Raw genomic sequence first — 72,089 nt, forward strand, 5'->3', positions numbered from 1 at the left:
ATGCTTTACAGTGATTAAAAACAATTCCACATTTCCACATTTCCTTCCACCCCCCCACCCCCACCTCCCCCATACGCACACAAAGCTAAACGAAACAGTTGGGTCTTGAGATTACTATCTGTGACATAATTATATTTCTTCTACTACTTCTACTAACTATCTGGAATCTGACATAGTTCTCTTCTTTACAACTAACTATCTGAAATCTGGAAATTTATACTAACTGTCGGGAATCTGGGACACTAACTATCCGGAACCAATACATAAAGATGACAGATTGTAACTCATGTGGTCGGTTAAAATAGTATTAGCATAACATCATAGTTCATGTGAAGTGATACCATAAGATAAGGCGTTTTGATCCTCCTGAGTTTGGTGAGGACCGCAGTGACCTGTCCCACCGGAGAAGACACCTGTTCAACCCTCTTAGCTGACCTGGCCTTAGTCTGATCCTCTCCTTGACCTAAAGTATCTATACCTCCATTATTCCAGTAGGCGATTCAGCTCTTTCTGTTTCATTGTCTCATTCTTGGTCTGAGAATATTCTTTTTTTTTTTAGCCTGACCACTGGATTGCACAGGCTCTCTGATCTCCTTGACCGGCAGGACAAATATGGGTTGGCGTATGCTGCTGAAAGCTCCATCCCTTCCACTCATAGTGTACCAGTTTATTTTCTATCTATATTCAGTCAAAGTGTATTTTTACTTCTAATACTTTATTTTGTGCATACCTTCTATCTGAAATAAAGACTGACTCTTATGACCAATGCTGATACAGAATGTTTAGAATCCAGAGCAACTGTAAGGAGAAGCACTAACACGGCCATTGTTGTGATTCATAATTAATATTTTTAACAAAAACATTCAAGTCCAACATTTAAAGACATCCTGTTGTAAAGCACATATTCATAATTGTTCTCCTATAGATTAACCTATGGGGCTGTGGTGGCAGATGGTACTTGACATTTACTGCTCCTTTGCCATATCATTATAGCAGGAAGATGAGCCCAACACCTGCTTTCAGAAGAGCTTTAATTAGAAAAGATAATTAAGACCGGTTTATATGAAAATGGGAAGGTCGAGTGTGTCAGTCTGTCCAAGGACCTGTCATTTAGTTTGACTGACACAGCTAATACCTATGCTCCTGGAAAAGGCATGTCTTTCATTGATTAGTATTACCTTTTCTTCAGTATTTTTCTCACAGGGCTTGACAAATCATATGGATACCTGCCCCAGAACATCTCTTATTCTTAGAGCCCTCTTTCTCAACAAAAAAAGAGAAAAAACTTGACAAGAACCACAGTGAAGGAGAGATACACTACCATGAACCGACAGGCTGAAGATGTGTCGCTTTGCAGATAAGACAGGGCCAGAGGGTGAGGGTCGATGGGGTCATCCAGCCAGGTAAGCGGCCATTTACTTCCACCTTTACCACAGAATCCAGTATCATATATCTGTTGTCATCTATCCTTGTACATGATCTGATGTGACTGGTTTGCTATTTTTACATTTAAAAGTCCCTTATTACGTGAAATTGGCTCTTGTGAGTTTTTAGCCACGTGAGAATTTTGTTACCTCATCAAAAACATACCCGGTGTTGCGTTTCGTTTCATTCACAATTACACTTCATTATTCGGGTGTGTACATTTCCAAAGCTCAAATGCTGTGTTGTACCTTGTGATGTCATGAAGCGGGAGTTTTATCAGCTACCTTTTATTTTATATTCAGCAATTCCAGGGGTGAAAGTATCCAAATTATTTTAGTGAAGCTGTAAGGAGTTTAAAAATACAGTGGAGCACTTCCTTTATTACCATATGACATTATAAGGTGGAACAGAGTGTTGCTGCTATTTCAGGTAAGAAATCGGCCTAAATATGCAGGGTTTGTGTGTTAAACATGTGTGAATGAAACAAAACACAACTCCAGGTATGTTTTTGATGAGGAAACATTATAACATAGATCAGAAAGCAGTGTAATATATCCTTTAATGCATAAAGAGTTGGACAAATTTGAATACAGCTTTTATCATAGTCCTCCATTTTCAAATCACTGAATAATGTTCTGCTCTAAACAGGTTTTGAAAATACCAAATTAGTCATGGGCATGGGATGTTTACATTTCTGTGTAGAATATGCATTACTTTCTTGCTAAATCCAGGTGCTTTTCCTCCAGGTGATCCAGCTTCTCCCAAATGTGCACAGTGCGTTAATCCTCCAGCTCCGTTCTCCAGGCAGTCAGCTTCCATCCTTATCCAAGCAAAACCCACATTAAAATGGTACAAACTAGTACAAATGCAGAGAACAAACTTTATTATCTTGCTCTGCTATAGCTACTACTGCTACTACAGTTACAATGTCTTAGTTGGATTTTTTTTTTTAATTTCAGCCTTCACTCAGCCCAAACTTTTCAAGAAATAATATGTTTGCACAGTTCATGCTTTATTTTAACAACTGTTCTTGCTTGTCTCAGGCCCCAGGGTTTTAGGGAATGGGATCCTCTTCCTTGTTATTTATAATCCAAATTTCTGTCGATGAGCCTAAAACTGAGTAGCATGTTGTTTCTAACTATATTCCTCATATTCTGTCATGTCATGTCTCCAATAGTTTTTCAGGCATCGATCCAAAACCTGGATGTGATGTTTGATCCTCATCTGACTTATGTAACTCCAAAACGCCTGTGCATAATAATCCTCTTACTAACCTCCACCGGAGTCACACAGGAAGCAAAACTGTGAGCCATTTTAATAATCAGAGTGCAGTTTGAGCAGAGGTTTGCCACAGAATCGTAATCCACGCACACAGCAGCAAAAATGAACTGATGACATGGTGTTTGGTTGTTAAAATAAAATAGAAAAGACCAAAGGTAGCTGAAAAAATATATTAACATTTATTACATCTGTTCTGGGGGGCTGAAACACTTTGGCCTTGAGTGGGTAGTCTGTGAAAAGTGGCCAGCAGGACTCACACAAAATATTTAGTCAGAAAAATATCACCTGAACAATTTCCAAAAGGTCACCATTTTGTAGTTGGACTTGGGTGAAATTTATGCTTTCAGTTATATGTGTTTCTAAAGTAATACTGACTTTTCACTTTTTAGTCAGTTCATTGATACTTAAAGGGCTCATATTACACTATAGTTTTGTTTTGTTTCATTCGCACATGTTTAACACACTAATGTGATTAATCATGTGGTAATACAGGAAGTGCTCCACTGTGTTTTTAAAGTTTATACACCTTCAATCTCTACTAAACCAAAGGTAAAAGGTAACAGTTAACTGGAAAACTATAGCTTCATGACATCACAAGGTGGAACAGATTTTGAGCTTTGGAGACGTAAACTAATAATAAAGAGTTACTCAAAGATGTGTGAACGAAACAAAGCACAACTCAAATTATGATTTTTGATCAAGGAACGACTTTCTAACTTGGTTTAAAGCTCACAAGAGGCAATTTCACATAATACAGGCCCTTTAAATATATACATTTTGTCTGTTGACTCTACATTTTGTTTTTGTTTTAGTTGTGAAACATAACATAATCAAATGGATTTGTTCTACATTGTTGAGAAAGTAGTTGAAGTAGAGGATGAAAGTAGAATGTAGAAATTTGGCTATAAGAAGCACTCAGTCGCCCTCTGCTGGTGAATAATAGACAACAATAAGGACAATGTAATGCTCACTATACAGCTTTGTTCGTGTGGACTCATGATTGCTTCTGTTTATCCCACGAAATATTGCAAAATGGCTGAAATAACTGTACTAACTAGAATTGCATTGTCCAAGAAATCAATAATCAATTCCATTTTAAATAATAAATCATGTTTATTCATTCATGTAACAATCTAAAGTCCTTTTAAGCAAACTGTATTCTACATACTTATTCTGCTACTCTACATAATATTATTGTACATTCTTTTAAATTATCGATTTATTGTTACAGTAAAGCAATGAGTCGGCCCCTGAAAAAGGAGAATTGTAAACAGTGTCATTCAGTTAGCTCTTTTAAGTATTTGTAAATTTACATTCAGTACCTGATAACTTACACTGTTCAGTCAACTCTGTAAAAAACACATACAGCAGCCAAAAACAGACTGCACAAGTTCTTAAGCCCCGTGTGCACTGCTCCAACTGTTCACTGGGAGGCGCTGCTCTCTACAGTTGAACAGAGGACGATGTGGCGATCCTAATCTCTTCTCTCTGCTGTGCTTTCAATAAACACGCACCTGGGAATACAAAAGAGAGACAATTTGATGATTTCAGGACAGTGTTATGTTTATATAATTTAAGGGTGAAGTTTTCAATATGAATCATTTGGAGCACTATAAAGTATTGTTATAGAAGTAAACTATTTTACTGTTAATACAGCAGGATAGAACAGTATATATGTATATTTTTCCATGTTTTTTCTGGTTTCACTTTCACAAACAAAGCTTGGAAATGTGTGTATTACCATCTGCTGGCAATAGTGGATTCACAATTGGAGCAATACGGCCCAGAAGACTACTCTAAACAAATACATGCACCAAAACAGGGAACACAAAACAGATGAAATCCCTATTCTTGACAAGGCAGGTTCAGAACTTCATAATTAACAATAAAGTAAACATTCAACCTTTTATTTTCATAATTAAGCTCAATAAGAGGAAAGTTGAAATGACAATATGGGATACAACAAAAACTGCATTAGTGTTTTGAAGATCTGTTTTGGACTGGCTACTTTAAATGTGACCTTTTACACAATGTTCAGTGTGCAGCAGTACCTGGTGGTATGTTCACGGTCCAGTGGTGCGTTCAGGGCCACTCCTTGTGCTGCCCCTTGCCCCTCCTCTTGTTTTTCTCCTTCTGCAGACGCTCCAGCTCGGCCTCGTACATCATCTCCTGGATCAGGTACTTCTCTCTCCTCATGCGGTCACGCAGGTCTTTGGGCAGGTCTGGGATCAGGTATGCGATCAGGGTCTTTATGGCAAACACCATGTGCTGCAGACAAAATACAAAAACTTTTTAAGCTCAAATGGGATACAGGTTAAAATGTGCTTTTATTGTCCCCATAGGAATATTTGTTGTCTGTTGCTTTCAGATTTAAGGATAGATCTAGGGATTTGGTCAGGAATACCTAGCTGGAGGATTAGTCTGTAAGAATCAAATGTGCATGAAGGACAAATAATAATAATAAATAACAATAATACATTGGTTTTATATTGTACTTTTCATGGTAACTCAAAGACGCTTACACATATGCCCACACACTCACTTGTGCCAAAGCAGTTATTTAGAATAACTATCCAAACATATTTTTCCCTGTATAGAAAAACAATTTACTTACAATTTAGTGCTTGATATAAATGCAAGATAGACACATTTAATGCTATACTGTGCAATATTCTAGGCAAAGGAATAACATCTTCCAGAGGCAAGCGGATGACAGAGCCCCCGCCAGAAAAACTACATTACGTACCCTTAATTACTACATTTTATACTAGGACAATTCACTTGGAAAAAAAAGATAATAAATAAATCCAGCTGACCTATAGGGCACGTTACCCTTCATTTTCACTGATGGACAATGGTTGACATACACTACAGACTCGCAGTATAATAGCATTTGGTGATAAATTGTACTCTACAGATCAAACAAAAATAAACTTTACTGAAAAATAATAGTATGCAGTGTTCCTTCAAGCATCTTTCAAAATAAGAGCAGTGTCTGTCAGTATCCCTGTTGTAATGACCACCCAGAGACAAACAAGTGAACAAGATGTAGCGGAGCTGTCAGGTTTAGAGACAGGAAAAGAAAACACACTGACAGCTCCCTCTAAAGGTTTTAAATTATGGAGTATCCCAGTGTCTAATGTAGTTTGTCTTTGTCTGCGTTAAGTCACTGACCTCAAAAACAATGATGAATGCAAGTCGCGCAGCCAGAACATGCCAAAACTGCAGAGTGTATGAATACGGGTCAGCGGAGTCTGGGGCTTCTCTGTAGTCCCTGTACCTGCACAGAGAAAAGAGTTTAAAGGGCCCATTTTACAGTTTTCTGATCTCTGATATGTTGTTGTTTCCTCATCAGAAACATACTTGAAGTTGTGTTTTGTTTTATTTACACATGTTTAACTCACAAATCCTGCATATTATTTTAGTTCTTCTCTCTGAAACTGAAAACACCCTGTGATGTATGGTATGGTATGCTGTTTATGTGTACAGGGACAGTGCACAGCAATACACTAACCAAAACAAAAGTCATAGGAGAGATGCTGGTGCAAGGTTATAGCATGAATGTTAATTTACACCTGTAGTCCCTGTGCAGGTTGGTGGAAATACTGAAAGTACAGATTCAGTGTATATAGATAAACTGACCAAAACTAAATTAAAACAGATATTACTTGGGGTTACAGTGTTGAAATACTAAAAACAACATACAGTACACCAGACACACAAACACATGCACTCTTAGTATGAGTAATACAGGAAGTGCTCCACTGTGTTTTCACTTCACAAGTTGAAACAGAGCCTTTTGACCTTTGGAGCTGTAGCTGGATTAATAATAAATGTTTACTCAGACATGGAAAAACAATTCCCAACTCCAGGTTAAGTTTTTGATGAGGTAACAACATTATAATTTAGGACTATGACTTATGACTTAAAGCGCACAAGAACACATTTTGCACAATATAGGACCTTTAAAGTGCATGTAATAATAAAACAACAATAATAATAATAATATGACAGATTTTCATGTTTTTCTAATTGTTACTTGGTTTGGTGGGACAGTAAATGTGGTAAATATTTATCATAGATTTACATCAGGTAAATGTCAGTTTGAGGAAAATACAGGAGGTAGTGATGAGCTCTAAAATGGAAAACCTCTAAGCATGGAAACAATGCAAATTCGGACCAAAATTCAGAATCTATTTATATACAAGGAACACATTTTTCTGGCAGTTTTCTGTCATTTAACAAAGTAAATGTGTCTTCATTTATATCTATTAACCTAATCATAACTATAACCTATATACCTCCATATATGCCATATCTGCTAAATAATACAGATTTCTTTGTAGTTTAACCTGTCATATGCACTTTCAGTAGTATTGATGTCCATGTACTTAAATGTGTCAGCTAAAATAAACACTATTTGTAATGTATAATGTATGGTGGAATTGAGATGGATGACTTGCAAATTTAAAAGGATAAAATGTGCTGATTATGTGAGAAAGGGAGGCCAAATACAGCCAATTTATCAAGAGATGTATCCAGATGTCTGCACTGATAGGATACAGACCACATATCCTGGGACATTTCAATTTTGTTCTTTATTCCATCCATCCATTTTCGTCCGCTTATCCGGGGCCGGGTCGCGGGGGGAGCAGCCTAAGCAGGGACTCCCAGACTTCCTTCACCCCAGACACGTCCTCCAGCTCCTCCGGGGGGACCCCGAGGCGTTCCCAGGCCAGCCGAGAGACATAGTCCCTCCAGCGTGTCCTGGGTCTTCCCCGGGGCCTCCTCCCGGCGGGACATGCCCGGAACACCTCCCGAGGGAGGCGCCCAGGAGGCATCCGGAACAGATGCCCGAGCCACCTCAACTGGCTCCTCTCGACGTGGAGGAGCAGCGGCTCTACTCCGAGCTCCTCCCGTGTGACTGAGCTCCTCACCCTATCTCTAAGGGAGCGCCCAGCCACCCTGCGGAGGAAACTCATTTCGAGCGCTTGTATCCGCGATCTCGTCCTTTCGGTCACTACCCAGAGCTCATGACCATAGGTGAGAGTAGGAACGAAGACTGACCGGTAAATCGAGAGCTTCGCCTTTCGACTCAGCTCCCTCTTCACCACAACGGTCCGATACAGCGACCGCATCACTGCCGAAGCTGCACCGATCCGCCTGTCAATCTCACGTTCCGTCCTTCCCTCACTCGTGAACAAGACCCCGAGATACTTGAACTCCTCCACTTGAGGCAAAGACTCCCCACCCACCCGGAGAGGGCAAGCCACCTTTTTCCGGTCGAGAACCATGGCCTCGGACTTGGAAGAGCTGATCTTCATCCCAGCCGCTTCACACTCGGCTGCAAACCGCCCCAGTGCACATTGCAGGTCCTGGTTCGATGAAGCCAACAGGACAACATCGTCCGCAAACAGCAGAGATGAAATCCTGTGGTCCCCAAACCGGACCCCCTCCGGCCCCTGACTGCGCCTAGAAATTCTGTCCATAAATACAATGAACAGAACCGGTGACAAAGGGCAGCCCTGGCGGAGTCCAACATGCACCGGGAACAGGTCTGACTTACTGCCGGCAATGCGAACACAGCTCCTGCTCCGGTCATACAGGGACCGGACAGCCCTTAGCAAAGGGCCCCGGACCCCATACTCCCAGAGCACCCCCCACAGGACGCCACGAGGGACACGGTCGAATGCCTTCTCCAGATCCACAAAACACATGTGGACTGGTTGGGCAAACTCCCATGAACCCTCGAGCACCCTATGGAGAGTGTAGAGCTGGTCCAGTGTTCCACGGCCAGGACGAAAACCACACTGCTCCTCCTGAATCCGAGGTTCGACTATCGGCCGGATTCTCCTCTCCAGTACCCTGGCATAGACCTTACCGGGAAGGCTGAGAAGTGTGATCCCCCTATAGTTGGAACACACCCTCCGGTCCCCCTTCTTATACAGAGGGACCACCACCCCGGTTTGCCAGTCCAGAGGTACTGTCCCCGACCGCCACGCGATGTTGAAGAGGCGTGTCAGCCAAGACAGCCCCACAACATCAGCAGCAGCCCTCCCCCTGCACTGTAAACAGTGTTGGTGAAGAACTGCTTTCCCCTCCTGAGGCGCCGGACGGTTTGCCAGAATCTCTTTGAGGCCGTCCGATAGTCCTTCTCCATGGCCTCCCCGAACTCCTCCCAGCTCCGAGTTTTTGCCTCCGCGACCACACGGGCTGCAGCACGCTTGGCCCGCCGGTACCTGTCAGCTGCCTCAGGAGTCCCCCGAGCCAGCAAGGCCCGATAGGACTCCTTCTTCAGCTTGACAGCATCCCTTACTTCCGGTGTCCACCACCGGGTTCTGGGGTTGCCTCCGCGACAGGCACCACAGACCTTACGCCCACAGCTCCGAGCAGCTGCATTGACAATAGAGGCCGAGAATGAAGCCCACTCGGACTCCATATCTCCAGCCTCCCCCGGAATCCGGGAGAAGTCCTCCCGGAGGTGCGAGTTGAAGGTCCCTCTGACAGAGGGCTCCGCCAGACGTTCCCAACAGACCCTCACTACACGCTTGGGTCTGCCAGGTCTTTCCGGCTTCCTCCTCCGCCAGCGAACCCAACTCACGACCAGGTGGTGATCAGTTGACAGCTCAGCCCCTCTCTTCACCCGAGTGTCCAAGACACGCGGCCGGAGATCAGATGACACGACGACAAAGTCGATCATCGACCTCCGGCCTAGGGTGTCCTGGTGCCACGTGCACTTATGGACACCCTTGTGCTCGAACATGGTGTTTGTTATGGACAAACTGTGACTAGCACAGAAGTCCAATAACAAAACACCACTCGGGTTCAGATCGGGGAGGCCGTTCCTCCCAATCACCCCTCTCCAAGTGTCACTGTCGTTGCCCACGTGGGCGTTGAAGTCCCCCAGGAGAACAACGGAGTCCCCGGTCGGTGCACTGTCTAGTACCCCTCCCAAGGACTCCAAGAAGGCCGGGTACTCAGCACTGCTGTTCGGCCCGTAGGCCGACACCACAGTGAGAGACCTGTCCCCGACCCGAAGGCGCAGGGACGCGACCCTCTCGTTCACCGGGGTGAACTCCAACACACAGCGGCTGAGCTGTGGGGCAATGAGCAGGCCCACACCAGCCCGCCGCCGCTCCCCGCGGCCAACGCCAGAGAAATGGAGAGTCCAGCCCCTCTCAAGGAGTTGGGTTCCAGAGCCCAAACTGTGCGTGGAGGTGAGGCCGACTATATCTAGTCGGTAACGCTCAACCTCCCGCACAAGCTCAGGCTCCTTCCCCCCCAGCGAGGTGACATTCCATGTCCCCAGAGCTAGTCTCCATGTCCGGAGATCCGGTCGCCGAGGCCCCCGCCGTCGACTGCTGCCCAGATCTCTCTGCACCGGCCCCATATGGATCCTCCTGCGGGTGGTGGGCCCACGTGAGGACGGCCCCACGTCGCTCCTTCGGGCTGAGCCCGGCCGAGCCCCGTGGGGGGAGGCTCGGCCACCAGGCGCTCGCTGGCGAGCACCCACCCCAGGCCTGGCTCCAGGGTGAGGCCCCCGGTGACGCCAATCCGGGCGACGTAACTGGCCTTGCTCGTACACTCATCATAGGGGCTTCTGAACCGTTCTTCGTCTGACCCGTCCCCCGGACCTGTTTGCCTTGGGTGACCCTACCAGGGGCATGAAGCCCCCGACAACATAGCTCCCGGGATCATTCGGGCACTCAAACCCCTCCACCACGATAAGGTGACGGTTCAAGGAGGGGTTCTTTATTATAAAACAAAAAACTGGACAATTCAAATGTTTAAAGCTTGTAAAAGTTTAAAAAGTATTTCTTCACATTCACATGTTTTAGGGTCATTGCTGTCAACAGTTATACAGTATACATTAGAGCAGGGGTGGGCAAACTTTCTGGCTCGCGGGCCAAATAGGGTCGTAAAGTTTGACTGAAGGGCCGGACAGAAGACAGGACATAACGTGTTAAGAGCTCAGATTCATTACGTTCTTATTCATATTTACCTAGGACTTCAGACGCAGGCTACACGTCTCATCACTGCTGTGAAAGATTCAGAACACATAAAACTGTTGAGACCTGTTTCACTGCACACCACGAGAGAATGTTTATCGTGAGTTCACCGTTTCCAAATATGACTGGTAACAGCTCAAAAACAATGCTCACACCATATGACCACAGATATATACCTGTGAGTGAGGTTTAACCTGATTCCAAAATATTGTACACATTAACATTTTCAACTCAGAGACCACAGCTTTCTTTGATTGATTTTTACCAACTCAAAATGGAAGCAGTGCAGTCTTATATCTTAAGCACCAACTACTTCACTCATGGTCCGAATAACTTCTGTAAGAACACTTTCCCATAAAGCATTGTGGCCAACATAATACGCCGCAACTCAATGTATATATAGTGCGTCGTCTACTGGGAAATGCTGGAAATGCATGATAAATAAAACATCAGCAAGGTTTATTATTGTAATTTATTCCAGTTCGGCGGGCCGGATTAAAAGGTTTAAAGGGCCGCATACGGCCCCTGGGCCGTAGTTTGCCCACCCCTGCATTAGAGTAATAAGCATGTAGTATTAGTTAAAGCTAATATAAGACTGTCACCACAACAAATGTTGAAGTTTGATAAATTGCTCAAGTATAGATGATAAATATAATATTGTATAATATATATTGAAATCAAACCATAAAGCAGAATTATCCCCCCAATTTGTTTATCATTTTGGTTCATCATTCAAACTTCTAGAGCTCAAATCTCATCATACTCCAGAAAAAATAACTACAAATTTCCCACCAGTACAATGACAAGTCACCCATATAATGACCCCTAAAAATTATTGTTCCATCTATCATATACTGAACACTAATATACATTTGAAATTGATGTTGTAATGAAAGTAGTAGCAGAAGTAAAAATGTGTTATCTGATTATGTAGGCAACCTGAAAAGCACAAATGCTTTTAAAAACATGAAATTAACCTTGATTAAACTTAAATGACTGCATACTGATGACCCCTACCCTATTCTGCATGAACCCCATTCTGTCTTGAGTCTTGAGTGGGGTCTGGTTCTTACAGATTTGACCTTTATCTGCAAATGTGCTGGACAAATCTGTAGCCTGCCCATCCTGGTTTAGTCCTGGTATAGTCCTTTTTCAGTCCTGGTTCAGTCCTGGTTTAGTCATGGTTTAGACAAAGAGAGTGAATCTCTCCTTCACTTAAATCAGTGATTTTGTTAAGACCCAAGAGATGATTGTGATTTTATGCTTTTCAAAAATAGGCAGATTTTAATGGATTAACCTGCAATACTCCACAGCTTCTCCAAACAGCTCTGACCCATTCGTTTTGGGATGGGATCTCCTCTCAAAGTCGGACACTCGGAAAACGGACAGACTGGCGTTCACGTATCCCATCATGCAGCTGCAGGCACAGAGGCAGGATTGTAACAAAGTATAAATAAATAATAATAATAATATAATATACTAATAATATAAAAACTACATCAAAGAGAAAAAAGCAAGTGAACAAGTTGAACTGACCCCTCTCCGGCCCGGCCCTGCCCTGCACATGGTCCGTACTTGTAGGCGTAAACCAGGCGAGGGATGAAGTCTGAGGTGACAGCAATCACAAAGGCGTTGGTGATCACCGCTAGTATCCCAATGCCCTCCAGGATGCCATACCAGATCCCTGAAACCAGCGATTAAAACAGTCATTTATTAAATATATTGGAGCATACCTCTATGACGAACAGGATGTCGACCATATTGGATCAAAAATTCACTACTTTTTTGACTGCGTGTTTGCAAAAAGATTCAAGACCCTGGTGTTTGGTCCAAGTGAGCTCAGATTTGACATGTCACATCTACAAACAGATAAGTTCACAAAAATGATCAGATGTTTTTGGGATACTCTTTACAGTTTGCCTGTAGCACACCAGCGAAAAACATGTTAATTTCCAGTTTCTTTGATGAGCTCTCACGGCCACAGGCATTGGCCAAGAGAGCTCAAATTCAAATCACAATAGCGTGATCCGGACCTGAATGTAATGAAATATGAAATCTAATAAAAGTGACACTATAGCGCCCCCTACCATAGACATGACATGTCAACATTATCGAATGCACAAATCTTATTATGGGCAGAAATAAAATTATTTTCACGTTCATTCATGAAACTTTGCACAACATTCACTCACATGCTCCTGATCATACAAAAATCAATGAGACCTATGCCCTAGTTTTTATAATTTTGCCTCTAGAATCATTCGCTTTTTCGAAATTTAAAGGCACACTATGTAATTTTTGTAATGGAGGGTGTGTTTTTATACACGTCTTAGTCTGACAGTGCTCTTGACCATAAAAGTCATGTGACCTATTGCCAAATTTCTATAGTCTGTCTCTAGAATAATTCACATTATCCAAATTAAATCCAATTTTTTTCTGGTGGATGAGTTGTCAACCTGGGCATGTTGGGAAGAGAGGATGGCATGCCGGGGCGGTCGCGAGTCCTCGGAGACCGCATGGGGGTGGTGTGTGCGCTGGGACGAGGGCCATCATTAAAATTGACTAAAAAATAAAATAAAAACTCTTTCAAATGCAACAATTAGCCAAACAATGTGCGTATATGTGCTGTATTCCTGGAAATTGGAACCTTATGCAGTTTTTTTTTTTTTTTCCTTTGAAAATACAAGTTTGGAGCTGGAATTATTCTGGCAATACTGAAAATCTCCACATGTGTCATTTATTATTTGTAATTTCTCTTTTATCTCACTCAAAACAAACACTTGACTGGTTTATATAATTGTTAGTAGCTGGGACTTGCCTATGTCTTTGGCCTGTGAGGGCAGAGGTCGTCTCCACTGTGTCACAAACTTGTATGCGTCCAAGCGGATCTCGATAATGTTGTTCAGCAAAGCCAAAAGAGGAGCCAGGGGAAACGCTGCCACGAAGATGGTGGTGAAGCCAAACTGTAGAACTGAAACAGGACCATGTCACTATATTAACTTCTTGGGTTCTTTTTAAAGACAATGTAATACAATACAGTAATCTTCAAAAAGAACCTAATAAGTTAATGTAAAAATTAAGACAAACCTTTTTGGCTTATGTGACAATGTTAATTATTATAAGAAGATATCAAATATTCATGGCATGAAACTTCTTCAGATTGAATGGGCAAATACAAAATACTTTTTTCATTGTGTACACTCATTATCATATCACAAAGTTCAAGTCCTAGCTAAAACAGTTCTTTATCTGTGCACATATGACAACTAAAAGTGTTTTATCTGCATTCTTATTTGTATGTTATTGTTTTAAAGGTGCACTGTGTAACTTTTCTGGAGACAAACTGTTTGTCCCCATGGGAATGTTAATGTTTGGTTTAAACTGTTCACAGTATGGTATTAAACTAATCTCTCTTGCATTTATTCATTTTCACATGTTTATTTTTTCATTTATTGCTCAAAAATATCCTAAAACATTCATTCTTACTATGACTTACTCTCCACAAATCTAACCTTAAATTTGTCTTGCAAGCCTCCATGAAGTTTCATATGTTTATGGCCATACTGTGGAACATTCTAGGGACATATCCATGGAGACAAGCAAGTGATAGACACCCCACCGGACAAATTACACAATGCACCTTTAACCCCTGAACGCCGACTGTCACAAATATGCAATAAGCCATTTGGATCAAGATATAAGCCGAGATAGCAGCTGCATTCCCCCAGTGCCAGTTAGTGCATATGCAGGACCTTCCTAGGAACCTTTGGTAAGCACTTGTTTCTGCTTGTCACAAATTTGCAACATACTCAAATTTCTTTTTTTTTTTTTCAAATCAATTTTTTGGTCAAATTAATAATGTCAACTTAATTAACTAACTACGTAAAGGCAACAACACACAAAAAACATGTTCCTTACACATCTATATAAAGTCAGGAACTAAGGGGTTAATGTATTATTTCCTTTTCAAAAAAGTGTTTCAAAATAATCTTTTCTAGGCGAAAATGTGAAATGATAAGAGATTGGTAACAGACACATAACTCAAGATGATAAAACTGAAAATACAGTGGCCACAAAGGATCACACGTCTTGTTATCTGCACCAAATGCGTAACGTGCATGTAAATCCTCCAGGCTCAGCTCAAGCTTAATCACTCTTACATAACACTGACTCCAAACCTCCCCAAATGAAAAATGTTTTGACCAGATTAGAGCTGATCTCATCTATCAAATCTCACTTTAAATCACGAACATGGAGGGCCATCAAAAAAGACCTGACTGAGAATACTGAAATACTAGACTGGACATACTCATCTCCAAGTATTCGTCAAACAGTCCGTATTCATTCATAGGTTGCAGGTTGAAATCCCGCTCCCACTGAGGAAAAGCAGACTTTGCACTGGGACCATGGTCTTTCCTGAGTCTGCGGCGAGTCCACCAGTTCTGCAGAATTCTACAAAAATACCACAGAATTAAATAGCAATATAACAATAGAATAAATAAACAATAGCAGATATTTTGGCAATATATCTGAATGTATTAACTATATTATATTTTGAAGAAACAACCCAGAAACATATGAAAAGATTAAACAGGTGGCATTTGTTGTGGCTTGCTTTAAGATTGTGTTTTCTATTTGTGTATTTATTTTACTCTTTAAACCTTGAGGATAGATAGAATTTGCTATGTTACTTTGCTTATTGCTTCAGTACTATAAGTTTAAATACAGGTTGTATCCAAGCAGTTAACAGGTGCTTCAGTAGTATTTTAGCTAAACTATTTTACTCCGACATGAGAAATCTTACTATTAAAGGGCCTATGTGACATTATTTTCTCATCTATGCTATAATATATAGATTATGGGCTCTTAAGTTCTTCTCTCACACAGAAAACAGACCACCTTGTGATGTAATGTAGTAATACAGGAAGTGCTTCATTGTGTTTTTAAACTCCATACACCTTTACTAGAATCATTTGGAGAATTTAAGCTCTGGAATTGCCAATCTCTACTGATTTAAAGGTAAAAGGTCACTGTTAACTTGAAAACTACCACTACATGACATCACAAGGTGGAACAGAGCATTTTGAGCTTTGGAGATGTAGACAGACTAATAATACAGGATTATTCACTCATAAATGAAACAAAACACAAATCCAGAAATGTTTTTGAGGAGGTAACAACATTCTAGTATAGTTTAAAGTTCACAAGAATCAATTTAGTGCAATATAGGACCTTTAATAATTTGAAGAAACTGTAATTTTCTTGTCCAAACTCCCCATCTCTGTTAGTTTAACAAAAGTAATAAAATGCAAAGGACGTACGGAGAGCCCAGTTCAATGACATTGTTCCAGGTTTGTTTGAGGACCATGATGATGCCCATCTGCAGACACAGGTCAATGAGGCAGCCGCTGGGATGGCACTGTAGGAAACAAAGAAGTATGACATTTTTGTTACTTACTTTGAATATATTATTGCCCTTAATATTTTGTGAGTTACTGTGTCCAAATCATTTCCCTTGTGGATCAATAAAGTTTGTATAAGTTAAAGTCTATTAATGTGTTCCTCTGAGATTTACGTGAGAAATTACGCATAAAAAGCATATCTTGTGTTTCCACCAAGTTAAAGGTGCACTGTGTAACTTTTCTGGTGGAGGGCCGTTACCTCTCCATCGAGATATTACTGTTTAACCTCGATCATTCCACAGTATGGAAATAATTTTGGAAATCACAATGCAGACAGGTTAATGGTCAGATCTATGGAGAAGCAATCCTGCACATACTACAAATTCATGTTTTTAAGGTATTTTTAAGCTGTAAAAACACCTGTAATTGAACAAGTGCAAAGGTGATATGTTTAATGCCCAATCTTGGAACATTTCAGTTACATAGTTACATAGTGCACCTTTAAGGCTTTGGGCATATTTGGTCTTGTCATTTGACCCATTCTTTCCTGCAGCTAGAGCAATCCATCAGGAGGTTTGGGCTGCCTTTGCTGGAGTTTGGTTACCTTACAGCTTCCCTAAACCAGAAATATAAAATGGTAGAAAGCCCCTACAGACAGGAATAATATAAACTCTTATGTCTGCCCACACAGTTTTTGTACTTGTATTGTTTAACTCGACTTAACACTTTCCTGATTGCTCCTACAGGGAGAACTGCAAAGTAAAAATCAGTGAAACATGAAAACCACAGTGAAGTTTGACGTCTGACTGCTCATACATTACTGCAGAGGTAGATGCTTGCATTTCAAATTTGCCAATTTCAGTCTTCAAAAATTATAAATATTACAATATAAAATGCACAGGTGTATTTGTGAAAGTAACTGCTGCAAGACTTTTTTGATGTCGTAACTTGCATACCTTTATAAGGGCAGCAAAAAACAATATTTACAAAACTTGAAGCTTTAAATTAAATCATATGAAGTAGTTACTTAAAAGGTGCACTATGTAACTTTGTTTGTGGGTCCGTCACCTGCTTGTTTGTACGGCTAGAAAAGCATCTGACAGATCCTCCACCAGAAAAGTTACACAATGTAACTTATAACCAAGTTATAAAAGAACAGATTTTACAATTTTAGATTTTTTTAATCAGAGTATTGTGTTTTTGCTACTCACTCCGCATCAATCCCATACAAAAGCATTATCTCAGCTCTCAGTGAAAGGCCAGCTCAGGTCTTTAGCCTTTAGCTCAGTGGAGTGTGTAACGGCTCCATAAGCAGCTGACACACACAGTATTGCAGAGAAGGGGCATAAGGGCACTCTGCAGCAGCACTATGAGGTTCCATTTTAAAACACTGGAGTACATAATGCCGTTGGTATTCTCTAATAGGGCAGGGGGATTACCTCCTCCAATTTCCAGCGGTTGATAAGGCGGAGATAGGCACCGGGTCTCCCTGTGAACCTGTACATGGCAAAGAAAATACATACATAAAAAGTGATATATAACATAATAATTGTGTCTGAAATTAAGAATAAATAAATAATACATAAGATTTTAGATTGTGAAAGCTACTTGGCCAAACATGGCCACAGTTACACTCAGTTACAAGTAAAAACATGTTTAAAAAATGAAAAGAATAATTACTCTAAAAATCTTCTCAGTTCTAGCAACATATTGTTCATGTGTTAATTTCCATCCCTGTATAGAATATTTACATATCTTGATTTTTCAAGAAAAAGAAAACAAAACAAGTAATTTATTAAATATATTCAAAAATTTCAAATCTATGACAATATATCACACTTTTTATTAAGAGAATCTGAATCTGGTTTGATTTGACTTAGACCATGCTCTCATTTGACACATTTTTGGCCTCAGATTTTTAGTTAAAGTCAAATGCATAACAAAATTCCCTTATGACTGACCGTCCTAGGAAGAAAGCGATGTAGAAAGTGGAGGAGTTGAGGTTGACAAACTGAAAGAGGAACATCTTTAGAGTGAAGCTGTTCTCCCACTCAGACTCTGTCCGGGGCTGCTCTGTGGACACATGCACAAGGTACAAAATGAGAATACAGACACCTGCTGATGGGAATGAATGATACAGCTGATTTTCCTGGAGCTAGATCATAATCTCACTTTTATCATGTTATGAGGTAGAGGGACTGCTCCACTGTGTTTTAAACAACATACACCTTCACTAGAATCATTTGGATGATTTCAGCTCTAGAATTGCCAATCTCTGCTAAACTAAAGGTAAAAGGTAATTGTCAACTTCAAAACTACCATTACGTGACATCACCAGGTGTAATAGAGCATTTTGAGCTTTGGAGATGTAGACAGACTAATAATTAAGGTTTACTCAAACATGTGTGAAAGAAAGAAACACAACTCCATATTTTTTGATGAGGTAACAACATTATAACATGGTTAAAAGCTCACAATAGACAATTTTGTGTAATATAGGACCTTTAAGAGGTATATAAAGTACTCAGCTTCTGAAAATTCACACCTCATAGTGATTGGTTGAATAAAGCTGTCACTCACAAAGAACTTTTTAACTTATTTAGAATCTAAAAATAGGTGCGGTGGATTGGGAAAATGTGTCTCTGTTTGAGCAGCTGCCTTAAATAGAGAAACAGCAAAGTAGATCAACATGGGGATGAGATCACAATAGGATGTTTACCACCATATTGCTCAGTACTGCGTTCTAATGTATCTAGATATTTAGTTACCAATGTATTGCAAATTACTGTATTTGGACTTAAAGCAATAAAAAACGTACCAAGGTTTGTGAGAAGGAGTGCCACTTTTTCATAGAGCTGTAAACAACATGAAAAACTGTTATATTTATTGATACAGAATGGCAGAGATGTTGGAGCAGTACTGAGTTAGACGTACCACATTGAGGAGCATGATGACACAGAAGTTGATGCAGACTGCAGTTCCAGTTGTGGCCACCTGAGAGTTGTTCCTAATGAGAGCCCAGCCAAACGCCGCAAACGTGCTAACGGTGATCACACGGTAAATCACTATACCGAATACAGCAGCTATCACCACCAGAATCTGTAACACAGTAGGTTAGTAGCACAGTGTTAGACCACCAGCCTTTTCTAAACCTCATACAAAAGGTAAAGGTACATTATGTCACTTTTCTGGTGAAGGGCCCATCAAATGCTTGTCTTCATGGATTTGTTATTGTTTGTTTGGAATGTTGCACAGTATGGCATTAAACCTTTCTATCTTCATGGAGACCAAACCAGACCAAGTTACAGGTCAGATCTGTCTAGTGGCAACCCTGCTCACAGTCAGAATACCTTTTTAGGTATTTTTGAGCCATAAAACTGCCCACAGATGAATAAATGTAAGGTAGAGCGGTTTAATGTCATACTGTGGAACATTCCAGGCAGAGCAATGACATCTCCATAAAAACAAGCAGTAACCAAAAAGTTACAGAGTGCACCTTTAAGTGAGCATTTTCAATATTTCATAAAGGTTCACGCTAACATGAATGGACTGTCAAATTAAACACAAATGTGTTACTTGAAATGTTACACTGCAAGTTAATTTGATCTTTAATTATTATTTTTTTAAATCAGTTATTTTTGTAACCTTTTTTGATTTTTAATATAGACTATATCTCCCACCTCTACCATGAAAGGCATGTTATACTTGCAGGTGCAGTGTTGTGTTTTTGTTTCACTCAATTATTTGACTAATTCTGCATTATTAGTTTGTCTACATCCAAAACTCAAAATGCTCTGATCCACCTTGTGATGTCATGAAGCTGTAGTTTTCAAGTTGGCAGCTAAATTTTACCTTTTGTTCAGTAGAGATTGACAATTCCAGGGCTGAAATCATTCACATGATTCTAGTGAAGGTGTATGGAGAAAAACACAATGATGCACTTCCTTTATTACCACATGACATCACAAGGTGGAACAAAGTGTTTTCAATTTGAGAACTATGCCTAAATGTGCAAGGATTGTGTGTTAAACACAGTATGTGTGAATGAAACAAAAAAGAATTCCAGGCATGTTTGTATAACATAGGTTAGAAAATAGTGTAATATTGGCCCTTTTAAGTTTTATGTTTGAAAAAGTCTCACCATGAAGAAGATGCCAGAGGCGGACACCACGAGGCGGCTGTATTTGTCAGTGAAGGCTTGGTACGGCTCTGGTTTGCCTGAAATGGGGTTCATCCGCTCCTTCTTCGAGTACTTGGCCTCAAACTGGGGACGGATTTCCTCCTAAAAATATAATTTGGTTATAATATTACGATTAACAATATATATATATTATTTACTCAGGTCCAGATTAGTTTAGTTTACATTAAAAAGCTTTTAAGATGAATCATTTGACAAATAAGTACAAACATGTCAAAGGATGTGTGACACATAATCCTACTGTTTACCTGCGGCATCACTTTGATGCTGTGTTTTTTGTTGTTGTGCAATAATTGTGTGGACTATAGAAAAACTACTGTTTATAATAAGTACTGTACACAGCAGAGGATACGGGGCTAATGAGCCACACCCCTAACCAAAACCCTGACTTTTTCGATTGGGCGCTACCGCTAAACCCTAAAATATAAATGTGCAATGATGCAGCTCTCATGAGGAAAGGGAAGCAGGAAGTAAACAGTGAGAAATTGGCACTAGAGAAGCAGAAGACGAGGAGGAAATACAGGCCACGGGAACAGGAGGTGCTGACAGATGAGTAAAGGAACATGAGGACTGCTACACTCCTACAGGGTTGTTTCATACCAGAGCCTGGACGTGTGTTAGGCCAGAGGTGACTCCCCTGCTACCCTAGCCATCTGGAGAGTAGCATAAGGCCCACCAGAGATAAGTAGAAAGGGATGTCCACAATCAGCTAAAGCCTACTATTGGGGATAGTTTGTTTTGCAGTGTTGTCTCTGTGTGATTTTCCCCCCACTGATGTTGCAAAGGCTGGAGCAGACGTAACCTACTGCCCAGTCGCTGGTGCGCGGCAGGAGCAGAGCGGGCTGAGAAGCACGCCCGCCGGATTGATCAGATTGGACATGCCACGCACACCAGTGCAGATAAAGGGATGTGGACTCTCTACTTCTAATTCATACTTGATGAATTAAACACTGCTTGACATTGAGTGCATTCGCCCCACCCACAGAGTCGCTGCAGAGGTGAGGACCGGCGCCCATATCGGCCGCCACAAGGAGTCATCCGGCGTTCTGGACACCGATCTGCTGAACACCGAACAAATGCCCCCAGCCAATGGGAAAGGGACCTAGCTCGGATGCCCTTTTGAACAGTTTTTTTTTTTTTAGACTAGTTACTAGCACCTTACTGGACCCACTCATGATCAACTGGGCTTGTTTAATAGACGTTTAATTCATTTACTGGCTTGTTTTATTAGAAAATTTTTAATATCCAAAATCATAGTTGGGCTATTTATAGTTATTATTATTATTAGTGCTGTCATGCGATTAAAAAAATTGAGAGATTAATTAATTATGATCTGTAATTAATTAATCTAATTAATCTCTTTTTAATCTCACCTAAAAATTGCTAAGAAAAGCCTTCAATTTGAGGTATTTTCATTTAAATTCTTTATTACATTATTGTGGCAGATCAAAAGACTGATATAGAACAAAAAAAAGTGACTTTATAAAGTCATTTATTGTTTAACAAACTTTAACAGATGCAGTCACTTACATTCCACAGTATCGTCTGCAGCGTTGGGAAGTTTACTTTTAAAATGTATTCCCCTACAGATTACAGATTACATATCCCAAAATGTAGTTTGTAACTTAATCCATTTAATTACTTAAAGTGAGTAACGTAATTTGAATACTTTGGATTACTTGATATTGTCATGCTTTTTAAAATTACATGAATGTAGCAACCACATCCTGCAAATGTTGTTCTTGTTTGTTCTCTTCAAATTGACTGTTGAGCCCAAGTCTCCATGAATAACAAACTGTTTGCGGTAAAGCAGCAAAGACGAGGAAATCTGAACATAATAACTTTTGTCTACTTAAAGACAATAAAAAGTCCAGTCTTTCCTTAACCATATTAAAAATATTATTGATAGAGAAATGCTTTATATATGAGATCACTGGTTTTAGTCCGGGTTTAGTCCTGGAATGGGTTAGTCCTGGTTTTAGTCCTGGTGTTAGTTCTGGTTTAGTCCTGGTTTAGTCCTGGTTTAGACCTGGTTTAGACCTGGTTTAGACCTGGCTTTAGTTCTGGTTTAGTCCTGGTTTAGACCTGGTTTAGACCTGGTTTAGACCTGGTTTAGACCTGGCTTTAGTTCTGGTTTAGTCCTGGTTTAGACCTGGTTTTAGTTCTGGTTTTAGTTCTGGTTTAGTCCTGGTTTAGTCCTGGTTTAGACCTGGTTTAGACCTGGTTTTAGTTCTGGTTTTAGTTCTGGTTTAGTCCTGGTTTAGACCTGGTTTAGACCTGGTTTTAGTTCTGGTTTAGTCCTGGTTTAGTCCTGGTTTAGACCTGGTTTTAGTTCTGGTTTTAGTTCTGGTTTTAGTTCTGGTTTAGTCCTGGTTTAGACCTGGTTTATTCCTGGTTTAGTCCTGGACTGGGTTAGTCCCGGTTTTAGTCTTGGTGTTAGTTCTGGTTTAGAGGCGCACAGGAGGAAGCGCGGTTTACGCAGCGTACGCGAGAAAACGTACGCGGCGCACGGGAGCACGTCGGTGTCCGCGCAGTAACTACGGAAGGAAACGTGGTCCGCGCGTTCTCAGGTTAATGACGATGATGAAGGTGTGTGTTTGTGTTTGTGTGTGTGTTTGTGTGCGTGTCCCCTCATGTGGCAGGTCACTATAGGACAGTAGTGCAGACATCATGAGTCTATGCAAGTTGTTTTCACCAGTGACATTTAAGTTGTAGGCGATTTTATATTTGTTATTTTCTTTTATATTTCACGTTGGGAGAATAATTTCCAAGACACGAATGTGTTTTTACCTGTGCACTGCTGCTCTGTTCTACTGGCTCTTCGACCTCGTCCATTGTGCCTGACGCCGCCAACGTTAACAAGACGTTTACATCGCTCTTACTGCGCGCGTTTTGTGTGGGTTTCCGGCAATGAGTGGAATTACCAAAATAAAAAAATTTATAAATGTTGTTTTTTGTGTGTGTGTTGTTGTCCCAACAACACATAAAAACAGGTTTTATAATAAAGCAACTCGCATACAGAAACAGTAAAGTTAGAGATTAAAAATGAGATTAACGCGATTAAAAAACATAACGTGCTAAATATGACTGTAATTAATTAATCGCAATTAACGCGATAATTTGACACCCCTAATTATTATATCAAAAATCATTGTAATAAAAACCTTAAAAGTGACTGCTGTTTCCATTCTTAAAAGTGGAAAAATACTGTACATTACATACATTGCACTGTATATACATTATTGCATTATCATCTCTTAACAGTACACTGTGCAACTTTTCTGGTGGCAGGTCTGCCATCTGCTGATCTCCATGGTGGAGACATGCAGATGGCATTGCTTTGCCTAGGATGTTCCACTGTATGGCAATAAACAAATATATCTTGTATTTATTCATGTACAAGTGTTTTTATTTCTCAAAACTACAGCTAAGACATGCATTCTTACTGTGAGCCGGCCCACTTCTCCACAGAGATCTGACCTGTAACTTGGCCTGGTGGTGTGACCTGACTGTCTCCATGGAGATTGTTAAAATAAATGCCATACTGTAGAACATTCCAGGAAAAAACAATAACATCTACATCGAGTCAACCAGAAAAGTAACATAGTGCACTCTTAATTGCTGAATAAATAATTTAATAAAACATATCACTGATAAAATGAATAGAGCTCGAATTTACAGACATTTTGAAGCATTCATTTCTGCAGTGCGACGAAGTGTGAAAGTTTGATTCCCTCTTGTCACAGTCTCAGTCAGAGCCTCACAGAGCCACAGTGTGACTGACACTTGGAGAATGAGATTTGACACATAAAAACATTGTACACAGCACGATGCCTGGACGCCACTGCAGTGCACTGGAGCTTGGTCTATAGACTCGACTCAATAGGGTCCACTGTCAAACAGGGCCATTTATCTAACTGGTTTTGCATGTTTTTACTTTAATTTACTACTTGTTCAGTGGATTATGATGATGAAGATGATGATGATGATGATGATTATTATTATTATTATAGTTATTCATTAAAGTGTGCATTGTTGTGTACCTCCTCTTCCTCCCAGTCCACCAGGTCCCAGTCATAGGCCAGCACTGCTCTGCGTCTTTTCCAGAACTCCAGAAACACAGTTGCTGTGAAAAAAATAAATAAAAAAATTAAACTGTAGGAGACTATAAATATAGTGCTGTGGTATTTAGTTAACTTAGAAAACTTTTTTTTTAAATTAAGAACATCAGTTTGACAATATATATAGACAAATACTTGTTTTTTGAAAGCCATCCGTCTAGCTATAAAAGGAAGGCTTTTGATTCTTCTCCATTGATATTCTGTTGATATAATAAAGTTCACGCCCTCATCCCAACCTCTTACACTGTAACAGCAGGAACCCTTTTAATGAGGACATTTGAATGGATTCTCTGCAACAAGTCAGCCTGATAATGTACACTTTTTTTGGCCAAAACAGTTGACACAAACAGTGCAGAGCTTATACACACACACACACACACACACATATATCTTATATATTTATTTATATTCTTGTTTATAGTCAGGCACTTTTTGCAGTATAAGGCTCACTCATGATTAACTCAAGCATATTCTATTCTTTTCTGTTGAAAAGAGTGTTCAACACAACCAATTAAATATTTGTTGTTTACCTCTATGGTGTGGTTTCATGACATGTCACATTTTTTAACATATTAATACAAACCTTAATAAGTAATTTGTAAATGTTTAGTAGAGCATAAACAAGCTTCACTTTAGAAGAGCTCCCACAAAATACTTAATTAAGCAGTTATAACTGATTAATTAATCATGAGTAAGGCTTAACAAATCATTTGTAAATGTTTAGTAGAGCACAGACAAGTCTCCCTTTAGAAGAACATATTGCGTCCATGAAGGGTGGTCGTCATGTGGTGAGCATAAACACCCCCTGCTTAACTTATTCTAACTACCATGTACAAGTGCTTAGTAACTGATCAATACTGGGGAATAACCCCATTAAGAAATGACAAATCATTAGTTGAGTATGTGGGTTCAGAATTTGATAAATTTGGGTGTAACAATGCTTTTACATATTAAAAGTTGATGAGTAGTAATGAATTAGTAATGATTTACTAATGATGACTAAAGACATTAAATAATGTATTTACAAATGATTAAATCACATGAAAAAATTAAGAGGTAAGTGTAAACAAATGATTAACCAATGTGTTAAATAATGCTTAACAAATGGCTGTAAGATGACTTCTTCACCATGGACAAAGCATTAACATATACATCTATAAATGATTAACTGATGAGAAATAATTAAGAGTTAACAGTTTACTAATGATTAACAAATGTATTAAATAATGCTTAATAAATGCTTAATAAGGAGGAGTTATAAAGTGCTACCAAAACAGCTTCAGCTGACCGGTGAAGTGCTTCAGCTAAAAGTCAACAATAACAGAAAAAAATAGATATAACAAACATGAGTTTTTCCCCTTTCAGTCCAAGAGTTAAATAATCTATTCCAAAAGTGAGTATCTGCAGCAGTGACAGTCCCTCTCAGGACAGGAGGGGCTCTTGGAGACCAAAGTCCCAGAGGCTCTCACCTATAAACTACATCTGCATTCCTGTTCACAGCATGACAGAGTGAGAGAGGCAGAGATAGATGTAAAAAAAAAAGAGACAGAGAGACAAAAGAGAGAAACAAAGGGAGAGAGGGAGAGAGAGCTAGTAGGGAGAACTCAACTTGCACTAATGAACCATTCAGAGTGGATATTCTACACAAGTTGACTAGTTCTTTTCTTTTGGAAAACAACTTCTGAGGATTTTGTAAAAGGTACTGTCAAGTCAAGCTCAGTATGTTTATATATCTTGTGATTATTTGAAGTACATATGAAGTTGTGCTTTCAGTATTATTAATGGTTTACTATGTCAGATTAGTTGGACTTTGGATGCTAACACGGTGTTCTTGGACGTTGTGTTAACTTTTATTGCAGAAGTACGGAAATATATGACTAAACTGGTGTATTATTCTGAGTGAGTTTAACCTTAAGTTAAGAAAGGACTTCGCTGTTTAACGTTTTGCACTAAACCCTCCGGTTAGAGGTCAAACGTCCAAATTGAGCAACTCCCTGACTCTCTGTGTTTAAATGTTAGGGTTTTTTTGTTGTTGTTTTGGTTTGGTTTTTTGTATAATTACATTTGCTATTACTTAAAGTTGTACAACGTAACTTTTTTGGTTTAGGATGCACCACCTGTTTGTCTCCATGAGGATGTTATTGCTTTGCCTGGAATGTGCCACAGTCAGACCCCTCACCAGAAAGCTGCATAGTGCAACAGTACATAAATGTATTGTTGATTACTAAATACCCGTTTCATTTTTGTTATGTACAGACAGTGACATTATATTCTGATGAACTTTGACCTACAATAATTAACTTAATGCTGAGTTATCTCTTCCAGGATTGAGGAACAATGGGATTATTATTGAACCACACAGAAACTCTGGACCCATCTGAACCCAGCACCCACTGGGAGTCCACCTCACAGCTGTCTGCAGCCGGTCTGTTCAAATATCTGTTTTATATTTGGAAATAGAGCCAATTCTGATTTATTTACATTCAGTTTTATACACTTTTACTTGAGTATAGCGAATCATGATTATTTGGCTCATATTTTAAACCACAATTTTATTTCAAATAATTATTGTATACTCTCAAAAATATCCTTAAATATAGTGGTTTGGTTCAGGGTGTCAGAACAAGTGCACATTCTGAACAGAAGGTGATGAATTGTATTTTTGATCACAACTGTTCTGTAACTGGATACCATAATAACTGAAATCATAATTTTTAATTGGATTCATTGTACAGTCCTGCTTTAATATTGTAGCAATTTCATAGTTTATCCCAATAAATAGACCTCCAATTGTTTGACTACCATTGGTATGTGTGAAAAGCATGGCACCACTGATTTGTGTTATCAAAAGAACAAAGACAAAGAAAAATCAGAACAGCATATCCTTCCAAAACACTGATATACAATATCTAGAGCTTATCTCCTCTTAAAATGCCACTATGTAACAATCATAAGAACTGTTTGAGTAACAGTGAAGACAGTTATCCTCCCTTTAAAGTGTCCACAGGTTAGATTACTCATTAAAATAGCATCACACTAGGGAATCAGATAACTGTTACCTAGCAAAACTCCTCTCAAGTACACAGAAATGATTATCTGACAAATACAAATATAAGAAAAGACCTTCATTTATTTTTAATCATGTTTAACGTATCAGAAAAAATGTGTTTCTTGCATGTTAACTGCACTGAACTTTAGGATAGAATTCTGCATGGTGTGATGTCCTCAATATGTTTTAGAACTTCAACTTTTCTTCGCAAATTGACTTTTGAGTTGTGTAAAACAAAAATGTATATTTAGTTATAATCCCACCAAATTAAGACAATATTAGACAATGATAACCCTAATCCTAATGTCACTAAAGTTTAACCTTTATGATTCATACTCAGGAATTCAGGAAAGAAAAGAACAAAAAGCAGCAGAGGTCATTTCAGGTCTGTCAGGTCAAGTTAAGGTTTCAGGATTGCTGCATGCACTAAAAAAATGTTGCCTGCAAAAATATGTGAGATGGTGTTTGGAGTCCATAGCAACATATTAGCAGCCATTTTTGCCTCTGGGCAACTTTCCCAAAAGACGTGCCTAGCTCACCAACAGATGTAAAATAAAATAACATATTTTGAGAAAGAAAATGTATGGACATGAAAAGTTGAATTATGAAAACATGCACAGTGCTCATACTTCGTCACCTGCTGTTTCTACGGATATGTCATTGCGCTGTCTGGAATGTTCCACAGTGTGATATTCAATTACAGGTGGTTTTATTGCTCAAAAATATGTAGAAAATAAGCATTCTGACTGTGAGCAGGGTCGCCTCTCTACAGATTTGACCTGTCTGGTTTGGTCTCCATGAAGATAAAAAGGTTTAATACCATACTGTTAAACATTCCAGACAAAGCAATAATATTTATAATAATAGAAGAGCATATGACAGGCCCTCTATTGGAAAAGGTTCACAATGTACCTTTAATTTTACTTTTTTTTTTTTTTTTTTGCATTATTGAAATTGGCATTGGCAAAACTGTTATTATTTAGTTCCAAGTACAGTCCCTTCTCAATAAAACAGCCCACAGTATTCCTTTATATTGCACACTAATACTACAAAACCCATGTTGAGTCACTGAGCTAAACCCTGTTGTTTGCACATGATCTGACTTTGTTCTCAGCGGTGGATGCCATAGTGGTGCTGGGAGTGCTGACCTTTGCCCTCCAGCTGTGTTTGGTACTGTACTTCCTGTTCAGATTTTGGAGACTGGATTACAAAGTAGAAGAGGCTCTCAAACAGCCCCAGTACAAGCCACAGAACAATGGTGAATATGTATGAATTTAGGTGTGTTATCAAGTGAAACTCAGAAGTGGGATAAATGGGTTCAACTGTCACCTAGTTGGAGTAATTGTCCCTCAATTAACCTATAAATTCCTCAACTAATTCCTCAACTAACCTATAAAATGGAAAGTATATTGTGTATAAATGTAAAAATGTGTAATGAGAACACAATTTTAGGTCAAGGTAGTTTCCAATTAAATTTGATTTATTGCCAAAAAAGGGAAGGGATTAATAAAATTGTTGAATTAACCAACAATGAAACAGTCTATCTGGTCATTGGTCAGTAACAGGGAGGCAGACCAACCAACCAATCAATCAATCAATCAATATTTCTGACCAATTTCTAGTACATATATGTGAACTAACAACACTAACTACAGCTTGGACTCACCCTTTCATTCATTGTTTTGTTTCTTTTTTATTACTACTTCTACATTTTAGATACATACAAAAACACCAAATATATGAAGCAGACATATGGAATTATTTAGTAAAAAAAGAAGTTTACAAGTTTAAATAACTAACAAAAGGTGGGTCATTTTAGGATTTGTTTATAAAAACTTTGCTACATAATACCATGCATGTTACTTCATATACTTGATGTATTCTGGAAGCATATCAAATGTAGAAAGTAGTAAACAAGTAGACAACAAAAACCATTGAATGAGAGGGTGTGTCCAAATCTTTGATAGCGTATTCTGAACGCAACTTTCTACACGTAAATGCATTGTATCTCAATTTTAAATATACTCTGCGTAACATTTCTTTCTGGGGTCTACCACAGGCTGGTCTCTATGGAGATGTTATTGCATACTATTACATTCCCTTTGGTTGCCCTCTAGGCCTTTCCTGCTTCGTTATATTGAGTATACCTCTTCTGTACAAATCTAAATCTATCAATCTAAATTACAACATCTGTTGTGTGTCTTCACATCCAGTATTCTAACTTGTGAGTAATTATATGTTTTGTTTTCTTTTACATGTTTTCTCTATAGACACACTGCTGCACCTGCAGCTTTGCAGAACAATCGATCAGCCTCAGTGTGAATCTACCACATATGTATCTACGAAGTCTTCAGAGTCACATGACCTCTACGAACCAGTGGATGCAAAGCATCATTACTTTGGCATTTCTATTCCATGGGACCTTGTACAAAGATGAAGTTATTATGTATGCATTTCTTAGTAAATTCTACTGCTATAATGGAGTCAACTAAACAAAATCAGCAAGGCGTCATTACCAAATGCACTGTTTTACTGGCAATGTTCAAACAACTGTATATTTGATGACAAAAGTCTACAGTGTATCGGCAACTAACCCAAGGATTGGCTCCAGTTCACCCACATTGCCTAATCCTGTTAAGTAATGTGACAAAGGGAACCACTGACTATGGGGACTTATTTTACAGATCTTCATCAAAAACACTGCTAGATTAGCTCGATGTGATTTATCACGCTGCCATCCGCTTTGTCACACGTGCACCATTTACCACCCATCACTGCACACTTTACTCCTTGGTGAAGTGGCCCTTTCTCCACATTTAAAAATGTTTAATCAGTAAAACTTCATCCTACCTCAGCTCACTACTGCACATCTATAGCTCCAACCACACACTCTGGTCCAACAAAAACATGACATCACTGCAGATGATTTCAACACTTTTATATCTTTAATCTGCAAATGTTTCACTGTCTCACTGTCTCATTTCATTGTTTCATGTTATGATTGATGTGTGAGTGTACTCTGTTTGTGCTTCTGTTTTATACTGCCTCTTGGCCAGGTCATCACTGCAAATGAGAAGGTGTTCTCTATTGACTTACCTTTATTTATTGAATAAATAAATAAAAAACGGGAATGACATCCAGTTTAGAAATCTGCCAAGTCATATAGGAAAAAATTTCTATTGAGAGCAACATGGTGGCAGAGTGGATGGATTTTTTTTCAGCAGCTGCTATTACAATTGAGACAAAAGGCCCGAGCACTAATGACAACTGGGCCAACAGAAAGTGGATGACTAAATACAGGACCATCATTGCAATTCGTATTTTAAAAGACAAATTTGTGAAATAAACTTACCCCAAACTGCCATGAATACAGCAAAGAAAACCGTGGCTCCATTGTCAAACAGATGGGTCACCTGGAGCACACAAGTTTAATGTCATTTAAGTGTCATATCCATGTATTCTATGGACATTATCATGAAAAAGAGGGACAGTACCTTAGCGTAGATACAGCTGTCGGAAAGTCTTAGATACGGACAGTACTGGTCACAGATGGGACACATGACGATGTCTGTGGCCTCGCAGATTTCTTTACTGAAGAACAAACCCAGATTAAGGTAATTTTGTGCAATTTATAAGAACTATATGAATTTTACAATGAGTAAAAATGGAACAAATAAAATGTTACAACATTTTTTTTTGTTCCATTTGTTTTCAATGATTGTGTACAGAAGACGGCTAAAAATAGCAAAATAGTAATACTAAGATCAGAGATAGTTAGCTGCATATGGGCTAAAATGGCCTAAAATTAAGTATGTGAGCTCTCGAAGGTTGGCAGACACACTAGATTTAATGGACTTCATAGGAATTAGTACAATACAAAAAAGAAACCATGAAATATATTGCAGGGTGTTTGACATTTGACATTCCAAGTAATTCTAACTTAAAGGTACATTGTGTAACTTTTTTGAAGGAGGGCCCATCAAATTATTTTCTTCATGGAGATGCTATCGCTTTGTCTGGAATGTTTCACAGTATAGCATTAAACCTTTCTATCTTCATGGAGTCCAAACCAGACCAAGTTACAGGTCAGATTTGTGAAGAGGAACTTCGCTCACAGTAATGCCTGTTTTTCTATGTATTTTTGAGCTATAAAACCACCTGTAATTGAATAAATGTAAGGTAGAGCTGTTAAAAGTCATATTGTGGAATATTCCAGACAGAGGAATGAAAAATCCATAGAAACAAGCAGGTGATGGACCTCCAACCAAAAAGTTACGAAGTTAACCTTTAATATGTGATAATAGGAACATTACTGTTGTATGTTTACCTGACCTGGCAGTGCTCCAGTGTAAAGAGTCCATAGAGAAAAACCAATAAACCAACAAGCGCAGCTGGGAACAGCATCCCAGTGTACCAGCCCAGCCAGGCAAAGTACAAGCCGATCTTCTCCCCAAAATACCTCCTAAAAACAAAATACCATCATACAAACATACTACAAGTACTTAATATTAGGCATGGGGTGATACTGAAATTTGGTTTCACAATTAAATAATTGTGATTAACGGCAGCATCAGGATACTTATTAAAGCTGCTGACAGTGTAAAGATGTTATGGATATGACTCATTATAATTGTAATATTATGAATAGGTGACATATTTAAACACTGTTATAGTGAAAACAAAAATGATCTAGAAGAAAACATCATGGATAACAATTTTGGATTTTGATGCACATTCTGGTCTTTGCATCACAATCAACATTATTATTGTTTATTGTCACATTGTTACTTGATGTAGCTTAATAGTTGAGTCAAAATATTATACTGTAAAATATCAAAGTACAAAACTCATATGGTCAAATGCAGTAAGTAGTTATGTACCGTATAAGGTCGAGAGGCTGGTATTTGTACCACACGCCCCACCAGGCCCAGCACTCGTGTAGCAGGTGTCTGTGATTCTCTGCTCCGTGAGTTCGCACCGGGTTTTTACTGTGGTAACTCCCCTGAAGATATATGTATACATTTTAGTCAGAATAACTGCAGTATGTATGGTGATCTGTCTGTTTTCTTTAAAAGTACAGTATGTAACATTTCCAGTGAAGGGTCCGCCTATCTATCTACCTATCTATCACAAGGGAGACAAGCAGGTTATAGCTAGAGGTGTAACGATATCTAAGTCTCATGATACGATATCGGCACGGTATGAACCTCACGGTACGATATTTATTGTGATATCGTGGGAAAGCTCACGATATAGTGGGGCGGCTCATGATTAGGGATGTAACAATATCCAAATCTCTCAGTACATTATTTTCATGATACACATCTCAAGGTACAATATTTATTGCAATATTTTGTGGTGGCTAAACAGCTAAAACTGTTAATATGCTACTTTTTCCTCTTAAAATGCCTTGACAAGACTTAATCCAAAGAACTAAGACTTAAAAGTGCACATTGAAATGGAGCAAAGGATCATGGTCTATGTAGTTCCTTCTGCCTTTTTTTACCTATTGCTGCACCATAACTCTTAATTTAAGCAAAGAGAATTCGATATATTGTAATTCGATATATATTCTGATGGTCCATGATATTAATGTGAAAACTTTGACGATACGATATCATAATGTTTCGGTTATTGTTACATCCCTAGTTATAGCACTACGGTACATTACAATTTAGATCTGTGGAAAGTCGCCGCTATTCACAGAAGGAATGATTGGACTTTTGAGCAACACCCATACTGAATAAATGCTAGATGGATATATTTAATGTTATAAAATGGAACATTCCAGGCAAAGCAATAATATTTCTATGGAGACATGTAAGTAGTGGACCCTCCACTAGAAAAGTTGTGCAGTGCAACTTTAAAATAATAAAATACAATATAATTGATACTGTATGAAAAAACTATAATACAATGTAATTATACGGTATTATTCATACCTCATGGAGAGGAAATGCTGCCTCATAGGAGTTATTATTCAAAAGACGATTTAGCCCTGCACAGAAAAGAATAAACATGTAGAATGTACAGTATTAGTCAGTCGCTTGTGTAAGACTTTGAGTACTGATTTGGTGTTCAGTGTAAATACAGCTTAGGTACCCATTTTGTTCTTGCCCTCCTCGTACTTGACCCTCTGCAGGATGTGGTGCACGATGCGACTGCGCGTGGCGTTGTTGAAGAAGGTGTCTTTGTTGTGGATGATGAAACTGTGGTGAAATAAATGAAAGAGGTTACACATTTGTGAGCCCCAGCCTGACTTCTGAATGGCCCAGGTCATGAGATACGTCAGCAACTTTCAGGAACAGAGCGTACATCCACTTTGCTTCATAATACAGTCTGGGCTAGGTGAAGCCATTAGGAAAGTTATTCTTCACATTCAACCCCTCATCCACCATAATCATCCTCTCAAAATGAATGGTTGCCCTAGCATAACAGATCTGAGTCAGATCCTGTGTCAGTGGTACCAAGATGAAGGATTATCTTAAAATACTGTACGTGTTTTTAGATCCTTATTGCTCCAAAATGAGTATGTTTGTGAAGGTGAGAGACAACCTACCTGTAAAGTGATAGTGGCTTAGGTGGTAGAATGATAGACAGCTCCAAGCATAGGCTAGTGCATATTGTTGTGTCTCTGAGCTAGACACATAGTATGTATAAAAGTGGTATAAGTGATTGGTGGTCAGAAAGATTGACAGCCCCAGAACAGTTGTGAGCTTAGAATAATGCAATGTAAGCTGTATTGGAGAATAAAAAAAAAAAAAGTGCTCACTGGTGAATCCTTGATCGACTGAACGGTGCAGTGAAGCTCTCTCCCTCCTCCAAATCAGGCAGAGAAGCAGTGAACTTCATGGGTTTACGAGGAAGAAAGCCCCGGAACTTATTAATGCGCTTTTCCATTCTAGAGCACAGAGGACAATGTTATTTAATAGATATGCAGTGTGGTGAGATCTACTGCAGTGGGTCTGTGTTCTCTCACCTGCTCATAAACTTGTGGCGTCTGTGCTTGTAAAAAATTTTCCTCCTGGAGATATATATATATATATATATATATATATATATATATATATATATATATATATATATATATATATATATATATATATATATATATATACACACACACACACACACATATATATATACATACAGATATATACATATTTGAGATTTGTAAGTTAAGAGATTTTGGGTTATGCTTCGCACCTAAAAGGCATCCGGATGTTCATGAGCTCTGCATAGCGGCAGAGGACGTCCCAGGGCGCATGCACCTTCAGGAAGATGAGGTCACTGTTTGTTAAGGAGGCCTGAAGAAAGAAAGGATTCATCCAAAAAGTTATGATGGCAAATAGGGCTGGGCGATATGGATCAAAAAATATATCTCGATATATTTTGCTATATCTCGATATATGTTCAAGAAAAAATAACCCCCTAAAACTGAAAACTGCAAAAACAAATCTGCCTATTCCACAAGGTCTTTTTTTTTTTTTATTGAAGTGTAAGAGGTCGGCAGTTCATATAGGAACATTTAAAGATTACAAAAAATTATAATTTAACTGTAAAATAAAAGAAATAATACATATTTCCTTCTTTTCATTCATAAATAAAACAACTCAACACAAGCTCATCTTTGCATTAACTCTGTTATCCAGACCATAATCATAACCATGAGCTCATTTAGCAGAAGAAGCTCAGGATGTTCCTTATTTCAATAGATCCATGTTATTATCCAGCAGTAAGGAGCTCTGAGGTTTAATCCCACAATCCACTGCAGATCAAACTGATCGTTTCCAAACACTATTGTACAAGTGACACTGCAGCAGATTATTAATTAAAATATTCTGCATAAATAAACTTTACATTGCTAAACTTTACAATATATAAAACATAACGACTCTAGAGCCACATCAGCCCGTTTGCGATAATAATGTGTTTAATGCAGTTTTGCGCACGTGTGATTACATTTTACAGAAACAAAACTTAAGCGCATGGCTCATTTGCATAAACAGCGCACTTCTCACGCAGCTCAGCTCGTTTAGCTTCTTTCGGGCTAAAGGACGCGACTCGGTGGAATATGAGGATGTGCTGCTGGTGGTCTTGTCTGTAAATGATGGAAAAGGTTCGTGGTGCTTGAAGCTTTTCACTGGCACCAACTTTCGGCGTTCAGGGCAGTAGTGAGGAGTGAAGGAAACACGAGCGAACAAACTCAGGGAGGCGGAGGCGACGAGAGAGAAGATAAACAAGTGAAGCGGCAAAATCAAATTTGAATATAAGCATTATATCGATATATACGATATGTCAGAATTCATATCGAGTTTAAAAACTATCTCGATATATTTAAAATATCGATATATCGCCCACCCCTAATGGCAAATAGAGCTAGCGTAAATTCAGCCTGGAAGAATTAACTACATTCCCATTTACCTCACCACTTCTCCAGAGTTCACCTGCTTCTCAGCCTTCATCACATCACTCCAAATACTCCTCCCCGCTGCTCACCGCACGTCCTCGTGTCCAATCAGCCCCCAGTCTGCCCAATTTAAACCCCCATTGCAGGTGCATGGCCACTTTGGTTTGTGCCACACCCCCCTACCTCCTCAGCACCACCTCGGCTTCATCTCATCTTTCCCTTCATGGCTTCACCTGATCTTTCCCTTCATTCTCCTCATCCTCTTTTCATCCCCTTCACCCTCCTCATCCCCTCATCGTCCCCTTCTCTCTCGTCATCCTCTCATATTTCTTCACTCTCCTCATTTTCACCTCTACCACCTCCAGTGTTTGGTCCCCAAGGGGAAGACCTCTCCTAACATTATCCAATTGGCCATGCCCTTCATCGTAGTTCTCTTCTAAGCACCAAAGCTAATTCATTGAATAAAACTACTAATACTTTCTCTTTATGTGTGTCTGAGTCTCTCCAGGTTGAAATGCATTTCTAAGCCTTTTTCCTGAACTTTGCGTATGACAAAACTGATGGAGTGTGCAAAATTTACCAAATGGGTGTACTTTAGCAGCTCATATGTGTAGCAGAAGAGTCCTTGAGTTAAGTGTGGAGATAATGGCAGCAGTAATGCATGTAGAGACAATTGAAATCTTCAAATACACTTCTTAAAGTGCTGAAAGTGCCACTCCAACAGCTGCAGATGGAGATGGGGACTTAACATAGAATCAAAGCAAAAGATGAAATTACACATCTTTTTAGTGCATTGATAGCACCCATAATGTATTCCCGATGAGAGGAGCAGTCTGTCACAGTAAATCAGGTGCACCAAGCATAAAGAAATCGTGTTTAGGATTTAGATGTGGAAAGATTCACCATGCAAAGTCCTAGCTCATACTTTTAGGTGTATTTTTGTCTACAGCTTTGATTTGTGTGGTCAGATGCACCAAAACAGCAAACATTTATAATAATTATATAGAAACAAAAGCTTTTGGGATTAGCATCTTTCGGGTTTACCAATGATATATGGTGATGTTTTGTCCTTGGGCAATAAACAACACATATTTAGTTAATTCCAGTCATATTAGTAGATAATAGAGCATTTGGTATGGGCATTTTGGTTGCCTAGCAAATCCAGGGTGATATTGCTCTGTATTTTTTAAATAGATGGATAATCTAGTCCCCACGCCTTCTGAACATGATCATCTATCCCGGACACCTATCATTTACAAACAAAATTACATTTCTCTCACCTCAGATTAACAGAGTTTAGTGCTCCGCTCATTGATTCTGCAGAAATGTGATGTGTTTTTCAATCCCTTGTGATATTTTTTTCCTCGTAGACAGCCATATTTGTTTTGATACGAACAAACCATGCGTGTCCCTGATTGCTTATTCCATCTGTCAATCATGCCCATCTGAAAACAGAGAAATGCACCACTGACCGCATCTTCAGTATTGAAGAAGTGTGTCTTGTGGATCCCAGCAAATATTTTAGTTGGCAGTGACACAAAATAAAAATGTATTCCTAGCTACTATTTTTTTTACTACACTTCACTTCAAGGCTCAAGGCATAGTTGTACTTTGCCCAAGAACTCATCAAACACTATGAACTCGATAAGTAAAACCTGAACCAAGATCATCAAACAATTGAAATGTTTCATGAAACAGTTGAATTCTTTGATGACTGAAACTATTGAATTGTTTGATGATCTTCTCTGGCATCTCTCTATAGGCCTCTGCAACAAATCAAAATTTTAATCACGACTGAGATTAAGTAATTTATATCTCTATTCTTATTCTATCTCTTTTTTAAGGGGGGTCTAAAGCATGTGGTTATAAGCAGAGATCATACTTTGGAGCAAGAAGTGTGAGTTTTAATGTTCAGGAAATGGCTATGGGTGGGCATTATAGATTTCAAAGCGAGAAACAAAATAGAATTGAACATTTTGATTGATCAATATGAGAAAATAATTGCCCAGCCCAAATGGAAACTTCAGAAGCTCACCTCCTTCTCCATGTGCAGCCCCTCTGCGCGGATGTTCCTCTCAAACATCTCCCTCTTTTCTGTCTGAGCGCTGGTTTTCCTGTAGACCAGGATGTAGTCGATCCGTCTCTTCCCATCAGTGAAACACAGTCCGCTAGATTTACCTTTTTCCTGAGAGCGCACACAGCGGTCTAAGTTAAAATACTCACTCACTGAAATGGGTAAGATTATTTCTGACCTCTGTATTACTGGAGTCGGACTTGCTGTTTTCATCTGTTGTGCTCCTGTGGGGGGCAGCGTTGAACAGAGTGGAGTCGTCCTCTGCTCTGGACACACTGCTGCTGTCCTCTGTCCTCTCACTCTCCAACAGAACATTCACATCCTTCACAGCTGCATCAAAAACAAAAAGAGAATAAGAATAAGACTGACATTTTCTAAGCACTCAACCCTCAAGTGCAATACACAAACACAAACACAAACAATACAGGATGACTCGAACATACAGAAATGGATCAAAATACAACCTTGACTGAGCTCATGATGAGGGACCATTATAACAGGATCAAAGGTTCATAAAAGTAAATTTTGCATAATATATCCCCTTCATTGAGATTATTATTATGATTATTTTGTGTTGAAAATTACATTAGATTGTCTAAAAACATTGTCTATTAACATTGTGGTATTGTGGTATTGAAATCAGTATCAAGTTGTAAGTAGAGAACAGTGGCTGGAGATGGGGGTTAGGTGAAAATGGACATTTTCTGGGAGATGCAGGACAGCATAAGAATACAAACATGCATGAATTAATCAGAATACAACTTCAAGAAAGCTTATAATAAGGGAACATTGTTGTAAGAGCCATGTGAGCTAAACATTTGGGACACTGTTAGGGCAAATCTGTTCAGAAGTCATTTAAGTGGTAAAACACAAACAGGATATTGATCAATATAATGAAAGAGGACATAAAGCCATTTAGTGAGAGAGCAGAGGATGTATAGATGTATAGAAGTATAGAAGATGGATGTTTCAATGACAATCATATAAAGTAAAAGTTGTGTTACCGAGGTGTGGTACGTCATCCTGAGTGCTGCTGGAGTCTGGGGGTCCGGCCGTTGACTCCTCCATGATGTATGGGCTGGCACAGGGCGTGGCCAGGGGGCTGGGCAGGGGGCGAGGCTGGGGTCCTGAGGTCTGAAGGGCGGCTCGTCTACGAACCAAAGTCTGCCTCCGAGGCTCACACCCATGAAGAGGGGAACTCACACCTACACACAGGTTCAAGAGATCTTTTATATCATAATCTGGATATCATAAAACTGCTATGGATTTTGTGAATGTGCACCAATTTTTCCCATGTATTTGAGCAAAATATGTCTTTTCTCAACACAGTTATACAGTGTTAATTTAGTGTTAATTATTATTATGCCAATGTATACTTTAGCTTATATTTGGACTACTATGGGGGAACACTATAGCCTCCTGTATTAATGGGTGCATAATGCAATCTTTCTGGTGGAGAATCGGCCACCAGATTTTCTACATGGAGATGTTATTGCTTTGACTGAAATGGAAGAAAGCTACTGACCAACCTAAGACAAACTACAGGTCAGAGCTATAGAGAGATGTCTCCATTCACAGCAAGATAGATGAGTTTAATGTCATACAACATGATAACATCTCCATGGAGAGAAGCAGCACCAGAATACTTAGATTTTAAGCTCTAAAGGGAACATAATTCCTTTACGAAATACTTAATCTGTTCCCATCATTGTTTTGCTGACATCTCGTTTGCATTTAAAGGGCCCATATTATATGATTTTTCTGATCTATATTACAATGTTATTTCCTCATCAAAAAGACACTGAGTTGTGTTGTGTTTCATTCACAATTCTAACACACAAATCCGGCATACTTAGGCTGAGTTCTTCTCTCAAAGAGAAAACACTTGATGTCATGCGGTAATACAGGAAACTCCACTTTGTTTTTTAAACTCCACACACCTTCATTGGAATCATTTAGATAATTGTATCCCTGTTATTAACAATCATTATTGAACAAAAGGTAAAAGGTTGTTAACATGAAAACTACTACATGACATCAAAACCTGGAACAAGGCATTTTGAGCTTTAGGGATGTAGCCAGACTAATAATAAAGGATTACTCACACATGAATGAAACAAAACAAAATGCAATTCCTGGAATGTTTTTGGGGAGGTAAAAACATTCTAACATGGCTTAAAGCTCATAAGAGTCAACATTGCATAGTATAGGACCTTTTAGTGGGCAGGTTGAGTTTGAATCATTCCTATTCTTAATGAGTGGTCACTGAAGACTTTCACATAAGTTCAAACTATGGTTTAATTAAAGAACCATGAGAATAAAGTCAAAGTAAGTACAATTATCATTAGTTTAGCTCTTCTATTTTCTAAATTTAAGTAGTTTTAGATCACACCACTATCTCCAGTGGTGATTTATTGATTTGGTCAGTATCACTAAAGTCCTGAAAGACTATTATCCTCAAATGCACCGCACCTTCTTTACTCTCAGTGGGAGCGCACTCACAATTGGCCCTATTTATCAAACAGACTGCATTCCCCTGAGCGGCGTGATTCACAGCTTAGCAAAACGCCTTAAATCATATGGTTCTAAATGGGCCGATCTGTCCCTCTGTGATTCCAGGGGGAGCAGGTGGGCTACGGGACAGGGGCGGTCTGCACAACATAATGTGACAACAAGAATGATTCAGCAAAAGCATACTGCTGAGTCCTGTTAGAAATATAAGCTGTAAACGCTCTTATTCTAATGCTAATGGTTCAAGACACAAGAGACTATAAATCTTAAGGCTGGCACTCTGTTGTAATGTTAGAAATAAGAGTATAGTATTGAGAGAATGGGCCCAGAAGAAAGTATTTTCTGAATGGCTCCCAAATGCCTCATGTCCGCACTTATTGCTGTTCAAAATGTGGTGTGTAATCACGTCTTTTCCAACATTGTATTTGCTAAGTCGATTTGAGCTGTACAATTTCAGACTAAAGCTGAAGTTTGCCCTTCTGCATTCAAGTTTGGAAGTAACTCTTAGACTTGTCCTATCAAATATAATGTGTATGAAAAATGCTATATTCAAGCTATAGTGATTAAGAGTGAATCAGAATACTCATATAAATATACTCTCTATCCTTCATTCTCCCCCAATTTGCACTACTATGCATATCCATAGACCTCAGAAGGTTCTATACAGTATATACAGAAACATCAAATAACTAGAATAATCAAATAATCCAATAATTAGAGCCTCATTGTGTTGTTCTGATGGTGTGTTTACATACCCAAGAGAAATCTGAGCATCATGTGTCAGTTAATAACTGGATTTTTATACTAATTGTTGTATTTTGGAAGTAAAAGTATGGTACATTTTAAAATAACTCTTTCAATCTTTAATAATTTCTCTAGCATTTTTGTCATTTATGTCATTGCCATTTTGATTTGTCCTTTTTCTTTCTTCTTGATCTGTGTTCTTGATTTGTGAGCAATTTTCCTTTTTAAAACCTGCACAGGTGAGAACAATCCAATCTGAACCACACAAACAAACAAAAATATAGAAAAAAAGTTTTCTCCACATTTCTAACAAATACAAAAAAAAAAACCAAAGATTTGCTTCAATTTGAGCGGCAGCGCTGAGTATCACACAGTTTGACCTGGTTTCAGCAGTAGTACAAAGGAGTCTCATTAAAACACAGAACTGACTTCTATAAATAAGACCTCCCTGTTGACTGGCTCTACACATGTTCACTGCAGTTCCTCCCACATCACGTGTGTCAAACTATTCAAACATATGTATTTTTCAAACATAAGTATTTTTGTCAAAAGCATGTAACTGTCAGCACACTCCAGTTTGGAGAAAAAAGAAGCAGTACCTTCTTTGGATTGAGAATACGCAAACTCACATTGTTTTAATACTAATTTCTATGCTAGGTTTTGTTCAGTTAGTTTCAGTCTGTCTGGATGTTTAATGTTTATTATTATTTGATAATAATTTCAAAGACACCATCCATGTGGACCCACAACTCAACTGGGTGTGTATGTCAAGTAAAGACAATGCAAAAGTTTTAAACCATAGAAATTATATGAAAATCCAATATGATTTAGGTTTGTAGATCTTTTTGTGCATTGAGTTGAACTGTAATATGATCTAAATGTGTCAGCCTCAATATGACGCTCCTTTTATCCACGGCACCCACTAAAATATTAAACACTGATTCATTCAAAATTCAGGCACCTCATTATGAGCATTATATTGTGCACTGAATACTTGGCCTATGACACATTTTAATTCTTTGATTTGAATAAAAACATGGTCATTGTAAGTAGCACCACAGTAAGTGCTGCAACAGTGAATATTTTTAAATGTGTAAATTAAATATTTATAAGTGACCCTACGGCGACAGTGAGTCAGGATTTAAAATGGTTATTTAGATCTGCCATTCAATCTATGCATTTAATAAAATGTGAATCGAGATAGAGATTAATTTCTAATCATCAATGACCATCTTGGGTCTTTTTAATCAAGGTTTGAAGCCAATTATCAATTAGTAAAATTATGCAGTTTGGAACAGATTTTGAAAGGCAGAAATCTTACTATTTATATCTATTAAAGGTCCTATATTACACAAAACTGACTTTTGTGAGCTTTAAGCCATGTTATAATGTTTTTAACTCATCAAACACACCTGGAATTGTATAGTTGTGTTTTGCTTCATTCACACGTTTGAGTAATCCTTTATTATTAGTCTGCCTGCATCTACAAAGCTCAAAATGCTCTGTTCCACCTTGTGTTGTCATGTAATGGTAGTTCCAAGTTAACAGCTACCTTTTACCTTTTGTTCAGTGGGACTCCCAATGCCAGGGCTGAAATGATTTAAATGATTCTAGTGAAGGTTTACTGAATTTAAAAAGACAATGGAGCACTTCCTGCATTAACACATGAGATCACAAGGTGGAACAGATGTTTTTTGTTTTATGAGAAGAACTCAGCCTACACATGCAGGGTTTGTGTACTAAACACGTATGAATGAAACACAACACAATTCCAGGTATGTTTTTTAATGAGGAATATTACAACATAGATCTGGAAATAGTGTAAAACAGGCCCTTTAAATTAAGTATTTATTGTTTATCCTCAAGGAAATTAATGTTTACAATAATACAAAATAAGAATGAATGGAAACTTTGATCAACAAAAATATGTGATTCATTTTTTATCATACAGCCCAGCCCTAATTCAACCCTTGGAGAGGCAGCCACTCTTTCATCAGTCAGTTCCAGGGCAGCTGTGACTATAAACAGTGTCAGGAGTAACTTTAAGCATTTTTAAAAGCCGGCTTGTTTAGCACAATATTGTAAATACAAAACATATTACTTTAGTCAACCAACTGACTGCTCTACACTTTATAGATATGGATCAGTGAGGGAACAGTTTTATTGTCTGCTTTGGCCTCTCTGGCACTTGTAAGATGTAGTTTTGCTCAAGAGTCACCCACTCACTTCTCCAGCACATCACTCAAGAGAAAACCTGAGAACAGTAATGTGGGAGGAATCAAAGATGGAATAATAATCTACATAGATTACATGTGTACAGTCCGTAGTTACAGACAAGAGACAGGAGGTCAATTATAAGTGAATAAAACAAAGGTGCCCCACAATGTTAAACCCAGTCCACACAAAAAGTCAGTTGAAAAGTCAGTGCACAATGTGAAAAAGACAATTACAGAGCAGAGAAGAAAGGATGGAAATTGTGGGGGTTGGAGTAACAATGTGTTGCCAAGGGAATAGGCTTCTTTCATAAGAGAGTTCAACAAGACTTTGGCTCAAAATAATAGTTTGAAGCAAATCATTGGTTTTGAATTTCTTGTTTTAATGGGTCCAAAATGGTAGCAATACAAATTCCACATCAGAAAATAGTTATCGTTCAAAATACAAGCAACTGACATATCCTACCAGAATATTTAAAAAAAAAAATTGACTTGGACTAAACAAAGACAAATCAATAATCAAACAGGGATACAGCAAGAAATAAAGCAGAAATTCCAACTTCTCAAAAGGCTTTAAAGGTTTATGTGAGTGGTGGTTGTTTTAGAGCCAGATGGTACAGATTGACAGCCTCACTTCCACCTGTCTGCCCTGGGGCAACTGTGGCTACTTAAATGGCTCACTAATGGAGTGAATAAGGACTACAGTGAAGTGTCAGGTATTATTAAGGTTTAAAATACTGTGCAGATTGTATTATTATTATTATGTGTTGCCATTAGACAATGGTGCGTTTTACCCTTTACCTAGTTTTTGCCTTATCGGTGTATTACAAAGGATTAAAATAAATGTAATAAACAGTCATCTTGAAATAGTGAGTTTAGGCTACGTTTATAGTTTAATAGTTTAATATATTTTCTTTTTCTACACATAAAAATGTAAACTTGGGCTACTTGATTACATGTAGCCTACAAAACCATACATTTCATAAAAAATAAATATGTAATATAATATAATATATGTACTATAATGTGTAATGGGGCACCATTTGTTAGCTGGTGTGAGGCTCTGAACTGCTATGTGTCCCTATTGGAGATGAGAGTGATTTCGCGCCTTGTGTTTGACACACACCAAAGACATGACCCAGTTCTCCCTCCTCCACATCGCACCACAGGGAAGTGAATGACAAAAACATATTCATGGACTACAGACAGCTGAAAATTAGCGAGAGAGAGGTGCTTATGTGAAGGTCAAATGCTCCCGGATAGTGCAATGAGTGGAGTGAGGTGATGACAAAAATAACCAAAGTCAATGGAAACTCACCGCATCAAATAGGAGACTGGTTGCAGCTTGTTCCATCTCCAAATGAGCAAAACCTATTAAACTACGCCTGGCCGCTTCTGCATAGCCCCCTAACCCAAAATAACCTTGCAAAATCATAACAAATAAACACCACGCATGCCTGCATCTCCTACTCCTCTCCCCTCCTCTTTAAGCTCATCTTGTATCTGTCAAAATGTCTCAACATCAATGATAGTAAATGACCAAGATACTCAAATCCAGTCTGTATGAAAAAAGAAGCATGAGCAGAATGTTTACGGTGAGAGAGAAAGAGTGCAGTGCAGTCCTCTGGGTCGACCAATCATGGAGCTCACTGGTCTGACAGGAGCCAATCAGAATAAAGCAGCATTGGAGCCGCGGGTAGTGTTGCGGTAGCTGCAAACACAGACAGGTGGCAGTGACGGCAGCACTTTGGCACTGTGGGTCGGAGGCATGGGGCAATGTTGTGAGGAATGCTGAGATTGTTGGATCTTTTGACTCAGAAGGAAAAATTTAATTAACCAAACTGTGCAAAGTGGATCTCTCAAAATGTACTGTCTTTTTATAGGATTGTTTCTTTTTGGCAAGAACTTGAAAAGTAAAATTTAAATGACTATTTTGGACCTCGACAAGCAGAAAGAATCAGATGCGTCTATAACTTTATACTCCACATCCTCTATTCTCATAACACCTTCATGTTTTCTTTCACATCTATTCATGTGATTCTTTTTGCTGTTATAGACAAGATTTTGAGGACTTTTGACCATTCAAAAGATAATATTTTTTGTTTGAAATTATTAATTACAATGGCCTGAAGCCCATGGAGAACTGATCACTTGTCTTCTTCTTAGCCTTCTGTGATTATCATTCTATCCATGTATTCCCTATAACTCCTCTGTACATGTCCAAATTATCTCAATCTGGAATACACGACTAACACAGAGGTGTTTGCCTGCGAACCCAAAGGTTTAAGATGCTGCTGTGGTGTCCTTTGGCAAGGCACTTTGCCTTCAGCATCTGCATACAGTGATAAATGAGTGTGTGGATGTTAAAGTGCTCAGTAGAGGTGGAATGGTGCTTTATAAATTGAGGTCTTTAACCATTTACTGACATGCCCTTGAGCAAGAAATTCGCTTTGTATGAATAACTGTGGAAAAGATGGTTGGCCAGCAATGTCCTACTATAAAAGTACTATAACAATAATAACTATGGTAAAATTTAGTCTGTCACAATACAGTATTTACCATAATCAAGCCAAGATCATGCAGAGATCATGTCTCACTCTGGCCACTATGCTCACTGACTGTGTCTCTCACAGAACAATGTGAATGCGAATTCAAGGAGCTCCTGAGAACCCAGCTCAGGGAAGAGCCCCTTGCAAACTTCTTTTGGATGAGGGGCTGTGGAGGGGTTAGAACAATTTTCCAATGGTCATATGACCATGGACTTTTAATATTGTATTTTAATAACTCTTGTCTTAATTCAATTTTTTGTATGTAATTATATTTAAAGGAAGGGGGGAAAAGTCATTGTTCTATAAATGGACTGGAAAAATAGCTTTGGGGATTTAATATTTATTGTCTGTAACTTTTATTTGCACTAATAATAAACTTTTTTGTACTTAACGTTTGAGCAATAAAGGGGTAAATAATTAATATCTGTGATTCATTAATGATACTACTACTACATAAGTATTTCTGCCATTTATTTAATGCAGCTAATTTTTTATGATACTGTTTATTTAATGATCCTGCTTTTGAGGGTTATTGTGTCATACAGTAGTTTCAATATTATTGTTTACTGTCATATTTTCAGTATTGCACTTCAAAATGTATGTTATTATGACAAGCTTCGGTACTAGTACTTTTACTAGTTTGCAGATAAGTGTACTCACTGGAGCTGTCACAGATGGTGTCCTGGCTGGAGGTGGACAGGGGGGTGAGGGAGAGGGAGGCTGGGCAGGACACAGCCTCCAGTCTCTCGCTCAGGACAGGCAGAGCGGAGCCTTCAGACCGAGCAGTGTCAGGACTGGGCAGGTTAGCACTGCTCTCTGTCAGGGGGCTGTTCCAGTGGGAGAACTCAATAGCCACCTGCCCTCCGAGGTCAAATCCTGCATCACACAAAAAATAAAAATTTGGTAAAATGGTAAATGTCACATTATTATATAGCGCTTTTCCACCTTCAGATCACGCACCCATTCACACACATTTACACAAACATTCACATAAACATTCATACACCAGTGACCATAGATACTGGGGGCAAGTGAAGAGGTGAGCTTTAATGTCAATATAACCCTTGTTATTTAGCCATAGCAGGACATTCCAGACAAAACAATAACATCTCCATGGAGACAAGCATGTGATTGACCTTCCACCAGAAAAGTTACACTGTGCACCTTTAATGCAAGCCATCACTTAAAAAAGCTTTCTGAGTACTACCAAATCTAAACCAAACCTTGAACAGAACTGCACCATTTCTACAGCAGAACAAAAACTGAACAGGAAATTACTAGTTGTCTCTTTGGATCTCTCTTTTGGCAATATTTTCTCAACTATGTCTCCCTCTAGTGGTAGACCAAGCTCTCACATAAACGTTGATCCTATTGCAGAACATCAAATTATTACATCGCCTGTGAAAAATGTATATTGAAATGTACATTGGAGATTCTCTGGACCAAATCAAACTATTGTAACTTTGATTAAAAGTGATGTGTTGTCTCTCTGAACGGTTCATTTGTGAGGGGTTTGGACTGATCCCAAACAGATAATGAACTGCACTGGGCAAACTGCTGTTTCACTGCACAATGACAACTGACTTTAAATCACCATCTGCACCCGAGAATGCCCCCACTTCAGCTCACTCCGCCAACAGCTTCATTTCAAAACAGTAAAAACTGTTAAAGGTCCTATATAATGTGAAATTGACTTTAAGCCATGTTATAATGCTGTTACCGCATCACAACATACCTGGAGCTGTGCTTTGTTTCATGTTTGAGTAATCCTTTATTAGTCTGTCTACATCCCCAGAGCTCAAAATGCTCTATTCCACCTGGTGATGTCATGTAATGGTTTTCAAGTTAACAGCTCCTTTTACCTTTTGTTCAGTAGAGATTGGAAATTCCAGACCTGAAATTATCCAGATGATTCTAGGTGAAGGTGTATTCAGTTTAAATACACCATGGAGAACTTTCTGTATTACCACATGACATCACAAGGTGGAACAGAGTGAGAGAAAAATTCAGCCAAAAATATGCAGGGTATAGCGGTTAAACATGTGTGAATGAAACAAAACTCCAGGAAGGTTTTTGATAAGGAATCAACATTAGCGTAATATGGGTCCTTCAAAGATAAAAAAAAAATACTTTACCCATTTATTTATAAATATATTCATAATTTTTTTGGAATGGAAAGGCTGCATATTTCCTTTTTGAGAACAAGGCATTCATTTCTTTGGTTGACAAGCTGTAATCCTTGAGTCTGTGTCAACTCAAGTCACCTCTAGACTTAAGTTTTTTCTTAGTGTGGGATTTTTTAGCTGAACCACAACAAACAACTAAAACTGCTTTTAGGGGAAATATACAGCACAGAGGACATGTGTTAGAGTCCAGTGTAACTACTGAACCCACCACACACACAAAGCCTTACATCAGCACTGAACAAACTCAATCAATATGTGAGCTGAGGAACACCTGCCCCACCTATTCGTGCAGGATATCCTACTGCAGGAAAAGGGAGAAAGATGAGGCTCATATAAAACACTGCATAAAGGGGTTTCACTGAGGAGAGCTGGGTCTCCCCGAAATAATGATCCAGTCAGCACCTGCAGGGACTGGGGCAGAGGAGACTTGATTTGCTCTCAGGAGAATGAACTCAGCAAGAACAACTGCACAGGAAATGTAGGAGAAAAACTTTAGGGTTTGGTATGACTGGCTTTTGCAGCTGCCTTATTCAGTAATGGGCAGAGTTAGTAAAACAGGATATTGACCTTACATGGCAAAAAACAAATGGATACTTGGCTTTATGTAAGTCTCAAACCTGGTAGGCTAGGTTTAAGATCTTCATAAATCTCCAAAGTCTGTAACCACAGCTGTCCTGGGACAGAGTAACAAAAGATGGTGTGTCATTATGCGGCCTCCCATTACAAACGGTCATATATACTGGCTGGATAGATGTCTATCTAATATAAGAGAAAGAGATTTAATTGGTGATTTTAAAAAAAATAAAATCTTAAAGGTGCACAGTGTAACTTGATTGACTGCCGCGGCTTGATCACATGTAGATGTTAATGTTTTATCCTGCAATGTTTCTCCATTGAGACAAGCAAACCACATAATTTAATAAATAGAAGACATATCTGTTTAATGCCATTGTGGAACATCCCACGCAAAGCAATAACATCTCCATGGAGACAAATTGATGGCAAACCCTCCATCAGAAAAGCTGTGCAGTGCACGTTTAATGCTGGGATTTTGTCATTGGTTTTGGATAACTGGAACATAGGTCTAAACAATCATAGTATTTTATATTTATGTTACATTTTGTTACATTTACATTGTCTTTATCTAAAAAACTTATCATTAACAAACAAAATGGCTGCCTGTCTGTAGTTTTATGGCCCACATTACGAGCCTCATCGCCTCGCTCAAAGTCACCTGAGGGACAGAAGAGGAAATCTACACCTGCGCTGTATCCAGATGACCTCCAAAACCCCCACGTGTGCAGCCTTGTACTGTGTACTGTGTAATAAGCACTATACAGTCACAGTAATCAGAAAATACTGCCTGCCTAGCTCCCTGAGAGGAAGACCCAAAAGGCTACGGGACCTCCATACCCTCCCCCAGGTCTCTCAGGTAAGTATCCCAGAGCAGGTGCACCAATCTGGGCCATGCTCTGCACCATGCACCCATAGGCACCTGAATGTATGTAGTCTAATAATAAAATAATGAGAACAAGTGGGGAAGACCTGTTTCCCCAAACAAGTGTAGACAGAGAGAAAAAGTCTGACACAGCAGAAAATCAATGCATGAATGATGTTCCTGTAATCAATACTGTACAAACACATTGGCTCATAGTTGGAAAGCAAAGTTTACAGCAAGATTCTTTATTTATTTTTGATTTCTAATTATGACACAAGGCAGTTTTCTTCTGTTTTACACATCTAGTGTTTCAATATCAATATTTATCAACTGAAACCTTTCATTCCACGTAAGGGATTTTTTTCAGATTCACTGTGGACATAAACAGTACATAAAGCAGAATAAAGTTCTGCTCTATCAGCAAAGGCACAAGATTCAGCCTTATTTTATTGGATCATGAATCAATGTATATGACCTTGTAACAATATCAAATTTTACTATTAAGGTTAAACATCACAATTTTTACATTCAGTCACAATATTTACATATAATTACGGATACCAAACATGAATAATTTTCTTTCATTTGCATGATATATTTCCATTCTTCTAGTATGTGATCAGCTTGAATGTTAAAGTGAAGTTAATGTGACGCAGCATTATCCAGAGTCAGACTGAATTAAATTACTGCATTTTTCTTCTTACATGGTCATGATTATTCATTGTTTAGTCCTTACAGCTACCACCACATCTTGAAAGCTAAGCAGAGCTGGGCCTGGTTAGTACTTGAATGGGATCTTTTAGGAGGGTGTCACAGTAGGTTACCAGTGGCTGTAGTTGAAGCTGATGTTATATACATAGGCAAGACACTTCACTCACATTGCCCAGTATGAATGTTGTGTGTGAGTGATTGGCAGCCTTGCTTTCGTCAGTCTTCCCCAGGGCAGTTGTGATTACAGTTGCTTACCACCTCCGTGTGTGGGAAGAATGAATAATGCACAAAATTGTAAAGCAAATTTGAGAATCTACAAAAAGTGCTATAAAACTAATGCATATTTTGAGCTGTATAATCACTGTTGTTGATAAAATGAATAATTATGACATCCCTGCATGCAACCATGAAACAAGATTTGACTTTCACCTTTGGTTCCCTAATTCATTTCAGACTTTCTATGGCCAGTTACTTGTTTGCATAATTTCATTTTTTTGACTGTGCGTTGCATACATGTTTTAAATGCATAACTTTAGATTTTCTTTAGATTCTACCCTCTGATCATTAAGAAATGTTGCAAATTAATCCTACAACCCACGAAAAAAAATTGACTATAGCTGGCTGATGGTGTATGTAAAACTTTGTATTTGACTATATGAGCAGTTAATTCTCTGCTTCGTGACTTTCCCTGTTAGCGCTTATAGATTTGTGTGTGACAGGAGTTGCTCGGTCACTTTGTTTTGTTGTTCTCTCAGAGTTGAAACAAAACCACAGAATCATCCGTCACTCACCGATAGTGATCTGACTGACGCAGCTGTAGAAGGTCCCGCTGGACGCATTGTAGCTGCCACTGCTCGGCTCTCGGTCTGAAACAGGGAAACACATTTAAACTGAAAATAGCTGAAGTACAAAGTTACAAGTAATCTGAAACTAATGCAAGTTAATGTGAGGTTTAAAGAATAGACCAGAAGTAGGGGCATGATCTCAGTAGTAGAAATATCGATATTCGTGCATTAAATACCAATTTTTTTTATTCAGCAATTCAAATAGTTCTCAAAGAGTTGTAAGTGTAATGTTAGGGGAAGAAATGGCTCAGTGATTTGAGCAATCGATCAGAGCTACACCGGCATTCTGTTATTGTGTCCTTGGGCAAGACACTTCACTCTTCTTGCCTTTGTATCTTACTCAACAGCAGTGTAGAGTGAAAAAATAATGAACAGAGTTTATTGTTTTAAGGGTTAGTCAGGCTTGAATCAACACAAATATAAGTAACTTTTGATCCCATGGTGGTGTCATGTCATATTTACATTACACACTGATAGTGCCTGCATGTTGCTGAGTGGCAAATATAATATCTTATAATTGCTTTGTAGTGAGTCCTGGAGCGCCTGAACAAAAGCGCTGACTGTTCATGTCTCTGTGTTACATGTGCACAGGACACTCGCCCCTTTAATAACTGCTCCAGTGTGGGGCACCTTGCAGCTCCTCTTTGTTATTGGGGCCAACTGTAAAAACTGGTTCTGGAGCAGTCATATCAGATTAATGCTTGGCCTGGTTCAAAAACTTTCTCAAAGTTGGAAAAAGAGAGGAAGCTGGTTAGGAGGAAGGTTTAGAAATATGTGCTTGTAGTTTCAGCAGACTACTACAAAATTTCTCATCTGTTTATTAGTAGCTATAGAGATGCCCAACTTTCTCCCCAGACACCTCATCTCTGTTACTCTGTATCAATGCATATAAAGCATACAAACAGAACTAATTTGATGAGGGGATCTCACAGCTCCTTTACGATCATGAAAATTGTATTGTGAAATGTATTATTACTATTATGTGTCATATATTATTGCACACTTTAATGAAAGAGAGACTGAAAGTAGAAATTACATTAAATCAAATGTTCGAAGGTGAAAATATAAAACACTTGGATCTCTCTAAAGAACAGTATCCAGTCTAGTGTAAAGTGTCTTGTCATTGCTGTCTATAGAGTCGGGGACATTTAACATTATTTGGGGCTGATAATTAAAAGATCACAAGGCTAACACAGCACAGTATGCACTGATAGAAAGCCACTCACTTCCATTATGAATTTTAGTATTGAAATTTGCTAGTTTACCTATTTGGCCATGAATGGGTTAAAAATTATTTATTCCTACCTGTAATACAGTCACACAATTTTAATCACAGCACAGCACCATGGTAACAGGACTGTAATAGGATGGAAATATAATAACCAAAACTGTATTTAATTACATAACTAACTTGAAAACTTGAAAACTACTACTTGACTTGTGGAGCAGAGCATTATGGGCTTTGGACTAATAGACTAATAATAAAGTTACTTAGAGTTGATCAAACATGTGAATGAAACAAAAAAAAAAAACAACTCCAGGTATGTTTTTGATGAGGTAACAACATTTTAACATGTCTTAAAGCTCACAAGAGTCAATTTTGTGTAATATCAAATCTAATTCTAATCTGAGAACCCACACAGACACATCTGTCATTGTAATTTATTGCATACTTATATAATGAATCCAAACTGTAGCCCTAAAATCTGTTTGAAGAAAATGCATAGTTGGTATTTTCTTGGTAATAATATAGAAATTACAAAATGCATTTATCCCTTGTTAGCATACTATACTATCATCATGCCATTACTGAGCTGTTAAATAAAGCACTGACCACACTTCAAATGCGGAAGATAGATTAAAGCATTGTTCTACTGCACCTGATATAGACTGAACACTTCACTCAATCCAAATTTACAGTCACTCTTTGAATTCTAATGGGCACTTTGCTTATGCCTAGACCTGCACTAAAACTGGCCCGCCTGACCTTGGTGATAAATTATGCACATGGCACTAACTTAGGTCCCATATGGCCGTAAACATTGTACATTTTCCCCTTGTTTGTTGGTTCTTATCTGTAAAACGTGGAGCCATTTGGACTGAAGCTGAAAAGACAGTGTCAGTGATTAATGCCTACTCACTGCTGCAGGAGATTTCTGTTGATTTGGCTGAAAACGAGGGCACTTTTACACAAAGAAATTCAAACCCTAGTTGAACACTCTGGGGTCTTATGTTATTGGAAATAAGAAGGTTTCATGTTGAAACAATCACAACACTGTAAAATTATTTGACTGGTTTTAGTAAAAGATTAGTTTTCAGATATCGATGTAATCCTTTAGCTGTTTAGTTGACCAAAAATTGTATTAGTCGGTTATTTTTATTTAAATTATGGATATATTTATACTAGACAACTCCTGAAAGAGGGTATGGAGTTAGCAGAGTGAGTTTAATTTATCTTTTTGTGTTGAATAAATACACTGTTCCCTAGTACTATTCTGTATACATTGTTTATTATGAACTCCCATGCAGTTGTAGTCTTGTGATTACAGTCTGGGTCAGATCCATGGCCAGATCATAGAGATACTGAACAATTTTGAGAGTTTTTGCCACACCCCATTTTTAGCAGACAAATCAATAGGCTTTTTTCTTTAGTCAAACAAGAATTTCTTTTGTCTGCTACAGTCCTATTGTAATGGTCTTACTTCAAATGGCACATAATTTTAGGACTAGAGAATACACGACTGAAATAGTCAAATAATGTAGGAGGTATCCGTCCTCATCCACCACTTTAGATGGGAATAAAGCTGGCCAAATTCTGAATTTACTCATTTGCATAAAGATTTTCATGTAGGAGTGTTTTTGTAGAATAATACATAATAATAATTGTAGAAATGACAAATAAAATATCCAAGGTACATTTAAATATATTACAAAACATTGACTCTTGTGAGCTTTATGCCACACTACAATGTTGTTACCTCATCAAAAATATACTTGGAGTTGTGTTTTGTTTCATTCACGCAATAACACTTTATTATTACTCTGTCTACATCTCCAAAGCTGCAGATGCTCTGTTCTATGTTGTGACGTCATGAAGCAGTAGTAGTTTTCAAGTTAAGAGCTCCTTTTACCTTTTTTCAGTAGAGATTGACAATTCAGGGGTTAAAATTATTCACATGATTCTAGTGAACCTGCATGGAGTTTAAAAACACAGTGGAGCACTTCCTGTATCAGAGTGTTTTCTGTTTGAGAGAAGAACTTTGCCTAAACATGTTGGATTTGTGTGTTAAATATTTGTGAGGAAACAAAATTATATCATAGATGAGATATTAGTGTAATATGGGTCCTTTTATACAAGAGAATATGCTATGAGTTCTCAAGTAATATGAACAGAGCTGTACATTTGAATACTATATTGTGTTACTGTTGTCACATCACTGTTGCATATTTAATGCAATGAAGTTTTGTATCAGTACTGTTTTTGTGTCCTTGGGCAACACACCAACATCACCCACACTGTCACACTGTTATGAAAGCGTGGGTGAGTGGTGGTGGGTGAAGTGGTTGTTAGACTCAGTGCAGATTGGCTGCTGTGTTTTATTTTACTTTTTTGTCAGTCCTTGGGCAGCTGTATCTATTAATATCTTTAAACCACAGATCAGGAAAAATGAAAGAATATTGGCTGACTTTGTTTTACACACATACACTACAAATCAAGCAAGCCATTATTAATATCAACTACCAAATGTTTGAAATCCTGAATAAGTGATCTAATTAACAGTGAACATTATAATATTACAATTATAATATTACTGCATGAGTTGCGATTGATAATGACAGATGTCTGATGGGGTCTAAGTTTTAACTTTTAATTCAATAAACTATTCAACACAAGACGTCACTCATTTTACCATCTCTATGTAAATATCAGATGGCTGAAAAAAAACAGTATTAAAGAATCATTTTAAGTTTGTCATCAAAGTTCCACTATTGAGTTTTAGTTGAGATAACTATATTGATTGGTCGACAGATTGACTTTTTTTTCTGAGCATATGCAGAGTACAAAGAAATGTCTACATTTTTCAATTTAAATAGCAAATATTTACAATTAAATGTGGATGCCATCCTGTCATTCCAACACATACATTAATTGTTTTTGTTTGTACATTTTAGATACTACCTTATTCTTTCTTAATTTTTGTTACTTACAACATATAGAACAGATTCACACGTAACAACATTTAGATCATTTCTATATCAAATCTTATTTCAGGGGCAGGTCATTTTAAAATAAATAAATTAAGACAAGAAACAGCAGACAGACAATTATCCATATTAAAACCAGTATCAACATTTTAGCAGTGAAGTCATTTAAACTAATGTGCATATTGATTTTACAGCTCTAACCTGCAGACCCTGAGGACAGCCTGGTGGTGAGGGTGCGTTGGGGGCTCCTCTGTGGTGTCCCGGGACACAGTGCCCTGCCCTCGTCCTGACAGTGCACACAGAAAAGAGGGCTTCGCTCTGGGCTGTCTCCACTCTTCCTCCTCTGCTCTGGCCCTGAAGCCTGGATCCTCATGGCTGCTCCTCTGGTTGCCGGGGCAGCCGCAGCATCGTGCTCTAGCATCCTCCTCTGCTCGCCCCTCTCTCCATCTGAGCCAACCCGTACAGCACTGCTACAAACTACAGCACTGGCTCAAGCTCCACCCCTCAGTGTCAGTGTCGTTTTGTAATTTGTATTGTATTGATTTTACATTTGCAACTCATCCCAAATCTTACAGTATATTGTCCTTCACTAGTACATTTAACAAGGAAAGCAGAAAGAAATTAAAAGTGTACTATGTAACTTTTCTGGACGTGGGTACACTACCTACTTCCGTTTATGGAGATGTTTGCTTTGGTGTTCTACAGTATGGCACTGAGCTTCTCTATGATGCCATCAGGCCAAGTTGCAGGTCACACGCAATAAGAATGAATAGTTCTTTTTAGCAATAATAACACAAGTAACTGGATTAAGATATGTAAATTTAGTGGCTTGCTGTGGACCATTAAAGGCAACGTAATAACATCATAGAGACAAGCAGGTGTACCCCCAGTAAAAAAGTTACAGGTGCATCTTTAAAAAAATAAATTAATTAATTAATATGAAGAATCATAAATATGTTCCCATATTTTCATGTATTTTACACGCATTTCAGATTTACATGTGTATATAGTAGATGAAAAGTATAGGCTCAGATAGACTACTACCACAATGCTCTGTCTAGGGATTCATTTATAGATCTCAAACTATCAATCAATAAGTATACTGTACATCTGTAAGTAAAACCAGCCTACCTTGGTTAGCTTGATGGGGGGATACCAATGCCCCCAGACTCTACTGAAGGGCCCAGAGGTGAGATTTTCTTACTGTGAGGCTGGGAAGCTAACCAACATCATGCTTCTGACAACAACAAAAACACGGTTAATCAAAGTAGAAATAGTGGCAGCAATTCAACTAAAAACAACTTGGACTGTTACATTATAGACATTTTGCAGAAGCCAGTCTTTGGTGCCCCCCTAGTGGCTCTATAGTCTTGGTGCATGGAGTTAAAAAGCCCTAAGTCCTCTGAAGGCGGGAATATTATGCATAAATTAAAAAGATGAGCGCTAGGACTGCTGTTTCCCCGGCTCCTGAAATTGGCATTGAAGAACAGATCAAAAACTAAGGACAGTTTTACCTTCTGGGACAAGAAAGTAGCCTATACGGGTAGAATTATTATTATTATTATTATTATTATTATTATTATTATTATTATTATTATTATTATTATTATTATTATTAATAGTAGTAGTAGTAGTAGTAGTAGTAGTAGTAGTAGTAGTAGTAGTAGTAGTAGTAGTATAGGCCAATTTGTGTGCATATTCTGTAACTGATCTGAGGCGCCACGGCAGACAATTGATTCCATTTAATTACTTGGCATTGTAATTTACAAATGTGTCCAGCAGATGGCATAGTTTCACTAAAGTTAAGCATGTTATGAAAGGTGACTGGGTTCGTTTGAGGCCACCTCCTCTTCAGCATGGTCATAAGGAGATGATACAATGACCTACAGCAAAACAGCCCCTACAGTTCGAAAAAGTCAAAATGGAAATCTTAAATTTCAGAGGTGAGTGTTTTAATCCTACATTTACATGTACCACACACTAAAGAATCCATAGAGGGCGTAGTATTATCTTATTTTCTCATCACAAGTGAAAGTGGGCCTCTTCATGTATAGAGTTGAAGTGTGACTCAGTGCTGCACGTGCCTGGTCTGATGAGTCCATGAGTCACGCCTCTGATATGCTTTAGGTCTAGGTTCCCACTCACTGGATTGTAGCCTACTGTACCTCATTGATCATTGATTGACCAGCCAGTACAGCATTACAAAGATTACTCACATAGATAAGCAATTTAATGGGCCAATGAAGAGGTCAAGGACGGAGAGTTTCAGACACACAGGCTAATTGAGGGCTGCTTTGTCAAAGGTCACGGGGACTGACTGGCTGTTAGATTTGCAGACTGGCCTATAAACTCTGATTTGATTTCTGGGTTAAAGGTGCATTGTGTAACTTTTGTGATTGAGAATGAAACTCCATGGAGCTGTGTTTAATGCTGTGTTGTAAATTAATTTTGATTTCTGGGTTAAAGGTGCATTGTGTAACATTTCTGATTGAGAATGAAAGTCCATGGAGATATGTTTAATGCCAAATTGTGGAACATTCCGTGCAAAGCAATAAGATCTTACAGAGTCAAGCAACACCTTAAAGCAGTGTTCAGTTTTGTAATACTACTACTAAACTACTACTACTAAACAATAAATGATGGCTTTAATACACAATAGCCAAAAAAAAACATTAAAGGGTCCATATTATGCATTTTTTTATCTCTGTTATAATTGTGTTTCCTCATCACTTTTGTTTTGTTTTGTTCACACATGTTTAACACACAAAATATGTATAGAGTCCTTCTCTCAAACAGAAAACACTGTTCGACCTTGTGATGTCCCATGATAATGCAGGAAGTGCTCCATTGTGTTTTTTAACTCCATACACCTTCACTTGAATCATTTAGATAATTTCAGACCTGGAATTGCCCATCTCTACCATACAAAAGGTAAAAGGAGCTGTTTACTTGAAATTTACTGCTTCATGACATCACAAGGTGGAACAGAGCTTTTGGAGAGGTAGACAGACTAATAATAAACACTTAAACACTCAAACGTGTGAATGAAACACAAGACAACACAACTCCGGGTATGTTTTTGAGGAGGTAACAACATTCTGACATGGCTTGAAGCTCACAAGTGTCAATGTCGCATAATATAGCATCTTTAAAGAAGGACCTTTAAAGAAACTGAAAGTGCTCATGGGAATTTTATGGGTCACTCCAGTGAGGAAAAAATAACTTTTGACTTACTGTCTGGTCTGAGCATGTGACCAGCAGTTTCTACAGTTCCACTTATACTAATCAGATCTGCACTGTGCGATGCAACTCATATTCAATATTACACTGGTCCAACACTGAACTGAAAAGTTTAAATGGAAGATTCAAAGTGATAACCTTGAACTATGTCTTCACTATAAGTATGACTGAAGAGTGAATGTAGTCAAATGTATGGCAACTTCAAAGGTACACTGTGCAACTTTTCTGGTGGAGGGTCCCCCAACTGCTTGTGTCTATGGAGATGTCATTGCTTGCCTGGAATGTTCCACTGGATGACTTTAAACATTTCTATTTAGCATTTATTCATTATAGGTATTTCTATTGCTCAAAAATAGTGACAATAATACCTCCTGTGAATAGGGGTGACTCTCCACAGATCTGAATTGTAATGTAGGTGCTTGTCTCTCTTGTGATATAGATAGGTTTAATCGATACTGTGAAACATTCTAGACAAAGCAATAATATTTCCATTGAGACATCAAGTGGCGGACCGTCCACTAGAAATGTTACTCAATGTACCTTTAAGAGTCTGTACTTTTTTGGGTTTTTCATTTCAGTTCATGGATCTTGATTTCATTTTTATTTGAAACACAAGAGCCATAATATGTATACTCTCTATGCATTATGGTACTTTCAGTGACCTCTAGTTTCACATCCTGCTGCGGTCCTGCATAGTCACAGTGATTTTGGTGAAAAACACATACATCCGTAATAGGGGCACTCAGAGTCCACCAATGAAAGCGGGAGTTTACATTTGCACATAAAACACTGATGCAACGCTTTGAAACGGGTTGCAACTTGTTACAAAATGTACCTGTCCACTTATTGCAAAGTGATTTCAGCATCAAAGTGATCTAAGAATAGCTGTGACTATTTGGTATTGATTTATGTAAAAAAATAAGAATTATACTGTGACAATAGAGAAGACTAGACAAAGAGTGCATTATTTAAAATTGGCTGGTGTGACGCACAGGAATAATGCAGAAGAGGTCAATGTGAGTATCAGCTATTGTTGTGTCATTCATGGGAAATACAAGTTTACCAGAAAATCATATATAAATAAAGTAAGTAAAAATGAAAATGAAAAATGAAATGAAAACAGAGCACATATAACACAATTCCAGGCTATAGATTTTAGAATATTTCTGCTGTTAAAGGTGTACTGTGCAACTTTTTGGTTGGGTCTCTCACCTGCTTGTTTCTATGGCGATGTCACTGCTCTGCCTGGAAGGGTCCACAGTATGACAGTGATCAGCTCTGCCTTACATTTATTCAGTTCCAGATGGTTTTATAGCTCAAAAATATCTTAAAAACAGGTATTCTGACCTTGAGCAGGGTTGCCTTTCCACAGATCTTATCTGTAACTTGGTCTGGTTTGGTCTTTGTGAAGATAGGAACATTTAATGCCATCCTGTGGAACATTCCGGACAAAGAAATAACATCTCCATGGAGAAAAGGATTAGACAGACCTTCCACCTGAAAAGTTACACAATGCAACTTTAAACCCATTTTGTTGAGATGTGTAATGTAATAAGTGTATTGAGAACACTGCTCTGTGCAAAATGTATGAATTATAAATGCCATGGCCACACTCCAGTGAGTAGAGTGTGCGTTATCTAAGAGTTTTAGATCATTTCTGTAAAGTGAGTGTTAAAAATATTTGGACAATTTTATCAAACTTTATGCAACCTTGACCATGAACCTTTCTGCACTTCACTGTTGGAACAAAAAGACAAAAGCTGAGGGCACTACCAGACACTGAACTCACCATGCACCCATGAGCGTCGTGTTTCTCATCTATTCAAATGAGAGACAGAGACAGGGAGAGAGAGAAATAAATACAAGCTTTGTTCAAACACTGGAGTTCACAAAAAGAGCTTTGAATCAGAGATGGAAGTCAACAAGAATCACTCACTCATAAAATATTTCAATAGAAAAGGTGACATAATATCTTTAAATAGGGTAATTTAATGTTTTTGTATTATTATTCTTTATTTGGGAAGATCTCATGTCTTTTCTTTAAACACCTTAGGGTCAAGGTAACAAAGTAAAGTGTAGTAAAGTAAAGTAAAGTGTAGTAAAGTAAAGTAAAATGTAGTGATGTACTGTACTTAAGTATAAATTTTAGGTATATGTATTTTACTTAAGTAAATTTTTAAGTGGATTTTTTTTTACAATGGCTTCACTACATCTGAGAGCAGGTATCTCTACTTTATGCTCCACTACATATTTGAACAGGACTGAAAACTAAAAGTTTTTTTTTTTTTTATTGCCTAAGACCAGCCAAAAAGCCTAAGGGGTTTATTTTTTAACATATTTGTAAATAAAATATACAAATAAAAAGTTGTAACGGTGATTCATTTGATTATATTTAAGAAAATTCAGCACAAATCTTTATCCACATCTCTATGTTTTAAGTTTTATTAGATCTCAAAATCTACTTTATATATTTAAAATTTTTTAGGTAAATTTTTAAACAGGTACTTTAATACTTTTACTTATAAGTAGATTTTGTCATGTGATACTTTACTTGAGTTTTTTGTTTTTGTTTTTTGTTGCTTCAGTATCTGTACTTTTACTGAGAATTGAGTACTTCTTCCAGCACCTCACTTGATGCTTATTTAAATGCACTGAAAGACCCTCCTGAGTAAGCCGTTGCCGGGTGCTGGAGTACTGAAATGTCTCAATGACAGCATTTTGAAAGTACTTTTTTTCCCCCAATTTTTCAGGAACTAAAGACTCATGTATGAACAGTGTGCCACTTCTGCTTAGTCCAATGAGCTGGCTCTGATCTGGCCTACGTGAGTCCACACACATCAGCTCACCACAACCACGCCAAACCAATGCCAGACTGAGAGGAGAGAGACAAGAGAGAGTCTAGAGGGGTGGGGCTAAAATAATATGTCCAAAAGCACGCTGCACCTTGCTTTGGAAGTCTGAGGGCTCTTCGTAATAATCGCATATGACACCAAAGACACTCTCTGATATGTTTGGGCAGGAAGTAAGACACACACACACACACAGACATGACAAGTACTTGGGGCTAATCTGGTTAAAATAAGCCGGATGCTGCCTAGTTAAATTGCAGCTCTGTTGTGGTTTAATTGTAGGTTACTAAATAGATTGTACTTTATACACACACCTTCCACCTTTTCATGAGTTACTTTGCTTACATCACTTCTTTCTTATTTGAAGAACTTTTTGAAGTCTTTCAGCCCTTAAGAAATATCTGAAATTGTTAATAGATATGGTGATGGTCCTTACTGGAAATCACGGGCAGTTTAGACTGGAGCAATAATTATAGCCAAAAACTTTTTGAACCTATATGTCTAAATTTTTTTTTACATGCCAACTACACAATGAACAGTTGTCATATTTCTATACTCATTACATGTCAGGTGGCTCCAGAAGAGAATTAAAAAAAAAAAAAAGTTTTTGTCCCTCTTTCAATGCATTGTCCCACGCAGCATTAGCATTAGACTTCCTAGCATTATCCTATTAGCCTTCCATCTCTAAACCATTAAACCTGACAGGTTTTCTAGAGTCACGGATTTATGCAACAGGACGTGGTCCAGTGCCAAATGAAAGTGTCCGCCTTGTGTTGACATCCTGGATCCTCTCTCTTTTGTATTCATTATTAGCTTTCTATTAGCATAAATTATCAATCTCCCATCTCCTACAGGGGTTTTTAGGTCAAACTACTGTGAGAAGAACTATGGCCCACAACTCACCACAAGAGATTTATTTATTTATTATTTATTTATTATTATTTATTCACATAGAGAGTCAAATATGTATGACTCAAACAGAGTGTTACTCACCATTGACACTCTATACTGCTAACATGTTCTCCCACACATAGCCGACATGCATGACTCACTGTGCAACAATCTTCAGTAGTTATTGCTGCCCAACTATGAACATATATGGTTATATATTTTACAGTAATAACCAGATTAAATCAAGTCTAAAACAGTTCATCTGATCCAACTGTATCTGATCTATATCTATTAGAATTATGATTAAATTAATAATTAACAGGATATAAATAAATAATAATAAAATACACAGTCCAGTTAAAGTGTACAAAGTAAATGCGTAGCCTCGTGTATACAGGCTTTTCTTGCAGAGTCAGTTTTACCAGGGAGTTAATCTGTTTCATTCAGACCGTACAAGTCCCTTGCCCTTTTCTATTGACTCACGCTAAACCAGAGGATAGGATTTCTCTACCGGGTATAGACACAGAAAGCTCTTTTGAAAATCAGAACAATAGCACAAGGTTAACATCCCATATACTCGTCATCACATGAAACTGTCTTTTAAATGTATCTCTCTGTGGATATACTTGTAATATATACTACAATCATATAATAATTAAATAATTGTGGGTTACTTGAAGTTCACATGTTTTCATATTCAATTTAAATCATGGTTTGTGGTAAATCAGTTCAAGAGGTATGTGGCTATGCAAAAATAGGGTTGGGCCATTGACTTTTCTCTTACACGTGCATTACATCAACAGTGCATTTTATGTTATGACAATTGCTTTATGTTACATGCAAATTCAGCAATAGTTTTTCATTTCAAACTTGTAAAATAGGTATACATAACATCAATACTGGGGTAAACAAAGCGCCTGTACTGGTTTTGATGATCTTTAGACAGATTAAAACTTGCAAAGTTATGCAAAGTTCAAAGATCGGTGAACTACATCAGTGTCACCAAATGTACATTTTTAAATTAAATCTCTACTAAATTAGTTTCAGTCAATTCATCTTCATTTACCCTTTGCAACACACAAGGTGACCAAATCAACACAATATTAAAACATGCAAAAACATTAGACAATGAAATAAAATATTTGTGCAAAGTGTCACTGCATTACTGAGTGTTAAAAGCCAGTCCGAATAGATATTGTTTGAGCCTGGATTCAAGTGCACATATCACATTCAGTGCACAGTGGGTATTTGAATGGCATAGTGAACTAGAAGGGGCAGAGCAAATGGTGCCAATCATTACTGGGGCATTAGACGGGGCTCTGTTTACCCAGTGTCCAGTACAGGGAGGGCAAGTCTGTACATTCTTGATTAGATTACATGCAATGAGAGCCAACCAAGATGTTTGTACTCAGGGCCCAACATTTTGTGCTACACACCTGTTCATTACTCTTTATTGCATTATAACATATGTCCACATACATTTATACCAGAGATGCATGATTCTACTGCAACAATTTATCATGCAAAAGTGCCTGTATCTCACTTTCCACACACATCCAGGTTTTAGCTTTTGTTCTTTTGATCTAACTTCATCTTTGCACTGTTTCTAGTATTTCCATATATTTTTTTGTTTTATTTTTACTTGTGCATATACTATTATATAATTATGCCTAACATGATACCAGGCTCTTGTTATTTGCTACTCATTTTGAATTTATTATTACTATTTATATTTTTGGTTTATATTGTATATTGTGAGAGTTGTATCCACATAATTTCCCTTGTGGTTCAACGTTTGTCTAAATCTAACTTTAGTACTAGATCATGCCAGCTCTGTGTGGCTGTTTCCAATGTCCAGTTCCTTCCAAAATGTGTCACTTTAAAAGCCTATTTGGAAATTAAATTAGCCATAAAACATTGGCTTAACCCAGGAAGTATGCTCTCTTTGTGGATCTATTTGAAGCCCTTTTAGCTCAGCAGCAGACGTGCACCTTTGCATGTGTGCAGCCTGTGGTATAAAACTGTAACGGGTCCATACAGATTAATCAGAGTTCACTTGGCACAGAGTCACATGACCTGCTAATTATACAGGACAGATAATCAGATCAAGAGCAACACACAGCTGAGTCACAGAGGCGCTGAAGACGCCGCATCAATCCATGCATGAGATTATCTGTCAATATTACCCATCCAGATTGTATAGTCTGGATTATTATTTTGTTTCATTGTTTAAAAAAAATTTAATTGTTGCTTTGCATGTTTTTTTGGTTTTTTTTGCCTCTAAATGTGAACACAACTAACAAACTTGTGACCTCCTTGCTGAGATTACTGTAACACTGCAACATTTTATACCTTTATTGTGTCTATCCTTTTCAGATTGCAGCTATAACATTGCTTTTCACTCATCAGCCTACCTGTCACTGAGGCATAATTTATATATTTATTATTACTAAATGTCACACAAATTTTTGCACATAGCCTACTCATGCGTACATGCTTTTTCCAACAGCGTGAAAGTTGATGAGGACAGACACATGAGCAGGTAATGAAGAGGAACAGATAATTAGATGAAGAGGCTGCTGCTGAGTCAGGGGTGAGACCAACGCGAGACACTGTGGGTCAAACAGAGATTAGGCACAGTTTCACCTCTAATGCACCCGGCAAGTAGAAACATGAAATACAAAGAAATACAATTAAATCAAATGTGTGAAAATGAGCAAAAAAATCTGAGGATGACTTTTATTTCAGCAGTGTTCAAGAAGTCACAAAGCCTATTTCTGAATCAGAATACAGTTTTTGCTATTGCTAGTACTAAACTAGATTCACACACTGATCTGATTTGGTAATTTGTGCAAGAACATAACAGGCATGCATGCAGAGAAATATAATAAAATAAGCAGGGATGCACCAGTCCATCTTTTTCAGTTCCAATACAGATTCAGATACTACAGCTTTTAGTATCATCCAATATTCCTGATATCTACCAATACCAGTGTGGATAGTTAAAAACAGCATGTATTTCCTTAAAACTAAACTAAAATAAGATCAAATTGTTGAAATGCATTTCTTTCTACGACAAGTAAATAGTCACGTTAGGATATTGGCTGAACCGATATTTGGAAGCTAATCTAGTAACGGCACCGGCATGAGATACCAGCATTGGATCAGTGCATCACTAAAAATAAGTACAAGAACAGCACTACAATATAGATAAAACGTGCATGTGATATTGGTTGCAAAATAGTGTGAGGAAAAAAGTGCAAATCATTTATGTGAACTGTGCTAAAGTCATGGGAATCGACTGCTTAATTCCAGGAGTGGTCCAATTTATTTTTTGCAAGAAAGTGCAAAACATGAATATGCAAAGTTATCTATCTGGATGAGTGCACTCCTCTGGATCTCAGCTTCCACACTTGGTTTGATGTGAGTATGGTGTGAGTGCAGCATTAGACAGTTATAGACTGTTATATCAGGACAGGCTTAGCGCTAACACGAGCATTCACGCAGTACATCTGACACAGCAGCCCTTGGGTCACAGAGGTCACCTGCATGTGCACTGAGCTGCTTCATCAAACTGATTAGCACATGCTCCCACAGTTACCAGGCATTTCTGCAGTTGGCTGGAGAAGGAAAAAGTTCAAAAAAGTTATATGGTTTTGTTTCTAAAATTTCCACAGGTAATACAGGTTCTGTATTTTGTATACTGCTTCAATTGTTTTGGAATATTTTATAAATCTAACAAATCTTTTTCACACTTTGTAAAATATTCACGCAAGACACAAAACAGTCAGAGCATTTGAAAAAGTAAACTTTGTGAACAAAACTTAAAACACTTTTATAAAAAAGACACTTTGTGGTCACAGATTTTCTCAGTTGCTTTGATGCATTTCTATGCACAGACTAGAAGAGGCTTGAGCTAGAAATCTGTGTCAAACACAGAACCGGGTTTGTACAGTATAATTTAATGAGACCCTTTAGCTCTTCTCACACTTTATTTTTTCTGAATCAGATGATTAATACAAATAGCACATCTCTGATGTCATTCTCCATTTTGGAACAAAAACACCAACAGGTTGAAGATGTGTAATAAACAGAATATATATGATACATATATCTATATGGATACTAAAGTGTCTCTCAGGCACAGTGTGGGCACATGTGTTTTCTGCTTTTGACCAATCCTTATCAAACAATCAGGAGGAGAGGGGAAGTGTATTGCCAAAGAACCTTCATACCCAGGTCAGGAGCACCTTGCTGAGGAATACACCCACTGCACATATTTGTCTCACTGTCTACAGTGTCTACAGTCTGAACATTTATGCACTATATATTTTGCCAGTGTACATCTCATTTAGCCTAACATTTTGGAAAATGCTAATGATAATTGGTTTGATCATTTTGGTGGCCATGGCTCTTGACGATGAGTCACATAATTATTCTTGACTTTAAAGTTAAGATTTGATTCAGGAGAAACAAGTTAATGTTTTTAATTCATGAGAATAAGTGAATTATGATTATGTTACTTTACTTTTTTAGATCAGCATTTGTCTTTTTATTTGCAAAAAAACCCAGACTCAGAAATTCAGTAAACTAGTGATGCTGTTTGGCAAAATACTGGACTTACTAAAATGTACAAAGTGGAAAATGTGATTCTGTATTTTATTAATAGGTTACACAAGTGTGTAACTTAGAGACAGCATGCAAATCCTAAATTCAAATCAGGTTCACTGGGTTTCAGTGCCTACGTGAGGAGGATCTGAATCTGGTGGAGCTGACTGCAGTCACATACACAGTCTGTCTGTAGAAGGGATGTCTCATGTGTCCCAAGTCCGCACTGATTCAACAAGAGCCGGACAGTGAGTCGGAGGTGCTAGACTAGTGTGAAAGAATGGGGAAAGTCAGGTTAGTCATTACTGTGAATTAACCACTATATATCCTGTATAAATCTGGTCCAAGAATAAGATGCCTGTTCAGAACATTTGTACATTCTGTAACACCTTTTATATTTATATTGTCTTTTGATATATTACATTTAGGTTACTGATGCAAAACATCTGTTGTCAAATACAGATGTGGATATGAGATACAAAAAGAGAGAAAGAATTGGTTGTATGTTTTCTCATATTTAGACATAGAAAGCAGAATGAAATAGTGTAAGTTGACTTGTGTAAAAAACAAAACATTTTATACATTTTATCCAGAATCTCATTTTTGAATATGTTGACCTGTTACATTGCTGTGCTCAAATCATACACACTTGTAAGGTTAAATTGTGTTTAAAAAACAATTTACGATACATACAACTTACTTGTGTTATTGCAACAATATTTCAATTAAAATATACAAAGGTATATCCGATCCAGTTCATTAATGTCGCTCAGCCTTCAGTGCCATAAACCTTTACTGGATGTATTACAGTCAGTACTGCTATTGCTTCCTTAACTCTATTTCTAAAATTTTATTTATATCTTGAAAATGAAGAATATTGATCAGATAGAAAGTGCTTTCACAATTAATAGCAATACATTTGAAGAGTTCATTTGCAAAAAACAATAAGTGCTATTTAAAAAAGCAATTGGAGGCTTGCAGTTTACTCTTTGTATATCTTAAAACACAAATGTATTTTACTGCTATCAAAATATTATTCCATCTCTCTTCATTTGTGCATGCATTAAAATTGTGTTTAATAGAGCAGACTCTACTTTCCCTCACCAACTCCTCCTATTGGTCAGCCTGTGTCCTGCTCTGAGTGACAGGTGGATTTAACCAGTCACAGTCAAATGTGAACTCTTAAAGGAAACAAACTGCTTTAGTGACCTTTTATGGCATCAGATAGACAGATACTTTAGTGATCCCGAAGAACGTTCGGCAGCAGCAACACAGCAGCAAACATGAAAGCGGTATTAGCAAAAATATGGTCTACAATTGTGTTACAATTGTGAAGTTTTGGTCATTTTTCCAACTGTTAGATTATGTGCATAAATGCTCCTTAAGACCAAATCTTATGTATGATCTTCAGTGAAATTTCTGATAATTTTTCCTGTTACAACATCTACTTATCTTACGTCACTCTCTTCAGTAGTTCTCCACAGATAAGCATGCACCCTACCTCGTTTCACTGTGTAAATTAGTTTATGAATATTTTATTGTGGTCTCGTGTTATGACGTTGGAGAGTTATTTGCTCTGCTGCAATTTTAATTTCCCGGGAGCAGGTCATTTCTGATAAGGTCCTGTAGTGACTCAATTGGTGTGCCAGTACATAGTGTTGTGCTTAAAGAATTTGAAGTCATAAATGTAGTAACAAGGTGAAGACTAGTGGATAATGCATAATCTTATGTCACACATATGTTAAATGACAAGCATATGCAAGTACACACTTACGGGCATTGTTTATTCTGTTATTCATGAACTAGAAACAAGTTATTTGATTGTCTTTCTGTTGTCCAGTGAACTTTATAATAAAATGTGACTTGCACAAGGACAGTATTCAGTGGTCTAGACTAGGATTGAACCACCAACCTTATGTTTGTGGACATTTGCTTAAGTGAAAGTTTTTATATGAATTATTTTTTAATTAATTAATGTTATTAGTTTACTTTTTGACCATGTAATATTGATACTTTGCAGTTGATTTTATCAGCATACCCTGTGGCGATGAAGCTAACTGTAAGCACTGTTCTGTCTGAAGCTCTGTTACTTGAGTTTCGTATTAACACAATCTGACTATAAAAAACTGATTTAACTGGAATTACAGCAGGTGAGCTGATTTGAGCTGTTAAACAAGTCCCTCTTAAATAAAAAATATAGTTACAAGCTAGCTAGTATAAGAGTTTTTCATCAAGTCATTCTCACCTTTTTGCTGAAAATCTAACTGAAAATTAGTTAGAATAAAAACAAAACAACTTGATACCAAAAGAGTGTATTCCTTGGAGTGTTTTAATTGGTCCAGCAGATGCAAAAATCACATGTACAACATACTGAGAAAGACTCTGAGCATCCATCCAAAAACTACTTAATAAATAATTTTTACAAAAAAAACAAACATTTTCAAGTATCTCAAGCAAACATGTCAACAGAACTTCATTCAGTCCCAACACAAAAGTACAAAAACACACAACTCAACAATAATTTTCCATCATTCAGCACATCTCCTACTGTAGTGTTTCACACATCTGACAAAATGCCATATTAATATTATTATCAGCACGCTTCTTTGTAACAAAAATAAGGACTTTGTGCGTAGCGACAGTGGCAGCAAAGAAAATTAAGGTAAATCTTCTTCTATAAAACAAAATATACACATATGTAAGTGAAAAATTAACTGAAAAGTGAGATTACATTGACACGAAAGCAAATTGAAAAATGAGATGAAAACTGGTTTAAACTGCAAATGAAGCAGCTTTAGACTTGCAGACCAAGCTCTACAGGCACTATTTGGCAAAAAGTTGCATAAAATAAAAGTTAACTCAAAACTTTGTACACACCTCCTCTGTGCAAAATAATCACTGTTTTGTGGAACATCAACAAATAAGTTAAAAACAATAAAGTATAATTGATAGACATTAAATATAAATTATAAAAACTGAGAACTAAGTTAGTTAGAAAGTCAGAGATAATTTAGAAAATGCGACCTGAAATCTGTCTAGAGTTAATTATTCTACAATGTTGTAACAAGTAAGATGTGTCCATGAAAACAGTTTCAGGACCCATGTTCAGTCATTATTGAATTACAATGAATTTTCAAGTGAAAAGATGGAAATATCAAACAAAATGAGATGACCAATATTGTTATAATAAAAAAGTGTGATTGTGGTAAAGATAAAGAGTCCTTCATATATTATTATAAGACTTGTCTGGGGGGAGTTTGTGGTCTCTTGGGGAGAAGAGGTTGTATCATTTGCAGGTTTGAAAAACATCACGGCGAACAGAGTCCCTTCTCAGCTTCTGAAAAACACAAAGAAAGAAAAAACATAAAACTCACTGCTTGCAGAATACCAAGTAAGATATTTCAGCTGTAGAGTTGAGTCACTCTAGTTCTGCTTTATCACTGCAATACTTGGAAGTGATAAGATACACACTACATTGAAACACATCCAAATGTCTCGGCCAATGACACAATGGCAGTGCGCGCTGGTTGTAGCTCGTACAAAACCTGCAGTATTCAAGCCAAAAGATATCTGCTTCCACCTAGGTCACTGCTGCCCTGATCAAACGATGCAGCAAAAGGTGCAATGCACAACTTTTCTGGTGGAGTCTCTATCACCAGCTTGTCTTCCTGGAGAGGTTATTGCTTTATCTAGAATGTTCCATGGTAAAGATTCAGGGGAGACAACTATAGGCTACATCATAGGTCAGATCTGTGTAAAGGCAAGCCTATTCACAGAGAGAATTATTGTATTTGTGAGCAGTAGAAACACCTGTAATGGATAAATGCTAATTAGCTAGTTCCACACAAAGCAATAACATCGTCATGGAGACAAGCAGTTGAAGGACCCTCTACCAGAAAAGTTGTGCAATAAACTTTTAAATTCAATGTAATTAAATTGGAATCCTGTGTCTGTTATCATTATAACTGACTTTACTAAAACGTCTACAAGGTCTTCCTGTTGCATGTTTCACAGACATGAACACAAAGCTAATTTTGTTAGGTAAATATATACAAAGCTAAAGCATTAGCCTAAGAACAGGTTACGTCACCTGTTCGTCTTGGACCTGGTTTCTCAATGGTATTTTTAGCTTAGCTTCTCAGTGTGGGAACAGGTCGTTGTGGCTAACTGAGATGGCTAATCTCAAGTGATTATGAATGAAGCTACACAAGCTTTTCCACTGAAACAGCACATCCAGCACATGGACACGGCCAACACAGAGACAAGGGTATGCATTTGCAAGCATTTGGCACTAATGTTTCTAATGCATAATGAATAATGAATCTGTTAAAAGTACTTAATATGAGCAGCTATTAGCACACTTTTCAATGAAACAATCATAGTATTAAAGGTCCTGTATTTACTGCCTCTTGTGAGCTTTAAGCCATGTTACAATTCAATTACCTCCTCAAAAACGTAACTAGACTTTGTTTTGTTTCATTCACACATGTCTAAGTAATCCTTTATTATTAGTCTGCGTACCACCTCCAAAGCTCAAAATGCTCTGTTCCATCTTGTGATGTCATGAGGTGGTAGTTTTCCGGGCTAGCTACCTTTTACATTTAGCTCAGTAGAAACTGTCAATTCCAGATCTGAAATTATGGAGTTTAAAAACACAGTGGAGCACTTCCTGTATTACCGCATAACATCACAAGGTGGAACAGAGTGTGTCAACAGAGTGTCTTTTCTGAGAAAAGAACTGTGGGCAATCTACAAGAGTTTTTACCTGTGACAGACTAAGAGCGAGACCACTTTGAGATAGTGAAGAATGGTGCGTCTTAAGCAGGAAAACAAGACAAAAACAAAGCCAAAGAGAGACAAGAGACAAGAGGGGGACACAGTCATCATGAGTAAGCTGTATTTATGGAGGAAGGTAGTAATGTTTAATCTACAAGGGTCAGAATATGAACTAGGGATAAACAGATCTGAGCTAAAGTTTCCTGTTTCCTCCACTCACAACTCACTGCTGGGAAATAGGGAGGGGCTTCCACTGAACCTCACCATATAAGGGAGAAGGAAGTATGTTTATACTGGGGCTATGTAAAACCTGACCACTGTTATTGTAATAAATAAATAAAACTAGAACAAGA

The 72,089-nt window shown here is 38.0% G+C and overlaps 2 protein-coding genes across 2 annotated transcripts in view; both read right to left on the reverse strand.

Annotated features, from left to right (window-relative positions):
- Window positions 1-3,921: 3,921 nt before the first annotated feature.
- LOC110161428 (anoctamin-4-like) lies at window positions 3,922-56,071 on the reverse strand. Its single transcript, XM_055154067.1, has 29 exons — window positions 55,574-56,071; window positions 51,113-51,187; window positions 46,647-46,862; window positions 38,974-39,174; window positions 38,148-38,299; window positions 37,931-38,080; window positions 34,692-34,792; window positions 34,465-34,509; window positions 34,258-34,386; window positions 33,588-33,694; window positions 33,428-33,483; window positions 32,366-32,487; window positions 31,813-31,947; window positions 30,980-31,076; window positions 30,838-30,898; window positions 24,359-24,441; window positions 20,259-20,399; window positions 19,052-19,216; window positions 18,936-18,972; window positions 18,079-18,190; window positions 17,557-17,614; window positions 16,037-16,134; window positions 15,025-15,167; window positions 13,534-13,686; window positions 12,252-12,399; window positions 12,013-12,132; window positions 5,881-5,986; window positions 4,758-4,974; window positions 3,922-4,220 (listed from the first exon to the last, which is right to left on the reverse strand). The coding sequence occupies exons 1-28, from the start codon at window positions 55,791-55,793 to the stop codon at window positions 4,789-4,791; spliced, it is 3,417 nt and encodes a 1,138-aa protein (XP_055010042.1). The 5' UTR covers window positions 55,794-56,071; the 3' UTR covers window positions 3,922-4,220; window positions 4,758-4,788.
- A 13,200-nt stretch (window positions 56,072-69,271) lies between these two features.
- pfkfb3 (6-phosphofructo-2-kinase/fructose-2,6-biphosphatase 3) overlaps window positions 69,272-72,089 on the reverse strand; it is a 10,190-nt gene continuing 7,372 nt past the window's right edge. Inside the window, 1 exon segment of the mRNA XM_020926343.2 lies at window positions 69,272-70,297. Within this exon segment, the coding sequence (XP_020782002.2) occupies window positions 70,247-70,297 (51 nt within the window). The 3' untranslated portion in view covers window positions 69,272-70,246.

Source organism: Boleophthalmus pectinirostris, unplaced genomic scaffold (genome assembly GCF_026225935.1).
Source record: "Boleophthalmus pectinirostris isolate CB_2022bp ecotype Guang Dong unplaced genomic scaffold, ASM2622593v1 HiC_scaffold_18, whole genome shotgun sequence".
Taxonomy (NCBI): Eukaryota; Metazoa; Chordata; class Actinopteri; order Gobiiformes; family Gobiidae; genus Boleophthalmus; species Boleophthalmus pectinirostris.

Bases quoted from the DNA above. Each gene is read 5' to 3' on its own strand.
- LOC110161428 (XM_055154067.1), bottom strand. From the start codon at position 55,793: ATGCTAGAGCACGATGCTGCGGCTGCCCCGGCAACCAGAGGAGCAGCC. The intron at 33,695-34,257 runs GTGAGCACTTTT...ATTTCACCACAG, and splicing joins AGTCGATCAAGGATTCACCA to TTTCATCATCCACAACAAAG. The intron at 19,217-20,258 runs GTGAGACTTTTT...ACTGTGTTACAG, and splicing joins CCTCTGGCATCTTCTTCATG to ATTCTGGTGGTGATAGCTGC.